Source organism: Sorex fumeus, unplaced genomic scaffold, assembly GCF_029834395.1.
Source record: "Sorex fumeus unplaced genomic scaffold, SorFum_2.1 ptg000131l, whole genome shotgun sequence".
In the NCBI taxonomy this organism is placed as follows: Eukaryota; Metazoa; Chordata; class Mammalia; order Eulipotyphla; family Soricidae; genus Sorex; species Sorex fumeus.
The window spans coordinates 40,145,399-40,215,113 of record NW_026606188.1 but is presented as its reverse complement, the minus strand read 5'-3'; the positions used below and the strand labels follow the sequence as shown (position 1 = coordinate 40,215,113).

At 54.4% G+C, this 69,715-nt stretch overlaps 2 protein-coding genes across 2 annotated transcripts; both read left to right on the top strand.

The window, feature by feature from the left end:
- Nucleotides 1-47,815: 47,815 nt before the first annotated feature.
- EPS8L3 (EPS8 like 3) lies at nucleotides 47,816-59,427 on the top strand. Its single transcript, XM_056139013.1, has 19 exons — nucleotides 47,816-47,846; nucleotides 47,946-48,010; nucleotides 49,063-49,221; nucleotides 49,451-49,600; nucleotides 50,300-50,355; nucleotides 50,667-50,806; nucleotides 50,888-50,997; nucleotides 51,134-51,248; nucleotides 51,688-51,749; nucleotides 52,315-52,389; nucleotides 52,709-52,857; nucleotides 56,067-56,148; nucleotides 56,822-56,926; nucleotides 57,039-57,155; nucleotides 57,387-57,460; nucleotides 57,887-58,019; nucleotides 58,223-58,225; nucleotides 58,333-58,419; nucleotides 59,311-59,427. Exons 1-19 carry the CDS (start codon nucleotides 47,816-47,818, stop codon nucleotides 59,425-59,427), a joined length of 1,830 nt encoding a protein of 609 aa, XP_055994988.1.
- A 3,129-nt stretch (nucleotides 59,428-62,556) lies between these two features.
- LOC130046162 (glutathione S-transferase Mu 5) lies at nucleotides 62,557-65,802 on the top strand. The gene is made up of 8 exons (XM_056139075.1): nucleotides 62,557-62,646; nucleotides 62,943-63,018; nucleotides 63,300-63,364; nucleotides 64,468-64,549; nucleotides 64,634-64,734; nucleotides 65,021-65,116; nucleotides 65,200-65,310; nucleotides 65,613-65,802. The coding sequence occupies exons 1-8, from the start codon at nucleotides 62,599-62,601 to the stop codon at nucleotides 65,709-65,711; spliced, it is 678 nt and encodes a 225-aa protein (XP_055995050.1). The 5' UTR covers nucleotides 62,557-62,598; the 3' UTR covers nucleotides 65,712-65,802.
- Nucleotides 65,803-69,715: the final 3,913 nt, after the last annotated feature.

Here is a 69,715-nt window from a genome sequence, read left to right as displayed (position 1 = left end):
AACATTTAGATTCGGCCTTCTGGAACTGTGAGTTGCTATGGATGGTCTTGGTTGACATGATAAACTCAGACAGTCTCTCACCCTATTCGTTCCATTCTAGGCCATGGGATGGGTCCCAATGTGGAGTTTTTCCGGTGACCTTCTCGGTCCTATCTTGGCATTAAAATCACCGACAATGACCTTGTAGAAGGTGTGGTCTTCTTTATAGAACTTCTCCAGCTCCATGTAGAACTTATCAATTTCTTCTTCATTGTAGTGGATGTTGGTCCGTAGACAACGAAGATAGAAACTGCTGGCAATAAACCACATCTATTCAAGCGTAATTGTCCAATTCAGGATGTTAGGCATTTGAATGAATCAATGCTCATGGCCAAATTTCTGTTGATAAGGACACTGACACCACTGATGCCTCTTTTGTCGCATATTGAGGAACAGTTCTTCTCCAGTGTCAAAAGTGGCGTGATGTGGTTGATGCCTTCTCATCTCGGTCAGACCAATGATGCGGTACGTGATCTGCTGTGCTTGCAACATCAGGTCCTCAATGGATATTTCCGATGCCAGTGTACATGTGTTGAAAGTACAGACAGTCATTTTAATTTTTTTTGGTTTTGGCAGCCTCATTAAGCCCTGAGATTTTATCAGCCTCTCCTTGCTCATCCTTCTTAACGCTGTTAAGGATATTGGGGGCTCTTTCAGGGTCAGGGGAATGAGGCCCATTGTTTTTACTGTTTTTGGCATATTGAATACACCATGGGTAGCTTTCTAGGCTCTGCCATGCACGCAGGATATTCTTGGTAGCTTGCTGGGCTCTCTGAGAGGGATGGCGGTCTCTAATCGCCCTTGTAGGTATTCCCATGGTTCACACCATATTTGAACTCCATCAAATATAGTGTGGTAATCTTGGAAGATGGGTATTAAGTGTCTTATGATGTGTCATATGGCCACTTTGCCGCCTCACGGTCCAGAAAGTGGCCTGGAGCGTGGCGGCGGCTGGGTAGTGGAGGTAGTTGAGGTAGTGGAGGTCATTCGATGAGGTATTTATCTGGCACTGGCAGGGTGAGGCTGCTGGGTGTGATCCCTGGGCTGCCTGAGATTGGTGGAAGCAGGCAGAGGATCTCTGTTTCCGGGTCCCATTTAGCCTGGAGTCCAAGGTCACAAAGTTCTGCTTACTGGTTCTGTGGGGCTTCTCTCATGTATGAGGCTCAGCCTGAGGGTCCAGAAAGCAGCCTGGAGCATGGTGGCAGCTGGGTAGTGGAGGTAGTGGAGGAAAAAAAGCCACTTCCGGAAGGCCCAAGACCTTCTGATCAAGGTCCAGCCCATGGACGCTGTGAGGCCAGTAGTGGTCCCCGGCACCAGACCAAGGTCTTCCCAGAGTCAGGTTGCTTGGGAATGCAGCCCAAAGCAGGTGGTAAACTCCATCTAAGGCTAAAAATAGAATTAAATTTAAAAAATTTTAAAAAAGAGATCATGTTCCTCCTTAGAGTTAAAAAAAAAAGGAGTTTAGTGCAGTTAGAGTAGTAGATAGTTGCATCTACAGCATTGTATAAGGGGGGTGAGGGAGGGAAGGGGAGTTCTGTTTGTAGAACTTTTAGCAAAATTCCTAAAACTTGCCTTGATAATGTGCCTTAGATCACCTTTAAACCATTCACAGTGCTGGGGAGTTGGATTTGTCTGTTACATGCTCCTTCCCTTCTCTGGGATTAGAGGTGCCAATGACTTTGCCAAAAATTAGGACTTTCCAAGAAATAGTGGAACGTGAAGGAAAGGGAAAGGGAAAGGGAAAGGGAAAGGGAAAGGGAGTCGTCAACTAGCCAGGAACTATAAAACCTTTGAGAGTGGAGGGTTAGGAGTGGCTTAGCCTAAAGAAAAAGAGTGGATTTTCTAAACTGTGTGATCCAATGCCCTGAAGCCTGTGAAATCCACAAACAACCCAGGTTGAGTCTGCGCTTTTTAAAGGATAAACATGGAACTGCCGGGTAAAAGGGGTGAAGGACTCCAGCTTTCATGGAAATTGCTTAGTGCTCTCCTGGAAGAGCTGACCAGTTTCTCCTTCCAACAGTCTGTGGAAATGTGGATGGAGTGATCCTGAGTAGCTGGGCCCCTGTCTGCCACCTCACCATGGACAGTCACACCATGTCAGCACTAAAGATCGCCCTGCTTTTTTGATGTTTGCCATCCTGATATATTTTATTTGATGCTTTTCAAAGCGTAAAGGTAAGTCTCTCCACGTCTCATAATACTTATCAGCGCTTGATAACTGATCTGTGGATTACCTGCTGGTGGCCTTTGTTTGCTTTCTCACTGGATGTTGAACTGATTCTGACTTCTGAAGGCCATTGTCAGAGGGATACAAACCCTTTGTTCTATTTATTTCAAGTATGTTGTTTTCCAGCGTGTCTTTGTGTTTGGAACGTCTGTATAGAGCTTTTGTCCAGAACTTGACAATTTGTGTGTCATTCAATGTATCGGGCTTTGAAATTTTTCTGTCTACCCACTCTGGCCACACGTGTTGTTTTCTTTCCTGATTTCTGTGGGGTCTTTCTTTCTAATTTGAATACTTTATCTGGGATCCATTGCATTGTATAAAGTGCAGGGAGCTGGGGTGAGTTTTCTGGGTTTTCAAATGAGAGTTGGTTAGGCTGTAAGAGTACTGTCGCTTCCGTGCTCGGTGGCTTTCCTGCACTGCTGAGTTTTGTTCACATTTTGTTTCTGTGGAGCGATGGGAGGGATTAGCAGGAGCTTGGTGATGCTTGTCCTTGAGTTAGGGGAGGGGGGCAGGGGGAGGGCGGGGATCCTGCAGTTCCTGGGGGCTATGGCTGGGCTCTGCAGCTGGTAAGGCAGAAGGCAGTTCAGGGGCCAAGAGAAACTCTGGGTCAGCACCCCAGCCCCAGACCAGAGAATTTGATTGCATCTTACTACCTGCTTTCCCATATTTTAGCCCCAAAATCTCCCCACAAGAATTCATTAGGCTGGAGAGACGGTACAGGGGTTAAGGTAGGTGCTTTCTTGCAACACACCCCAGTTTGACCCCCAGCACTGCAAAGGGTCTCCTGAGCCTCTTCAGGAGTGATTCCTGAGCAAAGAACCAAGAGTGAACCCTTGGCACTGCTAGGTGTGTCCCCGGAGCCAAAATAAACGAATAAGCAAATAAGGAATTTATTGAGTATCTATTCTGAGCCCCAGGAAGAATGCTGTATCTGGTTTGGACACTGGAAGTTTGTAGAAAATCCCAGACAGGAAGTATGTTTGTGCGGAATCGGCTAGGCTACGGAGGACAGGAAATCATTTTAGAAAGATTTCAGACGAGGTGTTTAAAATTCTGTTCTTTGGATCTGAGAAAGGATTTCTCAGACTTTCGGGAAAATAAAAATGGCTCTCTTCTTAGGAAAAAAAAAAGTTCTCCTGGGGCTGGAGAGACAGCAGATAGGGTGCTCGCCTTGCATATGGCTGACTCAGGTTCGACCTCTAACACCCCAGATGGTTCCCTGAACCCCACCAGGAGTGATCCCTGAGGACAGAGTCAGGATTAATCCCTGATCACAGCTTGGGGTGGTCACCAGACCAAAACAGAAAAAAATATTTAAAAGTAGATTAAAATGTACTTTTCTCCCCCCCCCCGCCCCGCCCCCTCCATCACCATGGCAATGAGCATGATGGATGTGAAGGGTGCTGTGCTCATGCTCCTTCCCGGCTCAAGCACTTGGTGGCATGGAGCTCGCCCACAGTGCTGTGGCTCAGTGAGGGGTTTGCAGAGAGGCTATCTCGGCCTCACCAACTAAGCTCTCCCCGGGTCTCCAAACAGAGTCTGGTTGGTGGGGAGGCAGGGGACTGGGAAGCCAGGAGCACCCACCTCACCCACCATCAGGACCCCAGAGCAGGGGTTTGGGGTTGAAAAGCAGCCAGCCCCAACAGCTGACACTACAGCACGTCCCCGAGATCCATGCTGCACTGGGATCCTCTTTACGATGACCTGCCCCATTGGAGGACCTCAATGGCACATCTTGGTATAGTGGGTGCCCCATGAGAGGTTGAATGAATGAACAAATGAGCTCATGGGGGCTGCAGGGTGGCCTGTAGGCCCAGCCCCAGAGGAGGAGCGTGTGGACACAGGTCAGGAGGGTATTGCACCTGGTGTCTGCTTCCTTGCACACAGGGTAAGCTGGGCTGGCCAATCCCACCCAGTGCTGCAGCTGATGGACTCTGCCGAATGTCCGCCATGTCAGCCCCGTTCAGAGAACAGCAGCTGCAACCCCACTGGTGTTCCCTGGCGTTCCCGGAACCCTTTCCTGCTGAATCAACTTTTAGTCTCTGTCTGGCCCTGCTGCTGTCCCAGCTTCCTGCCCAGTGGAGACCAGAGGGAGGTAGGGAGTCTGGAGGCTGCACCAGGGTCTACTCAGGATCCAGGAATGTGACCAGTGTTGGTGGGGGGGGGGGGGGGGGGGAGGCGCAGTGGGGCAGCTTCCCAGTTTTTGCTGCTCCTCAGACAGAGGAATGTCTGTGGGGGTGGGGGACCCAGATGGCCCTGTTCCTCACTGTGGTGTCCAGGTTCTCCCATCCCCTCACTGCACAAAGCAAGCCCCCCTCCCTGTGCCATGTCCAAGTTTCCTGGTGGAGATGTCCCCAGGCCTGCAGAGACAGCGTGCTCATGTGCCTGCCATGGCCTACAGCCGAGTGTGATCCGGGCTGGAACAGGAGCCTGGGCGGGGGACAGCGGGAGATGAAGGGCTGAGCAAGTGTCTGTGGTGGGGCCCGCGGGGAGAGTGAGTGTGATGTGTGATCCTGTGTGTGTGTGTGAGAGAGAGAGAGAGAGAGAGAGAGAGAGACAGAGACAGAGAGAGAGAGACAGAGAGAGGGGTGGGGGAACGGTGGGTATGAACCATGGGCCTGTGTGTATGTGTGTGTGTGTGTTGAGAAAGAGAGAGACAGAGAGACAGAGAGACAGAGAGACAGAGAGAGACAGAGAGAGAGAGAGACAGAGAGAGGGGTGGGGGAACGGTGGGTATGAACCATGGGCCTGTGTGTATGTGTGTGTGTGTGTGAGAAAGAGAGAGACAGAGAGACAGAGAGACAGAGAGAGACAGAGAGAGAGAGACAGAGAGAGGGGTGGGGGAACGGTGGGTATGAACCATGGGCCTGTGTGTATGTGTGTGTGTGTGTGAGAAAGAGACAGAGAGACAGAGAGAGACAAAGAGACAGAGAGAGAAAGAGAGAGAGAGAGACAGAGAGAGGGGTGGGGGAACGGTGGGTATGAACCATGGGCCTGTGTGTATGTGTGTGTGTGTGTTGAGAAAGAGAGAGACAGAGAGACAGAGAGACAGAGAGAGACAAAGAGACAGAGAGAGACAGAGAGAGAGAGACAGAGAGAGGGGTGGGGGAACGGTGGGTGTGAACCATGGGCCTGTGTGTATGTGTGTCTGTGTGTGGGTAAGAGACAGAGATAGAGACAGAGACAGGGAGCAGTGGGTATGAGCCTGTGTGTGTGTGTGTGTGTGTGTGTGTGTGTGTGTGTGTGTGTGTTATGTGTGTGATGAGGAGCAGCAGGAGCTTTTCTGTGTGTGTGAGACGGTAGCAGCTGGTGTGATCCTGTGTGTATGTGTGAGGGTGTGTGACAGGGGCAGAAGATATGATCCCGTGTGTATGTGTGAGTGTGCATGACAGGGAGCAGCAGGTGTGATCATATGTGTGATAGTGTTGGGCCAGCAGTGGGTGTGATTGTGTGTGCGATGGTGTTGGGCCAGCAGCAGTGGCCGCTTGCTGTAGCTCGAGGACTCCATGTGGCCACGAGCCGCTGACAGTCCATATGGGTCATGGGGTGTGACATCAGGAGGGCGTGTTGGGGAGAGTTGTGTGGGGTGAGGGTGGGGGGCTGCAGGATTCCTCAGGACCCTGTGCTGTTCCAGAGCTCAGGTCCCACGTTTCAGAGGGTGGGACCGGGTACCTCGCTTCTAGATTCTCCTCTAATGGGGGTGGTGGGACAAGCTGGCCTGGGGTCACCAGCCTATTCGTTGGGGCCCGGCTGCATGGGTGAGGCCAGCCCTTGGGAGCACTGGCTCAGGCCTCCCGTGTCTCAGCCCCTGGCTCAGGCCCAGCCCTGCGGGGACACCAACAGCTTCTCCCACTGCCCAGGAACTCAAGTCAGTAGGAAAGAAACCTGGAGTTCCCAACCCCTTCTTTTCCTACCTGGATGACAAGGACAGGCCTTTAGCGGGCTGACCGCTAACCCCTCAGGGAAAGCCAACAGTGGAACCAAAACATCCCCCACCAACAATTTCCAAAGGTCCCCGATCTTTGCAAGCTCTGGCGGGCTCTCCGGGGGCTCCTGCGCCACCCTGGCCCGTGCCCTCCCTCCACACCCACAGGGTGCTTCCTTCTGCCTCTCAGAAACTCATTTCTCAGGGCTATGCCCTGGCCTCTGACACTCAGAGGGGCAACGCCTTGAACTGCCTCTGGCCCCGCTGGGAAAGGGGTCCTCTGCGCGGAGTCCTCTGTGCGGGGGCCTCTGCAAGGGGCCAGCTGTGAGAGCGGGGGGGGGGGGGGGCGGCTCAGAGTCTGCCAGAGGCTGGAGTCACCGAGGGGAGAAAATGGGACGCTGGGGCTAGAGGAAGAAGATTCAGGGTGGGGAGTCAGAGCACTGGGCCAGGACAAGGGGCCCGTCCAGCCCTAGGTGGGAGCATCATAGGGAGAACATGCAGGGCTTGCCCTGCCTCTGCCCCTGACTGCTCTGTGACCCCAGAAAGATACTCTCTACTCCAGGCTCTTGTGAGTCCCCTTGAAGGCTGAGCAATGGGGAAAATGAAATAGGTCCGGGGGGGCTCACAGACAAGAGTCAGAAACAGCCCCCCCCCTTCCAGGCTCTCTGACCCAGTCCTGCCCAGGAATCATCTGCTTCCTAAAAGAAACTGTCTTTGGTTCCCCGCTAATAACCAGCAGGGCTCCCCATACCCTTACCGTGTGCACCCTCTTCTGGGATGGGGGTGGAGGGAGGTGGGGCAATAAGAAAGGGAGAAAGCAGGACAGAGGTGGGCACACTTGGTAGCATGAGCTGTCACAGGGTAGCTGGCCCAGACACGGTCCCTGCCATCCAGCGTGAGCCTGCTCCTCCCCACCCCTCTGACCTCCATGAGTCCCCTTGGGGCTCCAGAGCTGAACCCAGGTAATTCTGTGGTGCAATAAGCTAAAGTCAATGTCCTCAGCCGCTTTTCTAGTCAGTGAGACCCAGCCCTTCCCGTAGGATGTGTCAGAAGCACACTCAGGGGTCATGCTCGTTAACATCACCCTGAAAATTCTACTGCCTTCAACACCCAGACCGCTGACCCGGCAGAGATGGCTCAGGCCACTTGCTAAAGTGAACTGGGACCAACTGTGGCCCAACACTTTCCCCAAGGGACTAAATAACGAATAACGGTTTCCAGTCACTTATTTGGACATTATCTGATTTCTCACTTGGCTCCCACTCACGGAGTTCCCAAGCATTGGGGTGTGTGTGTGTGTGTGTGTGTGTGTATGTGTGTGTCTGTTTGTGTGTTCGTGACAGGGTTTCACACCTACAAAGTTCCACCACACCCTCCCCTGAGTGCCCACTGCCCTCAACTGTTTGTTGTCTCGTCTCGGGGAGAAGCTCTCTCATGTTCTCTGCTTACCTCTCCAGAATTTTGTGAGACTTGCATTGTAAAAGATGGGCTCTGAGGTGACTTGCTGGCTCCTTGGCCTCCTCATGCCTTTCTGCTACCCCTTGCCTCTGACTGTGGGCAAGAGATGGCACTTGTTTGCTGCCAGTGGAATAACAGGCGTTCCTCTCTCCAGCCATGTCTGATGAGGCAGGCAGGGTGGCATAATGGTTGTGCTACGTCGCAAGGGACCCGATGTTGCTGGGAACAGAGACTTAGGCTCCTGCTGATATGTTCAAGAAGCTCTCGAGGGAGCCTGGGCTTTCATCTGAGAAGCCCGTCTTCAACCAGCAACATGATTTCAGTGCTAGAGCACAAAGACACCTGGGAGAGCCTGGAGCTGGGGGTACCACAAATGGAGCCCCCAGAGAGCCGGGCCCGGCCCCAGTGCACCCCCAACTACAGCTGCAGTGGGACTGAGCTCAGCTGGGTCCCTGCCCCCGGACGCTGCCTGACAGGCACGGGTGTTCTCTTGGAAGTGTTGGAGCAGATACTATGGACAGGCCGCCGGAAACCCCCCACTGTACAGATGAATGACCTCAAGTTCAGAGACCCACCAATGTGGTGGGCTTTAGACATGGCACACAGCGACCTCAGATGTTCCCGCTCAGGTTGGATCTCCAGAAAGAGAAGAAGTCCCGTTGGTGTTGACAACGTGCCCCCGTCTTAATTCAAAATGATGCCACCTGGCCTGGGCCAGTGCTGGGGGTCCAGATGAGGAGCAGACACAGTCTGTGGCGCTGGAGACCCAGGGAGGAGTGCCAGGAGCACTGTGACATGTGGCGGGGCAACCAGCCCAGGCCAGAGGCCAGGGACAGTCTCCTGGAGGAAGTGACACAAACGTCCCTGGGACTGGGCCTGGTGGGGAGGGATTGCGAGCTGATGAGTGAGGGGTGAGTGGAGGAGCTTTACTGACCAAGGGTCCCCAGGGAAGAAGACTCCCAACAATGTGAAATCATGTGGTTTCTCTGCACTCGCTTCCAGGTTCCTGGTCCCGCTGACGCAGGGTCTCCTGACAGGTCAACAGCACGGTCTCGGGAGATCCTTTCCTGACATGGCATGGAGTGCTTCTTTCCAGGGGCAGCTCATTCAGACATACACAGACAGCTGGCCAGGAAGGCTCAGAGGGCAGGTGAGGGGCAAAGCAGCAGATGGTGTGTGCATGTGAGTATGTATGAGTACATGTGTGAGTGTGTGAGCATTTGTGTGAGTGTATGAGTGCATGTGTGTGTTTGTGAATGTGTATGTGGGGTATATGTGAGTGTATGTATGCAATTGTGTAAAAACATGCATATGAGTGTATGAGAACATGTGTGTAAGTTTGGGAGGGTGTATGAGTGTGTGTATGAGTGTATGTGAGCGTGTATGTTTGTATGTGTGAAAGTGTGAGGGTGTGTGTGTGTGTGTGTGTGTGTGTGTGTGTGTGTGTAGAGCTTAGGTAAGTGGAGGAATTGGAGAGGGGTTCCCTTGTGGGCCCTGCCGCAAGCTGAGATGACTCCACAGACCCGCACCTGAGTGGAGGGCTGGGATCAGACCAGGGCCCGGCACTCAGAGAACACGTACGGAGACAGCCTCTACCCAAGGGCAGGGCAGGGCCGGGAAAAGACTCAAAACCCAGGTCAATGGTTGCAGGTGGGCAGGGGCCAAAATGTGATCGACCTGTCTGACGCGGGGCGGGGCGGGGGGGAGCGCCTGACAGGAGAAGCACAGGTGACCGGTGTGGGCTCACCCCGCCACCCCACAAGAGGGGGAGAGCGAACACTAAGCCTCCTCCTTTCTCTGCCTCTCAGAGACTGCAGGTGCTCCCCACTAAAAGGCAGACTCAGAGTACTATTCCCCCCAGCAGACCTCCCAGAATACTGTCCTCCCAGCAGGCCCCCAGAGTACTGTCCCCTCAGCGGGCCCCAGGGGCAGAGCAAGGCAGAGAAGCGGAGAGACAGAGGAGAGACCCATTCCCATTCACCGCGGCTCTGGACAGGGCCCTAATTCTGCCTGCGCCTCAGTTTCCCTCTTTCTAAGAGAAGGAGGGCAGGAATGCCTAGTTCACATGTTCAGCTGAGTTGTCCCCAACTTGAAATGTAACAATTGGGTCGAAGGTCTCTATGTGGAGCCAATGGGCTCTGTTGGCTGCCAGCCCGGCTTTTTAGCCGGCAACAGAACAAAACCAGGGCCACTGAGGCGCCAGCAAGCCGAGGGAGGCTGCTTCCCAGACCAGGAAGTCCCTGCCGGGCCAGGAACTCAGAAGCCCCCCTCTCTGCAGAGGCCTGAGGGGCACACACACACACACACATGCACAGTCATACAACACATGTTCACACTCACACACACATGCACAGTCGCATCTCATACCTATACATTAACACACTCACACACATTCATCCACAGGGACACACACGTCTCTCTCTCACACACACAAACACACTGACACACACAGCCTGCTGTGGCCCTGAGAGGCCCCCTGAGCCTGGCCTGGCTCTCGGGGGAGAATGGGGCTGGGTGGGGGAGGGGAGCCTGCCAAGACCTCCACTCTCCTCTCACTGAAAACCCTCCAGCACTCTAGACACTGGCTGTTGGGGAGGCCCCGAGGCAGCTGCACCCAGAGCAGTGCCAATACCAGACCTCTGGGCCTGGAGGGAGGCCCAGAGCTGGACCCACCAGCCCCACCACCTCTGCAGCCAATGGGGCCCGCCCGGGACAAAGGCCTCTGTCCTTGTCTTTCCTCTCCACCCAGCCTCCCAGGAAGAGGGTTTGAGGCCCTGAGGAGCCTGGGCTGTGGGCAGCTTCTCAGAGGACAGGAAGTCTAAACAGACCAAAGACCTGCAGGGGCCTTGGGGGAAGGCCATGTGTGCGGAGGGCCCTGGAGGGTGTGAGTGCAGTGGGGGACCCTGCTTCCAGGCTGGAGGGAGCTGCTTCTCCCTCACAAATGACTGGAAAGAAGGGGTGCAAAACTGTGCCTCGAAAAGCCCAGAGCCCGAGTGGCAGGGGTGCCTGGGAGGGGTGCAGCCCCACCTGACCCACCTTGTCCTCCCCTCACCTCCTCCAGAGGTCATTGGCTCCCTCATCTTTCTGCATGGCCCCGCATGCCTCCCTCAGCTGGGCTCCCCACCTCCCCGGAACACTCAGGCTGCACCCCTGCCTCCCCTCCTGCTGTGACTTCTGTGCACCCTCCAGCTACAAGTGGGGCTCCTGGTCTCCCGCCCCTGAGCGCAAGTCACTCACAGCCGGGGGTCACTCATGTGTATCGGCTCCTGGGACACGCGGAAGAGCTGCCACCCTGCCCTGCTTTCTTTGGCTTCGTTTGCCTGGCTTCTGGTTTTCATTTATTTTATCTTTTTGTGGTGAATTTTTTTCCTTTGGAAGTTGGGAAACACTTCAAATATTTGAAACATACAGGGAATCACCTCATGAGCACCCTGCTACCCACCACCCAGCTTCATCGACCTGGAGCATTTGGCAACGGTGGCTTTTCTTTTCCTTTTGGTTGTGGCAAAGTAGACTCAGGTCACATGTCTTGTTTTAACCATTTCAAGTTCTTTTATTTATTTTGGTTTGGTTTGGTTTCTCTTTTGTTTACTTTGTTTTTTGTTTGGGGGCTACACTCCGCGATGTTCAGGGGTTACTCCTGGCTCTGCACTCAGGAATCACTCTTGGCAGTGCTTGCGGGGAATAACATGGGATGCCTCGGATCAAACCGGAGTCTGCAGCATGTAAGGCAAGCACCCTCCCTGCTACACTATTTCTCCAGCTCCCTGGTCTTTATTCATATTGTGAGAGCTGCCTGTCCTTGCCCTGGATCCTTAATACTTGATGGGCTTTTTTTTTTCACATTTGAATTTTGGATCCATTTGGGGTTAATCTTAGGTGCAGAATGAGCTAGAAACTGTCTTTCATTAACATGCATCAATGTGTCTCCTCAGTAGGAGAGTGGAATTCAGTAACCGAGTCAGAAAACCTTCCTCCTTGCTCCTCATGGGCCATTGCAACCTAACTGAGCTCTGAGTGAAGAAATAGAACATCAGGGCTGGAGCCATAATACAGGAACCAGGGCACTTTACTTGCACAGGGCCAGAGGAGTTCAATCCCTGGCACCACACGTAGTTCCCTAAATAGCACCAGAAGTGGTCCCTGAGCATCTGATGTGCCCACCATCCCCACCTCCAACCCCAAATCATTTTAACAAAGTCGATGCCATTTGGACACTTTCCCAACTGTGTCTTCAGACTGGAGCCCACGGCTGCTTTGGACACAGCCGCATGTGTTGTTACCTTCTTCACATCCATGGTGGGAGCTTAGGACCCTTCCCCCGAACCTGGGACTCTTTCATCCAAGAGGCCAGTGGGAAGTTACATGACTCGGGAGGCTCTACTGAGAACTGAGTGGTCTTAAAGGAGCCAGCTCCCCAGTGGCTGTCCCCTGCATATGGTTGTGGCTGGGCTGAGCTTCCTTCCACCCTGCACCCAGCTGAGTCTGCCTAGAGGAGGCCCCAGACACTGCAGAGAAGAGGGACAAGCTGTGCTCCCAACATCCTACCGGAAATGCCCCAGCCTTCTTGACAGACCCCTCCCACACCCGCCCCAGCATCTGCAGAGACACTGGAAGTCCATGGTCACAGTGCAGAATGTAGGGATTGTTCGGGATTGCATAATAGATATCTGGAACCTGGCCAAGACCTAGACAACGCTTTCCTCTTCTGCTGGCTCCAATCCAGACGGCCCCGGGCCAGCCTCCACTGTGCATGGTGACAACCAGCCCCTGGGAGGCAGAACCACCACATGGCAGGAACCTGGGCCCCTCGGGGGTCATGTGCAGAACTGTAGTCTGCTGACGGGCGACACTGCTGTGGTCCCATGGGAGAAGAATCTCTGTATTTCTAAGACAAACAAACAAAACCAAGAGATGTCAGTGAGCAAAGCAGGCATGCCCTCTGCCCTTGGGATTGTACAGCTTTGTCTGGCATGAGTGAGCCAGAGGGCTCACAAAAACAGATAAAATCCCCTCATATGGGATGGGGCCAAATGATAGCATAGCGATAGAGCACTTGCCTTACACACAGATATCTGGTTTCAATCCCCATCACCTCAGATGGTGTCCCGAGTACTGCCAGGAGTGATTCTTGAAGGCAGTAAGTAAGTAAGTAAGGCCCTCCTGTTGATCATCGACTTGCTCGAGCGGGCCCAGTAACGTCTCCATTGGAGACTTTGTTGTTACTGTGTCTGGCATATCCAATACTCTCGGTAGCTTGCCGGGCTCTCCGAGAGGGGCGGAGGAATCGAACTCGGGTCGGCCATGTTGGCTGCGTGCAAGGCAAATGCCCTACCCGCTGTGCTATCGTTCCAGCCCAGAGCCAGGACCAATACATGCTGAGCATCACCAGTGTGACCCCAAAACAAAAACATGGATTCTCCTCAATGGGCAGGAGAATAGGGCAAGAGTTAAGGCATTTGGACTGCATGCAGCCAGCCTAAGTTCATTCCTGGCTCCATATGCTTCCCTGAGCCCAACCAAGAGTAACTCCCCCTAAGCAATGCTGGATGTGTCCCCCTAAAAACAAAACCTCAAATTAGAGAATTAGAGGGATGGAGAGGAAGTAAAGCAAGCTGGGTGGTTTCCTTGCACATGCGACTGGGGTTCTACCCCCCAGCACCCTATGTGGTCCACAGACCCCCTCCAGGAATAAGCCCTAATCACAGACCAGGAGTAAGCCCTGAGCACTGCCAGATACAAAGAAAGATACATTTAGTGTTTTTTTTTTTTAAATAGTGGCTGGGGGGATGCTCAGGTTCACACTGGAATGGGAACCACCAGTGCCACACACACCTGGCGATGCTAAGTAAGGGCATGGGTATAGGGAGAGGGGTTACGGGAATAGAAGCTCATGCAGTGTGAGGGATGGAACTCAGGGCATCCCTCTGCTTACCTGAGCCTTCTCCCCAACTGACAACCTGCCAGTGAATGCCAGCGGTGGTTGGATTTAAACAGGGATGTGCACAGAACTGTCAAGGCAACTCTCCAGGGCTCTGTCCAGTCCCAGATGGACATGGAAGGTAGTCGTGAGGGACTGAGGCTCTGAGGCTAGAGGGTGAGTGTCAATTAAGATCAGGTGATGGGGGTGGGAAAAGAAGAAGAAGAGGAGGAAGAATGTTCTGGCACAGGAGGAAGGTAGTGCGTATGCAGAGGCTCTAAGTCAGCCAGGAGATGGGGAGTTGAAGAAACAGAAAGGGAAACAGTAGAAAGACCCTGTAGCCCTGCGGGTTGAGCTGGGGCTTTCAAACTCTAAGAAGGCGAAGGGGTGGGGGCACTTCCAGGAAAGTGAGTGACTAGTCAGCTCAACCTTGGAAGGCCAAGCGCAGGTCAAGAGACGGTGGGGGAGTACCGTGAAGGCCCAAGAGACTCTTGCAAGCTGATAGAAACCTTGTGGTGGTGGGGGGGAGGGGTGTGAAGACAGAAGCGGTGGCATTTGAGAGCCCTTCAGGAGGTGCTCAAGAGGATTTAGAGAGACGAGGAGCTGGGAAACATGGGCTAAGGATGAACCCCCACCCCATTCATGGCTCTGGCAGGGCCATGCTCCTTGCTCAGACGTCCCAGCAGCCATCGGCTCTGAGAGGGAGACGCCGCTCCTGACCTGGAGCTGTTTCTGGTGGTGCAGGAAGTTCCAGGTCAGTGCACACAGATGCTGAGAAGGCCCCTCATGACCAGGCAGCCTGGATTTCAGAAGCTCGGGCACTAACTAAAATGGTGGCTGTGGATGAAACTGGTAGATCAGAAAGGAATTGCAGAAGGGGACTGCAAAAAAAGCACCTTCCGAAGGGCTCTCAAAAGCTGGATGGAAATGCTATTATTCAAGTGCCACATCCTGGAACCAACCTGAAACTCCCTGGTACTACTCCTTGGTACTAGTATGGTTGTCTGGCCAGTCACTTAAGCTGGAAGGTCTGTTTCAGGTTTCCTTGCATCAGTATGCAGAGTAGAAGGTCAGGAGCTGTGGAACTGACCGTAAGAACATTCAGAACCACCTGCAAACTTGCCTTTTGGGGAGCTCATCAAGAAGATTTGCCAGACTGGGCTGGATTCCATGCTTACAAGTGCTGACTGCCCTATTATAAATTTATCTAGGTTGAATTTAACAAAATATGCCAAGAAACCTATCTTAGCAAAGGCCTTGTTTGGATATATTTCATCACGAAAATGACATTAAATTTGCATTGCAGACCACAACAGCCTAAAGGAGAGAGAGAGAGAGAGTAAAAGGGAATGTGCCTGCCACAGAGGCGGTGGGGAGCAGGGGGAAGGGGAGGAATGGGAGGGATACTGGGAACATCGGTGGTGGAGAACGGGTACTGGTGGAGGGATGGGTACTTGATCATTGTATGACTGAATCATAAATACGAAAATTTGTAAGTCTATACCTCACGGTGTACCTCACGGTGATTCATTAAAAAATATCACTGTAGCACTGTCCTCCTGTTGTTTATCAATTTGATTTGCTCAAGTGGGCCCAGTAACGTCTCCATTGTGAGACTTGTTACTGTGTTTGGCATATCGAATACGTCACAGGTAGCTTGCCAGGCTTTGCCGTGTGGACAAGATACTCTCAGTAGCTTGCTGGGCTCTCTGAGAGAGGCGGAGGAATGGAAACTGGGCCGCCCAGGTCAGCTGCGTGCAAGACAAATGCCTACCCGCTGTGCTATCGCAAATCCAGGAAAAAAAATTTTTAAAAATTTTTTAAAAAAGAAAGTGACACTAAGACATCGCTGTCATGCTGACTTGCCCACTGGCCCTGCTTTTCTGAGTCATGAATAAATCTCTGAAAGCAGCAAGCCAAGAAGCTACAATTCATGGACACACAGGTCCTCTCCCCAGCTGAAAACTCTGGGACACCTTGGCTTTGCCCTGCCAAAGCCCTGGTGGCAGCACCACACCCCCCACTGCAGCCACCCCACCACATCACAAATACTCTCTGCAGAGATACCAAACTATGAAAAATTTCTGGTGCCCAGGCTGAGAACTCTGGGGTCTTCTTGGAATTGGGACAGGCAGCCTCCCATCATCCCCACTGTACTTCTAGAAGACCCAGCAACCACACCCAGCTCCCATAGCTGCCACCACATCAACTCATTGGCCCCGATCATAGATCCTGAAGTCTCTGGACTGGGCAGCCTCCTATGCAGCTGGCAACACCTTCTAATCCCTCGATACTGACATCCCATATGGAAGCTCACCAAATTAGATGGGAAAGCAACATAGATGTCAGCTAAACCAACCGATAAAAACAGTAAGGCTTAACTAGCAACAAGCAGCGTAGTAAATCCTTAGACAAGAACCTAACAAACCCATGATGAGTTATAACAACTTTCACATAAGAGAACTGATCTCTAGGCATTTGATTTTAGTATTGGAGCTTGATGATCTAATGAATTTCAACTCTAGAGTTGTATCAACAATTGTGGCTTTGGTCTACATTAAAATTAATTAATTTAAAAATCTCATATAAGAAAAGAAAAAAAATGAATGAATGTCCAGTGAGCTGCTGGGTGGACAGTGGAGTCACAGCCAGGGCAGGCCCAGATGCAGCCGAGTTGCAAAGGCAGCTCAAAGTCATGTGTGTGCTTGTTAGTGGTGCCTTTGAACAAGTTGCCGCAGACACAGTGACTTCTGTGTCTACAGTACAGGGTCACGGTCAACATGAGGACAGTGGCTGCGTTCATGCCCCTAAAACACCCAGTGGGCCATGCCTACAGTGTTATGAAGAACAAGCACGTGGTATGTCAGCCCAAGTGCTGAGGAAAATGAAGCAGGGATAGGGCAGGAAGGGAGGGTCAGTGTTTATATGGGAGAGTGTGGGCGAAGCGGGCCCAGGTTCTGTGGAACCTAAGGGGATTTCCTTGAGGAAAATATCGTCTTGCTCTGCACATTTCTTGAACATGAGTGGTCATGTGAATGCAGCTCTAGGGGGCCGCTTCAGGGTTCCCAGTAAACTCACCGCCCCTGCCTGCAAGCGAGAGGGCTGAGGGAGAGGCGTTGGCCGGGGTGTCACAGAGAAACTATTTTTATTTATTGGTACTCTGACACAGAAAACAGTCAGTTGATTAACCCAACTCGATTTCCTGTGCTGAAAAAAAAAAAAAAAGCCCTGGGTCTGAAGCAATAGCACAGCGGGTAGGGTGTTTGCCTTGCAAGTGGCCAACACGGGTTTGATTCCCAGCTTCCCATATGGTCCCCTGAGCACTGCCAGGAGTAATTCCTGAGTTCAGAGCCAGGAGTAACCCCTGTGCATTGCCAGGTGTGACCCAAAAAGAAAAAAAAAAGCCCTAATATTCCACCTTCTGTAGTTTGAAAGAATAAACAAGAGAACAAGAGAGTATAAGTATGGTTCCCATCTCCAGTACTGAAGGATAGCATTGAATTTTTGTTTATTCATTGCTCTTTGGTTCTCTGTTATGTGTTTGTTTGGCTATGCTCAGCAATGCTTGGAGGCTATTCCCATCTCTGTGTGCAGAGATCCCTTCTAGCGGCCCTTGGGGAATCATGTGCTAAGAGGGGTAATAAAATCAACTGAAGTGATAGAACAGTGGCTTAAGGCACTTACACTGCACACAGTCTACCCTGATTTAATCCTTGGCACCCCATTTGCTACCCTGAGACAAGAGTGAATGATCCCTGAACACAGGGCTAGGAGTAAGCTCTGAGCACTGCCACGTGTAGCCCCCAAACCAAAAGGAGCAAACAACAAAGCAAAACATGCCCTCCAACTCCCTTGTCTATACCTCCTGCCCAAAATAATTTGGGGGTATCAGACCACAGCTACGCGCTAAGGGGCTGCAGAGCACCTGCAAAGTAGGGAATCAAACCAAGGTCAGCTGCATTCCAGAGAAGCACCTTAACCCCTGACCTCTCTCTCTGGCCTACCACATTGCTTTTTATTCCTACCCACATAGGTGGAGCTTCAGGTCTTCAGCATCAGGTCCTCAGACTTGGGGAGGGACCAGGAGGCACCAGAACACATAGGGAGGCTCTAAGCCCTTGTGGCAGGCAGGGTCCGTGTTCCCTGTGAGCACTGAGGTTTGGTGGTTTTGCCAAGATGCACCCACTATGGGTGGCCCCTCACTTGGGGAACCAGTCTGCGGTACAGCCCACACATGGGCTAAGAGCACAACCCACAGAGCTCTCGCATGCAGGAGAGACCCCCCCCCCACCATCCCTCCTGCTGTGGATGTGTGGATGGGGGTGCAGAAGGAGCAGGGCCTGGGCTGACATAGCTGACAGTCTTCTCGGTCTGCTCTCACAGATGTCCCCAGGGCCTTCTCAATTCCCCACACAATGGCCACCCTGCAGGAGAGACTGATTGTGTCTGTAGCCGATGAGCAATGGTCCCGCACAGTCATGTCACTACAGTGGGATCGGGCACGTTGTTAGTGTGTGGACCATCAGCATTCAGGCCCAAGAATGTGGCCTTGAAGATGTTTCGGGAGATCAGCTCCACAAAGAAATGATGGTTGTCTGCAACATTTCTTATTTCTTTAGATACCTAAATTTTAGCTGATAACACTAAGAGCATGTTTGTGGGTTCCTGTGTCCTCCAGAAGACTGTGACCAGTGTTGTCCCCCCTGAACTGTCAGGCTCAGTCTTAATAGCACCATAATTGTGGTTTCCAACCCTGCTGAGCAAGCTAAGTGGGTGATGGGAAGTAGGCGTCTGCTCCACTTTGCTACCTTATGACTGAGAATTTGGCATTTGTCCCTGCAGTCACCGTGGAACAGATCTGGGGAAGACATGACAACTCAAAGGGCTTTGTGTGGACTGAATTTCCTGGGACAGGCCCCGGGTGAAGGAGTGAATGGGTCTGAAATAGGGGCACAGAGAGAATTAAGAAAACGGAGACACACAAAAGAATCTCAGAACCAAGCGGCTCACTGCAGAGATGCCTCTGGACTTTAATCACTTAATCACTTAACTTCCCGTTAGTCGTCGATTTGCTCGAGCGGGCGCCAGTAACGTCTCCATTTGTCCCTGTCGCGTGCTAGTGTAGCCCAATGGCATCTCTTCGCTCTGGGAACATGGAGGGCCTCAAACCGATCGTTCATGATCTTGACAAAGAAGTCTGACCATCTGGTAGGTGGGCGGCCACGCGGTCTCTTGACATCCCGTGGAATCCAATCAGTAACAGCTCTAGTCCAACGGTCGTCTTTAAATCTCATTACGTGACCAGCCCATCTGATTTTCGACACCTTGGCAAATGAGACAGCGTCCCTGATCCTTGATCGTCGACGGATGTCAGAACTCCGGATTCGTTCTCTCATTTGAGTGAAACGTGATATTCCAAGCATAGCTCTTTCTATTCTTCTTTGGGAGACCTGAATGGCGTTCTCATCTTGTTTGCGTAGGGCCCAGGTCTCTGAGGCATATGTTAATGCAGGAAGAACAGTGGAATCAAAGAGATGTGCCCGGAGCCGGAGGTTCTTCGTCCTCTTAGCTATTTCTTCGACGTTCTTGAAGGCGTTCCAAGCCGCTCTCTTCCTCCTGCGCAGCTCGGGTGCCAGGTCATTTCTCATGTTGACCTCTCGACCTAGGTACACATAGCTGTTGCATTCGGAGATGGTCGTTCCATTGAGAGCGAATGGGGCGTCAGGAACAAGGCTGTTTCTCATAAACATTGTCTTCGTAAGATTCAGCTGTAGTCCTACCTTTCCACACTCACGGTCAAAGTCGGCCAGCATTTGTGCCGCTTGGCTGATGTTTGGTGTTATTAAAACAATGTCATCAGCAAAGCGGAGGTGGTGTAGTTGCCGACCATCTATCTTCACTCCCATTCCTTCCCATTCCAGTCGTCGCATGATGTTCTCGAGGGTGGCACTGAAGAGTTTTGGTGAAATGGTATCACCCTGCCGCACCCCTCTCTTGACATCAACGATCACTTCTTTGTAGAATGGTGAGATCCTGGTAGTGAATCTGCAATACAGCTCACGGAGGATCCTGATGTATTGGGCTTGAATGCCCTGATTGGCTAGGGCTTCAATGACCGCTTCCGTCTCAACAGAATCAAAGGCCTTCTTTAAATCAATGAACGTTAAGCAGAGCGGCATCTTGAACTCCCGAGAAACCTCAATGAGCTTGGTTATCGTGTGGATATGGTCGATGGTGCTGAATCCTTTGCGGAACCCTGCTTGCTCACATGATTGTCCTTCATCTAGTGTTCTGCCAATCCTATTCAGGATGACTCGAGTGAACAACTTGTAGATGACAGACAATAGGCAGATCGGGCGATAGTTGCCAATGTCATGGATGTCTCCCTTCTTGAACAGTAGTACGGTCCTGCTGGTTTTCCATTGAGATGGAACCTTGCATTCAGACAGGTAGCGAGTGAAGAGCCGAGCCAGTGTATTGATGAGTACTGACGGCAGGTTCTTCAGGTGTTCAGGTCTGACCTTGTCTGGGCCGGGTGCTGTTTGCTTCTTTACTGACGAAATGGCGTGTCGGATTTCGGAAGGGAGAACGTTGGGAACGACATACCCATCCTGTGGAATTTGGTATGTCGGCAAGTGGACATGGCTATCGAAGAGATTTGAGTAGAAGTCATGGATAATCTTCTCCATTGCCGTTCTGGAGGATGTAATGGATCCATCAGGACGTCGGAGGGCAGTCATCTTGGTCTTATAGTTGGCGAAGGACAGGCGGGCGTTACGAATACTTTTCCCGGCTTCTGCCGCATCTACCAGTACTTCTGCTCTTCTCTCTTTGAGGTCTTCCTTGATCGCATCTCTGCACTGCTTTGCGAGCTCGGACGTTAGCTTGCGGTTGCCTGAGGCATGCGCCAAACCACGCTGGCGAATTAGCTCAAGAGTTTTCGAAGATAGGCGACTTTTTGTGGCTATCTCTCTCTTGGCGTTCCTCGCACATTCATGGAGGTGCTGAACCAGTCGATCGTATTCCTCGTCAATGTTGTCAACAATGGCATCTTCCCATGTTGCCGCAATAGTACCAAAGAGTTCCCAGTTGGTGGTCGTTCTGGGAGTTCTCTTTTTGAACTTTGCAGCCCTTTCTCCCCGCTCTGTGAAGTAGAATTTTGCACGAAGGAGACGGTGGTCCGATCCCGTTCGAAATTTTGGGACAACAGCGACATCAGTCAGGCAAAACCGTCGATTGAATATGATGTGGTCTATTTCGTTGTGGAATCGTCCACCGGGAGACTCCCATGTCCATCGTTTAGATTCTGCCTTCTGGAACTGTGAGTTACTGGCAGACTTCCACTCTCGACACTACTTCCACTACCCAGCCGTCGCCACACTCCAGGACGCTTTCCGGACCCGCGCGGCCGCTTGACACATCATAAGACACTAAATACCTGTCTTCTGGAATTGTCGTACCATATTTGATAGGGTTCAAATATGGTAACACCTACAAGGGGGATTAGAGGTCACCCTAAAAGCCTCTATACCTCTCGGAAAGACTGGCAAGCTACCGAGAGTATTCCGCCCGCACGGAAGAGCCTGGCAAGCTATCCGCTGTGTATTCGATATGCCAAAACCAGTAACTACAACTGGTCTCATTCACCTGACCCTGAAGGCTTCACCGACATGGCAGCACTGAGAAGGATGAGAAAGGAGAGGCCGACAAAATCTCAAGGCCGACCTAGGCTGCCACAACGAAGGAAGACAAAAATGATCGTCTGTACTTTCAATGCACGTACGCTAGCATCAGATGCATCCATCGAGGACCTGATGGTACAAGCGCGAATGATCAAGTACGACATCATTGGTCTGACCGAGACAAGAAGGCACGAATCTCACCATGCCGTTTTCGACACTGGAGAAGAATTGTTCCTCGGAACATGCGATAAAAGAGGTGTTGGAGGCGTTGGTGTCCTTGTCAACACAAACTTGGCCAAGAGCATTGATTCATTCGAATGCCTAACAACCCGAATCGGACGTTTACATTTGAATAGATGTGGCTCACTGCCTGCAGTTTCTATCTTCGTTGTCTACGCACCAACATCTCATTATGATGAAAGAGAAATCGAGAAGTTCTACATGGAGCTAGAGAAGTTCTATAAAGAAGACCACACCTTCTACAAGATCATTGTGGGTGATTTTAATGCCAAGATAGGACCGAGAAGATCAGCTGAAGAACTTCACATCGGAACCCATGGCCTAGAATGGAACGAACAGGGTGAGAGACTGTCTGAGTTCATCATGTCGACCTCTGGACTTTAAGCCAGGTCAATTTCGCTAGGGTGACTCAGATGGGAGTAGGTGTCATCCCTCCACCTGCCCCCTAAGAATCCTGGTGGCCGCCAACTTTCAGAACCCAATGAGAAGTGCAGGTATGCGGGGTTTGGTAACAGCAAACTCCAGGCCTCAAGGGTAAGGAATGAGCCGGTCCTTCTCTTGTTCTCATCCCTATGCGACCTTGGAGGTCACACCCACAAACTGCCTCTGGCTACTAATTAAGTTCCTTAATGACCATGATCCAGACGCACAGAGAAGAATCTCAGAACAGGGCAGCTTGCTGCAGAGATTTCTCCAGATCCTAATTATCTAAAATTTTAGAATTCCAGGAGCACACAGCTCTTCTCGAAGCCACACAACACCTTATGCTATTCATAAGCAATACAAAAGGGAGTATGGAGGATATTGTGTGCCATAGAGGCAGGCAGAGGGGTGGGATGGGGGGATATTGGGGACATTGGTGGTGGAAGATGTGCACTGGTGGAGGGATGGGTATTCGATCATTGTATGACTGAAATTCAAACATGAAAGCTTTGTAACTATATCTTATGGTGATTTAATATATAATAAAAAAATTTAACACAGAGGGGAAAAAGAAAGAAAATAAGAAAGACATAACTGAGAAAAGCTTGGGGTCGGGAGTCTCAGCCTCAGGGACTAAGAGCCCTGATTCTCCATTACATATTTATTTTTCATCTTTATTGTCTTATACCAACAATCACTGGAGAAGCAAAGGCAATCATTTATAGACTTTCGCCTACCTATGCTAATCTAACCAGAACAGACTTTTACATACCAAAGGAAACTACTCTGCCCTATATCTTTTTTTTTTTTTTGCTTTTTTTGGAGGGGTCACACCCGGCAATGCACAGGGGTTACTCCTGGCTCTGCACTCAGGAATTTCTCCTGGCAGTGCTCAGGGGACCATATGGGATACTGGGAATCAAACTCTGGTCGGTCACATGCAAGGAAAATGTCCTACCTGCTGTGCTATTGCTCCAACCCCTCTGCCCTATATCTTAAAGACCCCAAACAGTCTTATTCTATACTTAGCTGGCCGCATCTTTGCAGCCAGCAGATATTTGTTATCTATTCTATTCTTTCCTGCTATATTATTTTTTCCTAGATTAATTTTTGCTAACTCTTTGTATTCTGATACCTAATCTATATTATTGAGGGGCCTCACCCATAGTTGGCGTTTTTGGTTAGAAGGAAAATTTTCTGTGTTAGAGGGAAAATTTTTTGGTTAGAGGGAAAATGACTGTATCTGGACCTTTCTCCTAGGAAATGAATCCAGAAAAGGAAGAGGACATTGAGAGTGGACACTGGAAGTCAGGGACTCACATGATGGTAGAGAGTACCTAGGGTATACTGAGGCTACAAGGAAATTCAAACTGAGATGCACATAAAGTACCCCCAAGCCTGCAAGGTTCTGCCTTGCTCAGAAATTCACAGGAGTTAGCAAGCACAAGCTAAAGATTGAGGATGTTTCTCAAGCCAAGATAATACAGGCACCCTAAAAAGTTCTGTGGCTTCTGGGCCCAAGGTGTGAAACCACCTTGTTCACCAGGTGCCTGGATCCCACTTGGCTTTCATCTTGGATTTGGGAACCCATAGACTCAGAGCTAGGATTTGATGTTTGCACTCTGCACTCTGGAACAAATGAATGGCAAAGAGTGGAAGCTGGAAGTTGGGGTATGCCCGGGTTCTAGTCCTCCTGCTTTGGATCCTGGAACCACCATTTTCTCCATTGAGCATGTAACAAGATGGTGCCCACACGGCTGCCCAGGAGGAAAATGGGGATGGAGGTGACATTCAGGACCACAGAGTGGAAGGTGCCGCCATTCAGGCCTTGCTCCTCTGCACAACTGGGGCTCCTGAGAAGGAGATGGACCAGGAACGGCCTTGGGAGGTAGCCAGTGAAGTTCCTCCAGGCCCCTTGTGCGGCCGCCACAGTCAACGCACTCAGGCATAAAACCCAGCAAGCTCGGCCTAACGTGGTTGCTGGTGACGTCCGTGCCCTAAAATAATGAAACCCATAATCACAGGGATGCTGTGGGTTTGTTTGTCCCAGTCCTCTGGCTGGGATTGTACATTGGCCGTTAGCCCTCAAACATCTGTTGCTAAGAGATTGTGAACCCAATGAGGTGTCCAAAAGTAACCACGACAGGATGTTCCAGGATAGGGCCACAATAACTGCCCCAACAGAACGGATATGCTGTTAGTGATAAATCCTGACACAGAGATGAGGAACGGGGCGGTGGGGCCCTACACCTCTTAGGATGTCAAGGTCCGGTTTGCCCAGTTTTTAGATAGAACAAAACAGACTTGAGGGCAAGACTGGAAGGGACCAAAGACAATGTCTTTGTGATTCCCAAAGTTCTTCCATCAAACAGGAAGGGGGCGTTTGCAAGGGGGGCCTGTTTGCCTGCTTTGTCCGTGTTAAATGATCATCTCAGCCTCGTTCAGCTGCCGACCGTGACTAAGTTGAACCTAGCCATACCCACCCCTGTTTGGCATGGTGCCTGCACACAGACACTTGATTAAATAATTTAGCATCATGCTGTCACCTCCACTAGTTGCTCTGTTGCCAGGGCAACAGGAGCCAAGCAAGCTAGCCGGAAGCCCAGGAGTAAGGACAGAGGTTCCCTTACAGGAAACCAGCCCCTGACGGGGCCCTTGCAAGAACCGGGCAGCTTCTGTCTGTGGCATTATCCTGGGAGCTGTAGCTATGGGCTCTTACTCCCTGGCAGAGGGGGTTGAGATAGTGATCTCTATCACCAGGCAGCTGGATCCAAGCAAAGCGGCCGCCAGCAATTGGGAAAGGAAATTCCGTTATCTCTGACCCCTCTCCCGCTCTGGGACCAGTGGCATCATTTCAACTCCCACACTCCTGAGGCCGGAACCATTGGACAGCAGGGAGGGCACTTGTCTTACACGCAGCCAATCTGGGTTTGGCTGCTGTCCCCTGAGCCTTACCAGGAGTGATCCCTGAGCACAGAGCCAAGATAAGCCCTGAGCACTGCTGGGTATAGCCCCCCAAAAAAGAAAGAGAAAAATCAACCCCCATGCCCCTGGTTTTCCCCCACTCCCACCCCAGCCTTCAGCTTTCTCCCTGGCCACACTGGCTGACGGGACACATTCCCTGTCACCAGGCAGGAAGTGGGCTCCTCTCTGCACTCTTCTCTCTCATCTTACACAGGAGGGGTAATTCTTTCCTGCTATTTTATTTTTTTCCTAGATACATTTTTGCAAACCCTTTGTATTCTGATACCTAATCTATATTACCTAGGGACCTCTCCCATAGTTGGGGTTTTTGGTTCGGAGAAAACCACGTGAAGGGTCACCACGCAGTCAGGAGGCAGACATGTGCCCGCCAAGCCCCAGTCTCAGGACATGTCACACAGGAAGCCGTGGGCAATTGCAGCCACTACCGGAAAGGGGCCAGTGTGACCATGAGCTGAGCCTGTGACCCTGTTCACTGTGGGGCGCCCAGGGGAGCAGGGCCCGCTGCCCACGCTCTGTCCCCCCCTCCCAAGGGCAGAAGAAGAAGAAGGGGGTCACGAATCAGCACACCGCGAAGATCCTAAACTTGGAATATTCGGCCACCTACTACCAAAGCGGCCTCGGCCTGATTCATCTTTGGCGACACTGGTTTCCGTCTCTGAAAACCGGAAGGGGACCATCACTGCAGCTATGAGAGGGTGGGCATCAGACTCCCGTGAGGACAGACGAGGCCTCGTGAGGAGGGCCCCAGGCAGCTCAGTGGCGGAGCACCCGCTGGCACCGCCCCGCCAAGCTTGTCCCTGGTAAGCACAGCACGGTTCTTGTGGACCCCCATCCACAGCTAAAAAGCTGGACCCCCAGAAAACACATGTGTGTGCCCCACAGCCAAAGGAGTACGCGTTCCAGTCCGCGTGGCAGCAAGCACAGGAGGGGAGGGCAACTACGTGGAACATGAGGAGGTCAAGAGGCAGGTAAAGGGGTGGCAGGTACGCGGGCGACACTCCAGAATGCTCAGGGCCACGCAGCTGTAACTGTGTCATTTCCCCACCGCCAACACCCTCACTTCTACTCAGCCATGAGGGGCAAGGAGCCGGTGCTCACTGGGGTGCCACTGTGGTCCCCTGCAGTGATGTGCCATGAGGGCCCTGGAAACAAAGGGACACCGTCCCCAGGGTTCCGGCGACAGATCGTTAATATCCCAGAGCTGAGTCCCAAGAACGGAGGAGCAACTTGTGGATCTCTGATCTAAACATATGCTGTCCACACTGGAATTCCCCAGTGCTCCGGCCAGGCCACTCCCCCACTGTCCAGTGCTGCCCATGCAGAATCACGCAGGCACCCTTGGCCAGACCAGGGGGCTCCGCCGCTGACTGCCCCCGACTCCCCCATCCATTTATAAGATGCACCCCTCAGAGCAACGGTCCCTGAAAGGCCAGGTAGAGTGGCAGTGTGGGGGTGGTGGCGGTGGGGATGTCCCAGGGGAGGACAGGGTGGCCGGCTCAGGACTCCGTCCCCGTCCCAGTGCAGCAGCTCCTGCTCCATTCTGGGGAGTCCTCCCCGCACCCGCCCTGCACGCCAGTTTCTGCCAAGTCATCCTTTCTTACCCAGAGGGATCCTGGCTCCCCGCCACATTCCGAGTGGGGTCTGAGGACCGCAGAGTATGGAAATTTCCTTTCTCCCAGTGCCCAGCCCCCGCACTGCCTGTGCCTGCAGCAGGCGCTCTGCCTCCCCGGCTTGGGACCCCCCCTGCAGACCCTCACCCCGGGTCCTGAGCTCCCAGAGAACTAAAAGCAGGGGACAAGGAGGCAGCGAGCACATGCCAGGGCCAAGGGGAGGGAGAGAGCCAGGAGAGCAGGATACAAGGGTGAGGAGATAGCTAACGTTCCCCTCATTGTCCTGTCTGGCGGTGTCCTGTTAGCAGGGGTGGTGCAGCCCCGGTACAAGCCACAGGAAAAGCAGGGCCTCAGCTTGGACCCCCTCCTGTCCCCCAACCCCACCCAGGAGCTCCGGCACCCCCTTAATGCACTAAGCCTCCATGCCCTCGACTAGCAGACCTTGGGTTTCAGAAATGTGTTTTGAGCAACTGCTGTATACCAAGCACAGTAGGGGCACTGGGCTGCCTTTGTGGGCTGGGCAGAAGTGGCTCAGCCCTGAGCCACCCTGCCCAGGGCCACTGCCACATGCGTTTGGGATGTTCAGGTTTAATTCTTGACTTTTCTCTTCTATGTGTGCCCTTGACTGCTTGTGGTCTCTACTATCTCATCTGTAAAATGGGGGCAAGCTCCTACAGACTGAATAGGGCCCATGAAAGAGGAAATGCATTCATCGATATGCAATGCTTGCAAGTGCTCCTGTAAGTACAGAGCATGTGTGTGTGTGTGTGTATGTGTGTGTGTGTGTGTGTGTGTGTGTGTGTTCATGGCTGCCTGTGCCCAAGCTGTCCTCTCCCTGGAATGCTTTTCCCCTTCCTTAGGGATCTGTATGTCCAGCCCCAACAGAACCCAGAGGGAACAGGCATTCTTAAGGCTCGTTCTCCTGGCAGTGCTGGTCCCCAGGGGCTGTGGTCCCCCCAAGGTCATGGCTAAAGTCTCGACACCCGCCCAAGAGCACCCAGGGGACGAAGCCTCCTGACCTTCCAGAAGCCCCGAATCAGCAGGGCTGGACTGAGCCTGATGGGCTGAGGCTGACCTCAACCGGGGGGGCAGCAGCCTCGGGACGGAGATGCCTGGCAGAGCTCCGCTGGGCCCCGCAGGAAGAACTCAGCCCAGGAAACAGTGAGCAACGCGGGGCTGCCACACAGCCCCGGCTTCCTGCGCAGGCTGCCCGCAGCGCGTCAGCGGGTCTTGTGGAGCCCTGCGGGGGGGCAGCAGGAACCCAGGGCCCTGGCTCGTGGGCTGTGGTCACCCCACTTCTTTGCAGCCTAACAGGCAGCTATCCAGAGCTCTGCAGGCTCCAACAGGCTCCGGCTGCTGCAGGATACAGAGCTCAAGGGGAACCCCAACATCTTAGACCTCCAGACTCCTCCCTGCAGACCCCAATCTCTGGGGACCCCCACCCCAGATGCAGGGAGTGCCAGGGAGAGGCGTGGGGCTGACTTGTAAGACAGAGAGACACATGCTCGAAGCCCATACTAGCTTTGCCGGCTGTGTGGCCGCGGTCAGCCGGGAATGTCTTTGTGTCTCAGTTTCCTCCTGTGGACAAGACAAAAGTAATGGTTAAGCATTAATGAACACAGAACACAGGGCACATGGAACGTCCCGGCATGCCGAGCTCTTAGGAATGGGTGTCATTTTAGTGAAGAGCAATCCCAAATCGAGGTGCAAACACCACTGGAGTTTAGCTTTGCTATCTGAATGGAAGCGTCCAGAGCCTCCTACTGGGAAGTGGGCCACCCTTCCTCTGAAAGCATCCTGTGCCTCAGAGTGACCTCAGAGCCCTGAGACTTGGGGGTGGGGGGTGGAGGGACCCCCGCGCACCCCAGGGCCATGAGAACTAGAGCCCTCACCAGCCCTGCTGCAGGGGTTCCCTCTGACCTGTTCCATGTGGCAGGAGGAGGAGCTGATGCCACACCCCCCGGCACCCCTCACTTCGCATCCTCCTCCCCTCAAAGTCCCGAGGATCTTCCCACGGGGCCATGCTCAGGGTTACCCCCACGCTCACTCAAAATGTTCTCATGCCCATACATGGCCATTCCCAGGACTGGTCTGGGGTGCTCCTGACCGCCCACCCCCACAACACACACCCCCACAGACACACACACTTCCTGTAACAACATTGAATCCCCAAGATCCAAGCTGAGACTGGGCCACTTCTCCTTTCCAGACCCCTTCACCCTAAGCAGTGTCACTGTCTGAGAATCCCTAGAAAGCGACACACATGGGCTCCACCCACCTCCACAGTGACCAGCGTCAGAGCTGAGCCACAGTCCCCAGAAGCCGCAGGGTCACCTCCCTTGAAGCAAGAAAAGGCTCTGTCCAGTGGGGAGTGTCCTTATCGACTCTGTTCCAGCCATGGACAGCAGGAAGAAGGTCGAGTCCAGGCTAGGGACATGGGCTTCAGGAAACAGGCCAAGAAAGGACATCCAGGAAACCTGAGCCCACACTATGCTGGCCCTATGGATACTTGCTGAGTGATCGGCCAGACGAGAACTGAAAGACCTCTGAGGCCCTATAGATGGTGCCAGGGTTAAGGCACTTGCCATGCAAATGGCCAATTCGTGTTCAAGCCCCAGCACCGCTGAGCTCACAGCCAGGGATCAGCTTCTTGGTTGGGTGGCCGCATATGGGTGCAGAGGCCAGAGAGTGCGTCCCCACAGCCTCAGCAGGATGGAAGATGGCTGCAGAGTCCCAGAGAAGAACCTGGGAGAACCCTGGAGGTTACAGGGCTCCTTTTGGTGCGAGTGAGGGTGGGAGAGTGCTTGGGGTTCCCCATGAAGTCACTGGCTCCAGAAGGGGCTTTGGGGGGGAAATGGACTTTGGGGATCCATCCATCCGACAGGAAACTCCCCTCTGCCCCAAGAGATCCCTGTCTGTGCCCAAACACGGGGCTAACGGCTGCCCCGACCCCCTGGGCCTGTCTCGGGCACCTGTGCACAGATGCATGAGCAGAAACATGGCATGGGAGTCTTTGTGGGGTCACCCCCAGGGCCAGGAGAGAGAGTTCCAGCTCTGCCACCTGCCGGCTGCAGGCAGTGTGCCCCCTGGGAGCCTGGGCGCTGAGCGTCCAGCGGGGAGCCGTGGGGACCCTGGGCTTGCACAGACACAGGTGAGCTGAGTCACTCTGAGGCCAGAGTGACGGAGGGGGACCGGCCTCTGGCCCTCCCAACGGCCCATTTGGCATCCTCTCCAGCCCCCAGTCGGGCTCCTGGCCCAAGCGGGGGAGGCTGTGCCTTGGCCCAGGAGCACGGAGGCTTCTCATCGTGGCAGGGAAATTGCTGGGTTGGGGGTGCGGGCAGCCACAGTGACCATCGCTCTGCAGGACGGATGCGGCTTTGCTGACAGAGAGTCTGCGGGCTGGACATGCAGGTCTGAGGTCAGCAGTGGGGAGCCAGGCCCGACCCAGCAGGGGCATCTGCTTCCAATCAGCTGCCCCTCGGCCCCAGCCCACGGAGTCCCACCATGCAGAAAGGACACCACGGGCAAAGACGGCGGGCGGGCTGCAGGACGTGGGTCAAAGAGGAAAGGGCGGGAAATAGAGACCCTGGGTCCCTGCAGAGCGACGCTTCTTCCTGCTCCCTGGGCAGGGCTCTGTAGTCCAGCTCGCACCTCTCTGGCCCAGTCTGGGCCTGGCCCCATGCTCCAGGCCCTGGGGTCCTTGTCCTGGTCATGCTCACCCCTCATTCTTCAGCTCAGATCCCAAACCGCCCAACTCCGAATCTGGTCTGGTCCCATCACATAACCTTGCAGCGGATGCAGCCCCCTCGGTCCCGACACGCATCTGTGTGGCAGCTCTGCGGGGTTCACCCCCACCACCTCCCTTCCTGGGGGTGATGGGCCCTGAGGAAGTGTTTCTGACTTCCTGGAACCCAGCTCAGCACCCTGCACAGACAACCAGTTCAAGCAGTCCTTGTTGAATGAATGAATGGCTGAATGGTGCCTCCTAATCTTTATCCCAATTTCCTTCTAGAATCTTCCATGTTTTTATCCTCCACTCCATCTTTGCAAGGTAGTCTGTGTCCCCTCTGGTTCCCCCAAACAATGACAGCCCCCAGCAGAACCTGCCTTTTGTTAACGGGTGTGCGTTGGACGGCGGGGAGGGGGTTGTCCCCACATCCGGCCGTACTCAGGGCTTACTCCTAGCTCTGCGCTCAGGAATTACTCCTAGCGGTGCTCCGAAGACCTATAGGATGCCAGGGATTGAACCTGGGTCTGCCGTATGCAAGTGCCCTGCCTGCTGCACTACAGCCCCATCCCTGAGAGCAGAGCTTGGAAGCAAGCCCGTGACCAGCCAACAGCTGAACAAGGGGATGAAAAAAGATTCCTGGGGGCTGCGGGGACCGAGGGTCAGGCACTGAGCTAGCACGCAGCTGACTCTTGTTCAATCCCCAGTCCCACGTGGCCCCCTGAGCACAGCCTGGGGTTGACCTGGGAGTAACCAGCACCGAGCAGCCAAATGGCCCCGCCTGGCAGTGTGGTGAACCCAGGGGGCCCCCTAGAACTCTGCTGGCGGGGGGGGGGGGTTCTGCACCCACAGAAAGATTCATCATCTCCTCTGTCCAGAGAGACACAGATGCGGGGCCACAGCTGGTAGGTCTCAGGGCCCAGGACACTCAGACACAGGCCTGGGGTGTTTGGGGACCCCAGGGCCCACACACTGTGTTGCTAGGGGGATGGGGGAATGCGGGGCTGGGGTGGAACTTGGGGTCCTGCACGTGCTCAGCTTATGTCCCACCTTATGCTCCCCCCCCCCCACAGCCCTTTGGCCTTCTTTGCAGTCTCTGCGCTCACATGGGCATTTCCAAGCATCCCTGCAGCTCAGCCTCTGGCGCCCCCTGTCCCTCCAGGACCCTGCGGGTGCTCCCAGCACTCTCCTCCCCCCCTGCGCCAGGACCCTGGCCAGTTGGACCAGGGCAGTGCCTGTTTGCCCTGCGAGCTTGTTTTTGTTTGCTGAGGTGTTGAATTAGAATGTGTGGCTGGCACCTAAAAATAAAAACGCCCACCTGTGACCCCGGTCTCCAGCATGTCTGAGGAGTGTGTGTACCCACGGGCTGCCTGCCCACCGGGCCCAGCACTGGCCCTGTCTGGCCCCTCTCCTGCCTGAAGTGTCTCTCCCTCCCTTCCCGCCTGGCCCCAGGGGCTGAGTGAGCCCTCCCTGAGAGGGGACCGCAGCCCCTAGGCCACACACCCCCTCCCCAGCTTCAGTGATGTGATTACCCCTGTGTACTGACCACGGCCCACAGTGGAAGCCCACCCATGCCCTCTGTGTAGGCTCAAAGCCACTTAGGTCCAGTACCCAGTGTCCAGTGTCCCCCCCCCGCCCCCCCCCCCCCCACATACAACAAACCATACATCCTCCTGGTTCTCTGCTCTCACTCCAGACATGGATTTGCCAGGGCCCTATGAGAGCTGTCCGGGGCCTCTGACTGCCTTGGGGCCTGCAGGAGAGCAGCTGGCGGGTCCCCTGCTAAACCCAGCGCCCTGTGCCAAGCTGTGCCTGGGGCGGCCAGTGTGAGTGGCCCTGACTCTGACTTCTATGCTGCATCACCAGGTCCCAGGACCATCCTGGCACTGTGGGGACCTGGGGGATGTGGGGCAGACCCCTTGAGGGGAGGAGAGGGGGAAGGGACGGGGAGGGAAGGGGAGGGGAAGGGGCCCACAGGAACATTCCCGGGCGGGTGCTGCATCCAGGGGCCTCTCAGGCCCACACCAGACTCAAACCTTTCCAAGAATCGGGACGTGGGGGGACTTCACAGTGCAGAGGCTGGGTGAATGCCCGGAGTGAGCCTCCACCCTCTCCAAGCTGTTTCTGCTTCTATTTTCTTTGATTCTATTGTACCGTGTTCATCTGTGGTTTGGGGACCACATCGGCAGGAACGCAGAGCAACTCCTGACCCAGGGCTTGGGATACCATGAGGTAACAGGAAGAAGCCCCGGCCTCCTGCTGTACAACGCGTGCGGTGCGCCATGCTCAGCCCGTGAGCTTTCTCCCCAACCCCCTGAAGTGCACCTCCTTTGAAAGGCGCCCAGAGTCCCTGGGGTGAGCCCCAGCTCAGGGGCCCTTCCCCAGCCTGCTGCACCCACACCCTTGCCAGGGGCCACTCCCCGGAGCAGCGAACCGGACCAAGCTCCAGTGCCCCCGCTCCAGTGCCCCCCGGGTCAGCCCTGGGAGGCTGGGGGTGCCCGTGGGAAGGGCAGGGGAGCCCGTGCCCAGCTCACAGGACATGGAGTTCAGCACAAGAACTGGCCCCCCAACCCGGCGCCACCACAGCTGAGGTCAAGCTCCCAGGGACCTTATCCGGGCTTCCCCCCCCCACACACACACACTCTACCTCCTGCCGCGTTGTGCTGCCATAACCACCCCCATTAATCACCTCCCCTCACGGATCTCCCAGGAATGTGCGGTCTCATAAAAGCCAGCCCCGGGTTAAACAAATAAACGACCTGGAGACTCGACAGCCACAGCTCAGAGCCAGGATTCTGGCCCCACCCCCTGCACCCCACCCTAAGACTTCCCTCCCCCCAGACTGGAGGCAGCTGTGTCCTGAGGGGGACCCATTTGGATATAGGGGTGGGCCCCAGGAGCCTGAAGACCACTCCCCCCCCCCCGCCCCGCCCGGTGCCCATAGCATCCTGCATTCTGCGGCTCACCCCCTATCTGGGGCTCTACCTCTCAGCCTGAAAGGAACAAGACGTGCCCCTAGGGACAAGGAATGGGAGAGCAGAGTCCTTGAGGCTTCCCAGTCCTATCCTGTGCCCTCACTCTGCCTCAGTTTCCAATACGCAGAACCCCAGGATGTGTCCTGGGCCCAGCCAGGAGGAGCTTCTTCAGAGGGAAGCCCCGCCCCCCAGCTCCAAGCGCCTCCAAGGAGCAGGGGAGACATGGCCCCAGACCCCTCACCAGAACAGGGGAGCCCACAGGACTCTCCACACTGTGCTCCACCAGCTAGGCTCCGGGGGCCGGACCCAGGCTCTTACGCCCTCTCCAGGACCCCAGACCTTGATGGCAGCTCTGCCACTTGCAATATTGTGGAAAGCGACAGATGCCTACATTTGACCAAATGAGGAGACTCTCCAGCTCAGCGGGCAGAGGGTGGCTCTGTGTGTGGGCAGCCCAGGTTCACTGCCCAGCACTACCAGGAGTGACCTCCAAATGCAGAGGCCTGGAATAGGCCCCCAGCACTACCAATGTGTGCCCCCAAAAGAAGGAAGGAAGGAAGGAAGGAAGGAAGAAAGGAAGGAAGGAAGGAAGGAAGGAAGGAAGGAAGGAAGGAGGAGGGAGGGAAGGGAGGGAAGGAGGGAGGGAGGGAGGGAGGAAGGAAGGAAGGAGGGAAGGAAGGAAGGAAGGAAGAAGGAGGGAGGGAAGGGAAGGAGGGAGGGAGGGAGGGAGGGAGGGAGGGAGGGAAGGGGAGGGAAGGAGGGAGGGAGGAAAGGAAGGAAGGAAGGAAGGAAGGAAGGAAGGAAGGAGGGAGGGAAGGGAGGGAGGGAAGGAGGGAGGAAAATAAGAAAGGAAGGAAGGGAGGGAGAGAGGGAGGGAGGGAAGGCAGGAAGGAAGGGAGGGAGGGAGGGAGGGGAGGGAGGGAGGGAAGGAAGGAAGGAAGGAAGGAAGGAAGGAGGAGGGAGGGAAAGGAGGGAAGGGAGGGAGGGAGGGAAGGAAGGAAGGAAGAGAGAGGGGGAGAGAGGGAGGGAGAGAGAGGGAGAAAGGAGGGAGAGAGGGAGTGGGGGGGAGAGAGAGGGAGAGAGGGAGACAGAGGGAGAGAGAGAGGAAGAAGAGGGAGGGAGAGAGGGAGAGGGAGAGGGAGAGAGAGAGAGAGAGAGAGAGAGAGAGAGAGAGAGAGAGACCAAGGTTCTGCTTTCGACTTGCTTTCACCGACTCAGTGCAGAATCAGGGCATCTGCTGACAAACATTCCAAAGGGCTTTGGGTGAGTGCAAGGATGAGAAACGGGAGAGAGGAGTGTTGCCTTCCTAGCTGGGGGAGCACACTTGCACGCAGGCCCAGAACCAAAGGTAAACAGATGAATACGTGGGATAACAAATTGCTTAGCTTGGCTGCTATATTTAACAAACTCTTTCCAAACGTGGAGCTTGTGGTGGAGGAAATAAGAAAACAGATCTTAAATGCTATTTCCTTAATATACAAAGAACTCCTACAAATCAAGAAGTAAACGAAAATGGCCAAAGGCCAATAACAGGGAATAAAATAGGAAAGAAGGAACATAAAGGAACTCAAATAGCAAAGAGAAAAAAAAAATAGGCACAGACAACTCACTTTTGGAAAAAAAAAAAAATTAAGATCATTTTCACTATCAAAGCCCTCCCCAACCCCATGGGGGGAAGAGAAAAAACAAAAATAAACAACTAACTTCCACTCCTCCCTCCACAGAGAATCGGAAAAGTGGGAGGTTGGCAGCAGTGCAGGGGTGAGGACACTGTGTGTGTGTGGGGGGGGGGGGGGGCGCGTTGCAGAGGAAACAGCCCTGTGGTTGCCCCTCCAGCTCAGCCTGCCCAAGGCCGCTGCCTGCATTCGCCGTTTCTGCAGCCAACAAAGCCCACCGTGCTCCCAGTCAGAGCCAGAGCATCAGAGACCCAGCGCCAGATCACTCCAGAGGCTTGTCCTGGGATGCACCAGCATGTGGCCCAGAGATAAGGGGCTTGGGAGCTGGAGTGTGCCTGGGGACCACCGACATCCCAATACCAGGAGCTCCCGATTCTGATCAAACAGCTTCTCTGACTGTGCGACAGGATGGTTGGGGGGCACACAGCCTGCTGCTGGCTGCTGAATTCACCTGTTTCTCCCAGTGCCTTTCAACCACTCGGCCCTGGGCCTTCACGCCTTGGTGGGAATTGGGGGTAGGTGGCAATTTAATTTGAGGGGGTGTTTTCAATCCCCTGGTCCCCCACCCGACTCCCCCCCCCCACACACACTTTGTTCACTGGCTTCCAGCTCTTACCTGGGGGACCCCAAGGGCCAGGTTACCCCCCCAACACACACACACACACACACACACACACACACACACACACACACACACACACCCCTTACAGGCAGCCCTCATGTCCATGCATGCCCTGTCCCAAGCACATGGCCATGGCCACTGTCCATAGGTATTCTCCATAAGCCCGCGGGAAAGGCTCCCTCACCCCCGCCCACCCACCCCAGCTCCCCCCCGACCCCCTTTCCCTGGTCCAACCCTCCCAGGGCCCGGCCACCAGGGCCTGGGGCGCCCCCCAGTGGCGGCATGGTGGAAGGGCCGCCGTCCGGTTGACGCCCAGGATCCGGCTGCCCTCCAGCTCGCTTTCACGGGTTGGCGGCACGGGGCAGGAGGCAGCCCGGCTCTGCGCCGCCGCCCGAAGCCTCGCCCCTTCTGTGCCGGCCCGCACAGCCCAAAGGGCCACCCCACCCAAGACCTGCGCGGCGGCGCCTGCCTGGGCCCGTCCTGCCCCCCTGCCGGCCGCCGTACGAATAGCGCCTCAACAGCCCAGTTGGACTGCCCCGGATTGTTCCAGAAGACAAAGCCCGCCCCTGCCTTAGGTCCGTGGCGTGGCCCTCTGGGCCATTCGACGCTATTGGCTCAAATCCAAACTGCTGGCCTGGCAGAGTCCTCCTGGCACAGGTGTGTGGAGCTCAGCAGGTGCCAGGGCCCGAGGCAGGCGCTCAGATTGGGGAGAAATGTGTTTAAGGGGTACCAGCCCCCCTGGGGAGGTCTCTGCTCTTTCCTCCCCCTCCACGTTCCCCCCTAAGCTCTGGGTCCTTTCCTCCTGGATTCAGGAGAAAGGAAAGAGGGAGGGAGGGAAGGAGAGAGGGAGGGAAGAAGGAAGGAAGGAAAGAAGGAAGGAAGGAAGGAAGGGAGGGAGGGAGGGAGGGAGGGAGGGAGGGAGGGAGGGAAGAAGGAAGGAAGGAAGGAAGGAAGGGAGGAAGGAAGGGAGGGAGGGAGGGAATGAGAGGGAGAGAGAGAGGAGAGGAGTTCCCTCTCTCCTTGCGGAACACTCTGGCCCCCTCAAAGCCCTGTCCTCAGGGGTCTCATCCTCAACGAATGAGCCACGAACATCCTGCTTGCCGCTCCCACTCAGGTCCCACTGCAGGGCCTCCAGGAGCCACCTGGGGGCCCCATAGGAGCCCATCTGAGGTGTTCTGGAAGGACAGAGAGGTGTAACCCAGAAGTGAGAGACTGTGGCAGGCAGAAGGTGTGGTGGGTGGGGGTCTGAAAATGGAGGCATCATGCCTCTGAGCTGGGCTCGGCCGGGGGTGGGGGGGGCGGGCGCCCTCCCAGGCCAGCCGGAGAGGAGGCGTTGCTGAGAGCCCTATTCATCTGGTGTCTGTTTCCTGAGTCACATGCAGCAGTACTCAGGGGCTCCTCCCGGCCTCGTGTGTGGATGATGCAGGGCACTGCTTGGGGGACCCCAGGCCTCCTGCATGCAAAGCCTGAGCCAAAGCAGCTTAGTCCCTTTCTGCTGTCAGTGCTGTGAGGGTGGGGTTCTCACACGCAGGAGACTCGTGAACTCACACGTTGCTTTGTAGGAACTGGATCTGGTCTGGGATCCCCGCCCCCCCCCCCCCCCAGCAAAGCAGCCCCCTAGATCTGCCTTTTCTGAGCGTCTTTCATCCCCTTCTCCTTTTTACTGTTTTTGGGTTTGGGACATACCCGATGATGCTCAGGGACTTCTCCGGGCTCTGCGCTCGGGAATCACTCCTAGTGCTGCTGAGGATTGAGCCTGGGTTGGCCATATGGAAGACAAGCGCTCTGAGTACCCATTGCACTATCTCTGCAGCCCCCCTTCTGGGGAATTTAGAGGAGAAGTGAGCACAGAACAGAGGGGGGACAGTAGGGCCAGCCGGCAGCAGGGAGGGCAGCAGTGGGCACTGTGGTCGTGCAGGCTCTGCTAGGAACATGGTGAACTTGAAACACGTGTGGGGCATTGCTAAAGGGGCCCAAGACAGGCCTGTAGAACTTTACCTGTGGGGGGCTGCAGCCCCCTGCCCCAAGGCCGATGGTGCCGAGAGGGGAGTAGAGGCAGGAGTGCGGCTTTCACTGGCAGCCCGCCAGCAAAGCCTCACCCAGGACTCGGGGAAGGAGGAAAAAGCCGGAAGGTCTGAGCAGTTTAGGGTCCCCCACGGTGAGTCACCGAGGGCACAGGAGACAGCAACAGACCATGGAGAGACGGGAAGGCGTCCACAGCTGGCCACACTCACGAGGTGACGCGAATCACCCTTCTTTCGCAGTATCATTCCGAGGGAAAAAAGAACCAGCCCCCCGGAGGGATGTCACAGAGCTCCTGATCAAGAACCACACGAGGAACAGGAGCCATGGCCCTGACAGGGAACTCAGAAACCACAAAACCTCCATGCACGTCACTGCAAGGCCCTCCAGGTCGGTAGGGGCAGGGACCCCTCTTTCCACTCACGCCTCTGCCCTGAGAGCGCGGTGGCCTCCTGCCTCCTACCCGACCCTGAGGGGCCTCCCTGAAGGTGCAGCTGTTGGGGAGGGGGAGGTCTCTGGCCCATCCCGTGCCCGATGTGCCCTCCCATGCCGCCAGTCCACTGGGAAGGAAGACTAAGTAGGACACTGTGAAAAGCTGCTTTGAGGGCCCATTCGGACTTCTGGTTTCTCCCTGTGTAGAAAGCTGACAATCTGGGGTCCTTGCAGACAAACTTTCATCCAGTAAGAAGACTGTCCCTTGCCTCAGTTTCCTCATGCTTAAATGCAACTTGGGACGCTATTCCAGCCGCTCCCCTGTGATTCTCCTGCTGTCCAGCAGAGGGAGCCCGCATCTCTTCCCAGGCAGCCCACGGTCCGGCCCAGGCAGGCACCACTGGGGGAAGCTTCTGACCAGCCCAGTGGCCTGGCAGAGAGCACCGTGAGGTGGGGACGTGGGATGCAGCACGTGCTTTGCATATGGTAGACCTGGGCTGAGTTTGGGCACCTTGCGGTCCCCTGAGCACCAAGTCCCTTGCCGTGGGGAGAGTAGGCGGTGGACACCAGTAGACAGAGAGGCGCTGGAACCTTGTTTGCATGAAACCCTGTCGTGAACAATGTTGTAAGTCATGGTGCCAGTAAATAAATAAAACTACCCAGTCCCACCCTGCCATAATAAAATCACTCATATGCATATTGACTGCTTGGTTGGAGCCTTCAGACGCAGAGAGTTGAGCGGGCAATGGTGAGCAGTCTGGGCTGGGGCGCCTCGTCTCTGGTGGGGAAACCGAGGCTCATTTGAAACCCAGGGGCCGTGACACCAATGCTGCTCCAGGAAATTCCAGAAGGGCAGGGTAGGAGCCCCACACAGGCCTGGAAAGAGACCCACACTGGCCTAGCGCTGGCCTAAGGGAGAGCTGGGCCGGCCACAGCTGACTGGGCGTAGAGCCACTTTGGGTCAGAGAAGCAGGAGCGAAAGCCAGAGCAGGTTCTCAGCCCACTGCAGCCCCCTGGCCTTGTCACGGCATAAGTCACCACGGCCCTGGGCTCTGGGTCTGGGCCCTGTTTGCCAGCCGGACTCTTTCTGGGGAGCACAGAAGGTATGTGCAGTGGGCAGAGTGGGTGAGGGTAGGGAGGGACTCCTGGCCCAGGTGGAGCCCCATTTCTGAGCAGAGCTCAGCAGGACAGGCTCCTCTGAAGTGGTGGGGGGTGGGACAATGAGGGGACTTTGCGGGGAGGACAAGAGCCCAGAAGGACTGTCTGGCTTCAGCAGCCTGATCGTGGCCACTCCCCCTGGATGACAATGGAACCCCAACCAGTCTCGGAGCTGTCGGAGATGGTGAGCAGTCTGGGCTCTGGGCCCCACGTCCGGCCCTAACAGGCAAAGTCTGGGGCTTGTGAGACCAGTGTTTGAGGAAACTCCAGAGAAATGGCTCCCTTGACCACCCCTCCCCACCCTACCGCCACCCTGGGAACAGATGCCTCCAAGACCCGGGGTGGGACAGTGGGAGGGACTCGAAGGGAAACAGTGTCTGGGGAGCAGAGTTAGGAGGCGGGTCCCCACTGCTGTGGTCCTCAACAGGCCCCTGAGATGCAGAGAACTGGACTCCTGAGAGGCAGTGTCGGGTTCGAGTTTCTACAGAGCCTGCACCCCTTCGTTGCTGATGAGCTGGGGAGGATGTGGTCCGCGAGAGGGTCTCGGCAGTAGCTGCGTGCTTCAGGGGGAGCCCAGCTTTCAGGGGAAGGCAGAACAACATGGAGTGGTAGTAGGGGGTACCAAGAAAGCAAGGAGAGGCGAGTGGGGGGACCACCACTAGCACACAGAAACACACATATACATCCACATAGATGCATGCACATGCATGCGCGCGCGCACACACACACACACACACACACACACACACACACATACACACACACCATCCCAAGGCCCAGTGAAGCCAGCGGGCCATGCCCAGCTCCTCTCCAGGCAAGCCAGAGCAAGGCTGACTTGGACGTCCTCGGTTCTTGCCTGAGATTCCAGGCCTCAGCCCAGGACCTCCGGCCCTCCACCCCTCCCCCCACCCACACACCCTGTCCCCGGGGCCAGCAGCCACGTGGCACTCCGGGAAGGTCTGGCCCCTCCATCTGTCTTCACATCCCGGGGCTGTGGACTCCAACGCTTACACCCTCCCCGGCCCCGTGCAGGGCTGCTGCAAATTGCCCGGGACACTGTGTCTTATTTTGTTGCTTAGAAAATTCCCATCCATCATGTTGGGTGGAGTCGGACGGGACACATCGTTGCTAAAGGAACATGCTCTTCTGGGGAAAAGTTGGGAAATAAAAGCACAGAGACAGGGAAACACACCCTCAGAGATAACTGGTCTGGCTCCTCTGCCGTGTTTAAAGGGCCTGGCGTGTGACCCCGTGAAACTGCTGAAGCCCTCTGCCTCCTGGCCCTGTTTTTACCCCATGTTAGTTAGAAGTAAACCAAGTTGTGCAGGGCTGTGGTGAGCCTTGGCGCAGGCCTGCCCAGGGTCAGTCTGTTAAGGTTCGCGGGTGCATATGTTTCCCTGCGCATGCTCCTGCGGAAAGTTCTGTTTTATTATGAAACGAAGTCTTGGCATTTTGTCACAGGCTTTTATGGTGGTTGGAGGAGTCTCAGGTGTCCCACTGGGTAATTCTTGGCCAACCAGTGGCGGTTCAGTGGGAAGCTGCCAGGACCCTGCAGTGCTGGGGGCGGGGTAGTGTCACCAATGAACCCAGGCTGCACCTGGCAATGTTGGGGGCCTCCTAGAGCCACACTAGGTGATACTCAGGGTTCTGGAGGTGGGGTTGGATCAGCCACAGTGCAAGGCCCGCTCCTTAATTCTTTGGTGCCAGCATAAGCTTCTGTCTACCATCGTAATCTGCCTTTTCTGCTCATGGCATCAGAAACTTGCCTGTCCCCGGCTGCCACCCCCAGCCACGACTCAGGGGCTTTTGCCATGGGTACGGAGGGGTCCTTTCTGTGTTGCTTTGTGGCTGGGACTGCGCACATGCTCAGGCAGGTGCTAGGCCTGGCAGCTCAGTCCTCAGGTGGGGCCTGTGCTCCCCCACACTGACTACCCCCACCCCAGTCCCAAGGCTGTAGGTCAGGTCGCACAGGTCCTCGGGGGAGTTGAGACAGAGGTAGCAGTAGCGAAGCCCCTCCCTGCGTGACCACAGAGGGCAGCCTGGCCTGGCTGGACCAGAGACACATGGCTGGGGGCAATCTCTGCTCACCAGCTCCCAGGAGCAAGGCCCACTGCACTGGTGAAGAGCTGAGCCAGGCCTTGCCCTGAGCTCGAGGAGGTGGTTCCCAGAATGACTCCATCCTCCAGCCCCACCCAGCCCACTGCAACTCCTGTCCCAGGAAGCCCCTGACTCACCAGATACCTGGGTGCAGGGGAAGGACCTTTCCTCCACAGCCATGGGGTCCAGGCACACGGCATTAGAGGGGCACCGGCATTCCCACCCAGGGGGCCGCTGGCTTCCCTGGCAGCGGGTGAGGGGCAGAGAGGAGGCAGGATGTGGAGTACGTGTCACCCAGGAAACCCCAAAGCTGGAGAGATCTGGGCCTAGGTGTGGAAATGGGTTCTAGAATCATCTAGAATGGCAGATATCCTACTGTCAGAGAGTGGAAGGACAAAAAAAAAGGCCCTGAGCACTGATTTGGGGTTTAGGAGGCTGAGGGAGATGGGAAAATGAGAGTGGTCTGAGTGGTCACCCCATCTCCCAGCCCCTGGACAGGCCAGTTACCATCTGCCCTCTAAGCAGCCCCCGGTCTTGGGGCCCATCAGAGCGGGGACAGTCCTCACCCCATCCCCATCTCTGTGCACTAGACCCCCCCACACTCATTCCACTCATTCCACACACACCATGGATTCCTCCCTAGCTGCAGGCTCAGGTCCCCTCCCCAGAGAGGTGTCCACCTAGCACCCCCACGCCCCACGCCCCGGGCTGGGCCATGTTTCCCACCTGTCCCCTTCTGGGAGGGGCACCGAACTGTCTCTTCTCCTCTTCTCCCTCTGGAACCAGCATCCCAGTGGGCAGAAATCATGCACTCCCTTGGCTGCAACGCTAGCTGAGCCCCCTCCCTTCGTGGGAGGGGAATGTGGGGTGGGTTCCCAGACCGCAGAGGCAGCTGCACTATGAGAGATGGGGAAGGACATAGCTGAGGTAGCAGTTTACTGAGTGGCTGGGGAAACAGTGAAGTGACCGGTGGGGGTGGCAGGATATAACTCTGGTGGAGGGAGCAAGGTGTTGGCAGATGACCAGAAATGGGTCATCATCTCTTTTTCATCATATGGTTTCACAAAACGGTGACAAGAATCTTGTTGGGGCCCTGAACAGACAGTGCAGTGGGCCGAGCCAGTTACAGCCCGTGTATGGGCCCCTGAACCCTGCCAGGAGTGACCCCTGAGCACAGAGCCAGGAGGAAGCCCTGAGCACCACTGGGCGTGGCCCCCTAAACCCAAAATAAATCAGTCAATACATCAGTCAGTAAATCAGCCAATACCAAGCCCGGCACGGAACCAAGACCAAGGAGTCTGGGCCTCTCAGCAGGTCCTGTCCTTGAGATCAGCCACAGCAGGTCTGTAAGTGAAGGGACTTCAAGCTCGGGTTCCACCCTGGGAGCTCTTGGCCTGTGCCAGGCCCCCCGCCCAGCGCCAGAGCCCCCCGACAGCAGAGGTCTCTGCCCAGAGCCTGGCTGCACACGCGTTCGGCCTCCTCTGAATCCCACACCACTGCTTCTGGCCTTGCTCCTTCACCAGCTCTGCACCTGGGCCCACCCTTCCACCCAATGCCAGCAGCCAGCTAGCAGGTGGCACAGCCTCCCCGAGAGAGCACAGCCAGCAACACCGGGACCCGGGGCTCACTCCTAACTGCGCCACCCACCAAGGGACACTTGTACAGAGCTCTTAACATCACGCTCCTAGTCAGACAGGAACAGGGCCACCATGGAGCACAGTGGGAATCTGCATCCTTGTCTGGACGATTAGTCAATTAGTCGTGGTTGGAACAGCGGCTTGCACTCATTCGCGCTGGTCCCAGAGGGGCACCTACGCATGGCACCCCTTCTTCAGTGGATCGCGCCTTGTGGGCCTCAGGCTGCGACTGAACCCGCCCGAATGGCCCCGCCAACCCTGTGCACTTTGTCCTTATTACAGAGGATGACTGAATCCTGGATGCGTCAGGTCCTGGCGCAAACACTTCTACCATCTCTCCGCTTCGTCAGCCAGGCCCTTCCTATGCCAGGAATCGTCTCACATATCTGTGAGTCTCCATGCCTGCTTTCTCTCTGCCCAGGCCGGCCGCTGGGCTCCATCCTTTGCTTCCCACTAGTCTCCCTGCACTGACCCCTGAGGCCTCAGTCTTTGGGCCATAATGGAGAAGAGAGAATCCACCAACAAATGCAGGCTTGGTGGCATCCCGGAACAAGGACATCCTCAGGGAAATTGGGAGGGCATCCCAGCACAGGGAACGTGGGGTGGGCCCCCAGACCGCAGAGGCAGCTGCCCTATGAGAGATGAGGTGGGACATGGCCGAGGTAGCAGTTTACTGAATGAATAGCTGGGGAAACCATGTAGTGACAAGTGGGGGTGGCAGGGAATAGCTCTGGGTGGGGGGAGCGGGGTGTTGGCAGATGACCAGAAATGGGTCTTCATCTCTTGTTCATTAAGTGGTATCGCAAATCAGCCAATAACATGTTGAGAAAGAAAGCAAGAAAGAAAGCAAGAAAGCAAGCAAGAAAGAAAGAAAGAAAGAAAGAAAGAAAGAAAGAAAGAAAGAAAGAAAAAGAAAGAAACCTGAAAGTCCTTTGGAACCGACTTCTGGTCTCCGAGTTCCCAGGGACCCTTCTCCTTCTCTTACTTCAATCATTCAATAAATAGTCTGAGGCCCGCACATGCTTCTCTGTAAGCATCTTTTTTTTCTTTCCTTTTTGGGTCACACCCAGCGATGCTCAGGGGTTCCTCCCGGCTCTGCACTCGGGAATTACTCCTGGCAGTGCTCGGGGGACCATATGGGATGCTGGGAACCGAACCCGGGTTGGCCGCGTGCAAGGCAAACTCCCAGCCGGCTGTGCTATCGCTCCAGCCCCCCTGTAAGCATCTTGAGAAGTTTGGGTTTTCTCCCTAGAGCAGCAGGGTGCGAGACGAGTCCTAGAGGAAAGAATTGCCCCCCTCCCCCATTTCCCACTAGGGAAGGTCCCTGTGAGAGGGGCTGGGGCAGAGACCCATGGGGGGGACAGTGGACACTCCTTCCCAGGGAGGCGGTTGGATGAGGGCAGGGAATTGGGGGAGGGCGTCTGGGGAGACAGGACACCAGGAAGCGAGGACAGGGCGTGGGATGAGGGGGGACCTGGGGGTGCTTCCAGCCTCCCTCCTGTTTCCTTACCAGGTGCTGTGTCACCACAATAGGCCTGTGGGAGGGGACAGTGCATTCTTGGACTTCATCTGTTTGTTTGTTTGGGGCTACACCTGGCAGCGGTCAGTGGCTCCTCCCGGCCCGCTCAGAGGTCACTCCCAGCAGGGCCCAGGGGACCATGCAGCCCTGGGGGTCCCATCGAGGTGCCAGCATACAAAGTAGGGGCTCATCCCGGTGTATGGGCCACGCAGAGAGCACTGCTCTCTCCTTCCTCAGGGCCTAAAGCAGACTGGACCCCCAGGACAGAGACCCCAAAGGCAGGGACACAAGGGGGCACCAGCTCAGACTGGGATGGTTAGGCAGGAAGCTGGAGTGGAGGCTAAGCGTGGGACTCCAGCCACAAGGCCCAGCTTGGGGTTGGGCCGGGATGTGGCTGGGGATGCCACTCCCCCTCAGGGTCCAAAGAGCACAGGTGTGGCTGCCTCCCAGGTCCCCCCAGCATAAGGCCTGTGTTGCCGGCCAGCTGCTCACTCACAGCGGCCCTGGGCAGAGCTGCAGCACCGGGCACCAGCTTCAGCCAACTGGCCTCTCGGGGGCCCAGCCCCAGGTAAGACGCCTCCAGGAACATGGGTCCCTGTCCACTGAGGGCAACCTGGGCATGACAGCAAGGGGCAGCTTTCCCAGGGTGCAGCCTGGTTATCCCCAGGGGGCCCGGACAGGAGGGGGGTGCTCTGAGGCTGAGTGGGGGTGGGGGCCTCAGGGAGATCTTGCTGCTTCTCAGGGTCCATGACATACACCGGCAGCCCCAGGGGAACTGGAAATCGCCATGGGACAAGACAGAGCAGAGCGCCCTTCCCACTCCTGTGGTGAGGGTCTCAGGCACCCCAGTTTCCCTACCTGTGTACCCTCCAGGGGCACACAGCAACCGTCCTGGCAGTGGGCAGTGGGGGCAGGGCTGGGGAGTTGCCGAGCAGGGGTGAAGCTGGCAGAGTTTGATTCTTTCCAGGGATGAGGAAGAAGTGGGGGCCTGGGGAGGGAGTGGGCTGGGGGCAGGGGACAGGTCTCCAGAGAACCGAAGGAAGAAAGAAGCTCCCAACAGGGCCTCCCCGCCATCTCTCTGTTTATGAGTGGTTGTTTCACACTGAGTCATCTTATCAGCTGTGGCTATTTTTCGAACAGTCCCATAAACGGGTGGTGCTCCTGATGATACTGTTCACGAGCTCCAGGGCTCCTGCTTGAGTCAGGGGTGCCACTCGGGCCGGAGGCAACCCACTGACGCATCTCTCGGCAGAGAACTCACTCCGTTAGTCACATCATTCTCTGACAGCTTCCCCAGCCTGCCTCTACCAGGGGGGACTGGGGGGGGCACACCCCCGCTCCCAACACCCCTAACCGCTGTCCTTGCAGGGGACACAGCAGATGACAAGTGTGTGTCTGGGATCTGGGCCACCCAGAAACAGATAAACACACACACACACACACACACACACACACACACAGAGTTTTATGCATACATGAGTATGACCACAGGCACACAAACATACATATATACACAAACATATATATATATATATATAGAGAGAGAGAGAGAGAGAGAGAGATGCATACACATCCACAGTTATACATACTATCCATACTACACAGGCATACACACATGTATATAGGTCCATACACACATGCGCACACACACACACACACACACACACACAACAAGCAAAGAATGTGAAGCAAATAGCATTATCCTCTGGGAAATGCTCATTGTGATCTCAAGCCTGATACCCTCTGGGTGTCTCAGTGGTCTCACCCAACAAATGGGCCCTCACAGCCCCGCTGGGAAGATCACTCTAGGAGCGGCAGCCAAGGTTGTGGGACTGCTCAGTTTACGGCCCCGAGGACGCTGTGGGTGGGAGTGAAAAGCCAACGGCAGGGTGTTTGCACCAAGCTCTTGTCAGAGAGGCATGTGCCCTGCTCACGGCCATGTTCCAAGGGTTCCTCAGCAAGTGGAGTGGAGGGGGGTAGTCAGGAAGGGCTTCCCAAAGGAGATGCCCCTTGTGCTGGTATTCCTTCCTTCCCTCCCTCCTTCTTCTCTCTCTCTCTCCCTTTCCCCCTTCCTTCCCTTCCTCTCGCCCACCCTTTTTTCCTTCCTCCCTCCTTTCCTTCCCTTCTTTCTCCCTCCTTCCCTCCCTCCCTCCCTCCCTCCCTCCCTTTCTTCCTTCCTCCCTCCCTTTCTTCCTTCCTCCCTCCCTTTCTTCCTTCTTCCCTCCCTTCCTCCCTCCCTTCCTTCCTTCCTTCCTTCCTTCCTTCCTTCCTTCCTTCCCCTTCCTTCTTTCCTTCTTTCCCCCTCCCTCCCTCCCTCCTTCCCTTCCTTCCTTCCTCCCTCCCTTTCTTCCTTCTTCCCTCCCTCCCTCCCTCCCTCCCTCCCTCCCTCCCTCCCTTCCTTCCTTCCCCTTCCTTCTTTCCTTCCTTCCCTCCCTCCCTCCCTCCCTCCCTCCCTCCCTCCCTTCCTTCCTTCTTTCCTTCCTTCTCCCTCTCTCCCTACTTCCTTTCTTTCTTCCTTCTTCATCCTTCCTTCTTTCTCCTTCCTTCCTCCTTCCCTTCCTTCCCCTTCCTTCTTTTCTTCCTTCCTTCCCTCCCTCCCTCCCTCCTCCCACCCTCCCTCCCTCCCTCCCTTCCTTCCTCCCTTCCTTTTTTCTCCTTCCTTTTTTTCTTCCTTCCTTCCTTCCTTCCGTCCTTCCTTCCTTCCTTCCTTCCTTCCTTCCTTGTTTTTGGGCCACACCCCACGATGCTCAAGGCTACTCCTGGCTCTGCTCAGGGTCACTCCTGGTGGGCTCGGGAGACTCCATGAGGTGCTGGGGATCGAACTCGGTCTGGGTGCTCAGGAGCCTGACGCACTTCACCATGGCTCCAGCCCTGTGCTGGAATGTAAAGGCTGAGTGGGGAGGGCGTCTGAGCAGAGGAATTAGACTGGAAAAGCAGTGGGAGCAAATACGGTGAGACCTTCAGGGAAAGTAGCTCCCTGACCAATCAACAGGCGCACCAGGTCGGCACACACACACCCTCACGTGTGCATACCCCCAGCAGACCCTGGGTTCAGAGCCGTCAGCCGCCCTCTATTTGCATGGGGAAGGGCCTGCTTGGATAGGGAACCTGCTCACCTACCCCTCCACTGCGCACCAGGCTCCAGCACCTTCCTCTCAGGGCTCCCCACCAGCCTGTGGGCCGGGGGCCTGTCCACACCATTTCCGGAGCCGTGGGACGGAGGCTTCCTGACCAACCAGTGCAAGGCCTGGAGTCTCCCTTACAACAACTCAGAGCCTAGAAGGGGGAAGCTGGAGAGCTCTGGGGAAAGGCCAGGGGTCAGGGCTCTGGGCGTGTGCCCACCTGGACGTCAGGCTGCTCAGCCCTCTGGCCTTCCTCCCGGACCTGAGTCTCTTTCTGGTCCAGTTCAGGTTCTCGCGGCGGCATCTTCAGCGGGTCAACATGTCTCGGCCCAGCAGCAGAGCCATTTACCGTAAGCCCCCCGCCTCACCCTGTCTGACCCCCATGCCCTCAGGTCTCCCGCTGCCCCCCACCTCCTTCAGCCCCCCCCATGCCCTCACTCTGCTCACAGACAACCGGATGGAGTATACCCAGAGCCTCGTCATGGAGCCCGGCCAGATGCAGCACCGTGTGGAGGTGAGGATGCCCAGGGCCTCCCGGCACCCCCTGCCACACTGCCCTGCCCGAGCCCTGCCCACCAGGCACTGAGGCCCGGCCGGAGCAGAGGGTGGGGTCCACAGGTGCTGCCTCCCTCACTGAGCCGCTGCTCTTTGGCCAGGCCCTATCTCCGGGGCAGGAATGTGTGAACTCAGCAGAGAGCTGCTCTGGGCAGGAGCTGGGGACTGGAAGTGGGGAGCCAGGAGAGCGTGGTCCTGCCCGGAGGACGGGTTCGGGGTTGGGGGGGAGGGTGGGAACTGCAGGCTAGGGTGCCTGGGGAAGGAGGTGTGGAAGGGTGTGGTTGGGCCCAGGGCTCCGCAGGCTTCCGGAGAAGCAGGGTGTCTACAAGGCTCCCCAGGGCTGCATGAGTGAGCCCCCAATCAGCAAGGCCCGGGGGGAGGGAGGCCAGAGGTCAGCACCGCGGTGGGGGTGGAGACTGGCAGCCCCCAAACCCCGCAGAAAAGAACTGGCCCAACCACAGAGGGAAGGGAGAGGGGGTCCCTGAACATACCAGCCACGTAAACATCCAGAGAGGAACTAGGAATGAGGCATCAGCAGGCAGGAGGCAGCCCCAGACAGGCCCCAGACAGGCCTGGACTTGTCGGGGAGTTGCTGGCTGGAAAAAGGAGGGGTTTCCAGGGGAGGGGTCCCAGGGAGACCCCGCAGAGGGGGAAGAGCCTCACCATGAGCCTGGGGGCAAGCAGCTCCGAACTTAGGAGTGCAGAGGCCCTGCATGGCAGAAGCGGGGCATGAAGGGGGATGTGAGCGCAGGGGCCGCGGGCAGGGGCACGCAGGGCTGTGAGCAGAAAGACCTGGCGCCAGGAAGGGTTCCCACCCAGGGTGCAGATTCACTGGGAGCAGGCTGGAGCCTCATGGCTGGCCTGGACTGTGGGAGCCCCACGGAGGCCTTCCTCCAGGTCTCCCCACCCTCCCCTCTGAGCCGCCAGTATGCAGCTCCCAGTCCCTGGCAGCCCTGGCAGGACCGCAGAGACCCCCACCTCCCCGGCCCCTCTCCCACCTGCCCCCTGCAGCACCTGATGACGTGTAAGCTGGGGACGCGGCAAATCCAGGAGCCCAAGGACGTGCTGCAGCGGCTGCAGGACATGGAAGCACGAGGCCAAGTGTGGAGCCAGGACCTGCTCCTCCAGGTCAGGGATGGCTGGATGCAGCTGCTGGACATCGAGACCAAGGTGAGCCACCAGACGCCGGCTCCCAAACGCTGCCCCTCCATGGCCCAAACACAACCCCTGCCCCCCCAAGCCCAGTGTGCCACACCCCTGGCCCGTGAGGCCACAGAGCGGAGCACAGGAGCTGGGGGGGGGGGGGGGGGGCGGGGGATGGCGCCACCCAGAGCCACTGCCAAAGCTGGACCCACTCAGACCAGGGACAGAAGCCTCATGGCCCCCTGTCCTGACCCAGGAGGAACTGGACTCCTACCGCCTGGACGGCATCCAGGCCATGGATGTGGCGCTCAACATCTGCTCCTACAACTCCATCCTGTCCATCACCGCACGGAAGTCAGGTTCCACGGGCACCAACACTCTGCTCTTCCAGTGCCAAGAAGTGGGGGTGAGGGGGCAGGAGGGCGGGGGGGGGCGCGCAGGGTCACATCTATCTCATGCACACACACATACACACTCACACTCGCTCACACACACACACACACAAATGCACTCACACAAACATACACACTCTCAGTCACACACATACACAAGCACTCACACACACTCGCAATCACTCTCAGACTTGCTCACACACCTCTCACATGTCACTCACACACAAATGCACTCACACTCACAAATACACATTCACACTCTCACATACACACAAGGCACTAAACACACAGACAGCCTTACATATACTCAGTTACTCACACACACACACACTCTCAGTCTCACACACATTCACTCAGTCTCACACACTCACACACTCTCATTCATACTCTCAGTCTTACACAAACTCACACTCACTCTCATCCACACATTCATACACACTCACACACTCACACTCTCATAGTCACACACTCACACTCACACACTCACACTCTCACAGTCACACACACACTCACTCTCACACATTCTCTCTCACAATCTCACACACCACACTCAGTCACTCACACACTCTCACTCACACTCTCACACACAGTTACACACTCACACTCTCACAGTCACACACACACTCTCACAATTTCACACACTCACACTCTCACACTCTGACAGTCTCTCACACACCCACTCACACACGCACCCTGATTGCTGCCTCCTCCAGGCAGAGAAACTGAAGAGCAGCCTGCAGAAGGCGATGCAGGAGGAGCTGGAACAGAGGTAGGCACGGGGCTCACACCCTGCCCCCACCCCAGGGACCCGGGAACCTCCAGCACAACCCGCCTGGCCTGAGGCTGGGAGGACCAGGGAGGGGCCAGGGCACAGACGGGCTGGAGAAAGGGCTGGGAGTGCGGACAGCCACGCCTGGGGTGGACAAAGGCAAGAGAGCCCAGCGGGGTGGGCAAGGGCCCAGGAGACCCAGGAAAAGGTGGGGGTGCTAGGGAGGGGTGGGGCAGCCGGGGCCCCACCAGCAGGTAGAACCTCTGCCCTGAGAACCCCGTCAAAGGTATGACCCCATCGTGCGCCCCCAGGCCCCGCTTTGGAGGGCCTCGGCCAGGCCAGGACAGGTGGCAGGGGCCTCCCCCGGAAAGGCCTGTCCCCATGGAGCCGAGATTCCCGCAGGAAAGGGACTTCTCTGAAGAGCCGCCCTACAGGATGGCCCAGCAGGAGTGTGAGTTGGGTTCAGGCAAGGGGGGCAGAGGCGGCTTTGATCAGCCCGCCATGAGTCTGAGCTGTATTCTCTGCCATACAGACGCCCGGCTGCCCCCAAAGCCACTGTCACGCCAGTCCAGTGTTCTGGGGGAGCCCTACCCCGCCAGGCGGCCCCCCTCCCCTGAAGACCAGGACCTGTTGGGGGCTGAGGTAACTGGCCTGGCCCGGAGGTGGAGGGAGCCCAGGCTGAGATGAGCAGGGCACCCTGGGGACTGAGGGAGCAGGGAGGGGCCCCAGGGCTCCCACAGGGTCCTGCTCACTGGGGGCCATGGGTACTTTGGGGCAGATGGAGCTGAACCGCACCCTGCAGGAGATTGAAGCGTTTGTGAAAACAGTGGAGGCCCAGGGAAAGGCCAGCCACAAGAAGAAACTAAAGAAGAAAAAAGACAAGAATCAGGGCGGTGAGCACCAGGGCCCAGACAGGAATGCGTGTGTGCATGCATGCGTGTGAGCACGTGTATGCCACTGTGTGTGCACATGTGTACCTGTGTGAGGACTGTTTGACTGTGTATGAGTGCTCATGGAGTGTGCGTATGTGTGGGGATGAGCACATGTATGCGTGAGTGAGGAGTGTATGACTGTGGATGTGTGGATGTGGGTGAGCACATGTGTGCATGTATGAGGATTGTAGGACTGTGTATACGTGTGTGGGTGAGCACAGGTGTGAGGACTGTATGACTGTATGTGTGTGTGTTTATGCGTGTTGTGTGGGTGAGCACATGTGTGTTTGTGTGTCTGAGTGTGCATGTGGACACGAGTATTATGAATGTGGGTGAGATACAGTGGGGAGAGGGATTATTGGGGTGCTCTGTAACCCAGCGCCATCTCCCTTCCCCGTAGGTGTGACTCAGGCACAGTACACTGATTGCTTCCAGAAGATCAAGCACAGTCTCAATCTTCTGGTAGGGAAGTCACCCACAATGCCTCCTCTGGCTGTCTCCCTACTTCACCCTCCCCTGCCTCCGCCTGCAGCCCCCTCTGCTCTGGCCTCATAGGTACCGCAGATTCTCCCCAACACAGCCCCACATCCGGGGCCTTTGAGTGCCAGATTCTCAAAGGGTTGGAGGGCTAGAGAGAGCTCCACAAGCAGGGGTGCAGGCTATGCACGCAAAAGGCCCAGGTTTCACCCCAGCACCCCACGATCCCCCCCCCAAGAACTATCAGGAGTGGTCACCAAAAAATTAACACAAATGCCAGGGCTGGGAAACAGTGGGGCGGTGTGACCTCTGCCTGGCAGGCACCCAACCCGGGGAACCACCTGATGCCCTGAGCACTGCAGGGCAGCGCTGGAGACTGCCAGCAACCCTACCATAAGCCACTGAGCCCAGTTGGCTGAGAATTACTAGTGGGGCTCCCAGGCCTTCAGAGCATCACTTGAGAGGTCAAAACAAAGGACTCAAAAGGACTGTGGAGTCCCAAGTGCAAGAGGGGTTGACTCAAAGGTAATGAGCCGCCTTGTGTCCCCAGGGCATGCTAGGCCATTGCCTGCAGGAGCCAGGGGCTCCGGAGTTCGTGCACATCCTGTTCCAGACTCTGAGCCACGTGAGTTGGGGGAGGCCAGGGTGGGGAGTGGGACAGGCGGGGGCTAAGATGCAGAAGCTGAGGCAGAATGCAGGGGACAGTTGCGGGGTCTGCTCCTCGCTCACCCCAACACACCCTTCTCACTACCCCCAAGGGGCACAGCAGTAGATATGGGCCAGGGTTGAAGCCAAGGACATGGAGGCTCCAGGGGAGAGAGGACAGGGCAAAGGGACTGAGGGGACAGGGCACTGGCATCATGGCTCTGTGAAGGGGAAGCTCTAGGCCTGGACCACCTCTCTCTGCCTTGGGGGCAACTTTCTGACCCCTCCCTCCCCTCCAGTTGCTGGACTACTGCTCTGAGAAGACCCTGGCAGCCCAAGTGATCTCACCGCTCCTCACCCCCAGCGCTATCAACCTGCTCCAGTCCTGCCTCAGCCAGAAAGAGAGCACGTTCTGGAAGGGGCTGGGCATCGCCTGGACCACCAGCCAGTGAGTGGACAAGCCTGTGCTGAACCTCGGGCATGGGACTTCGGGTACAGGGCTGGGTCAGGGAGATGGGACTCAGGGCACAGGGCCGGGTCAGGGCGGTGGTCCAGTTCTATATTGTCCCAAGCCAGCGAGGGATGTGGCATGCAACTTCCTCAACTCTTTCTAAGATTTGAAGCAGGAGCACGGTGAGCTGGGCACAGACTTGGCACGTGGAGGCCCAGGTTTGATCCCCAGTACCACATGGTCTCCCCAAAAGTCTGTCCCCAACCAAAACCAAAAAACTAAGTACATTTCGGGGGAAATAGCCACCATTTACCATAGTCACCACCAAAGGAATCAAGAACAGTTCTTCCCAAGAGAAAAACTGGCTATGCTTTTCTGAAATACATTCTCATTTGTGTCAAGGACAAAGTGAAAACTTTGTCTCTGTCCAGGACAGAATTTAAGTTTTACTGGTGCGGGAGCTGCTACAAATGTAATTTCTGTAAGATTTGGCAGCCAGCTGGCAGAGGAATAGAGGGACATTTCCTTAGGTTGGAAGGGCTGGGCAGGGTCAAACTGATGAGAACCACGGGGAGCAGTGCTGAAACCAGCTTGGACGTACTGAGCTGTCAGCAAAACATTCCCCAGCACACAGTGACTGCCTTCAGGTTAGCAGGCCTATGGTGTGAGAGTCAGGGCCACTGGAGATCAGCACTCCAATGGGAATCTTCAGAACAACCTTGGGAAAATTCTAGAAACATGGCACCAGGGCAAAGGACTAGATCTGGGGAAAAAAGCTCAAAGAGCTAGAGCTTATGTCAGGCAGACACAGGCCCTGAGTTTGGACCCTAGACCCCAGCCAGTGGGCCTGAGCAGCACTGAATTAAACCATTTAGCCCTATTGGTCAATCACTGGGAGTGGTCTCTGGGCCCCCTGGCACTCCTTGGGAGAAGAGTGTCCCTAAAAAAATAAATAAATAAAATAAAGCTAAGGAGATTAGGAGAAGTTCCAGAGAGTTCAAAGGAAAAAGAAGAAAGCATAAAGCCAAGAGAAGCAAGAAACAAGGCAGTTGTTTGGGTGATTCTTCCCAATCAGCCCCCTGGAAAGATTTTTGGAGGGGGTCCAACTCACTTAAAATCATAAATAATAATTTGTTGCCATATATTTTGTTAGAGTAGGCTATCTATATTATCCCATATTGTCCATCACTAGAACTTTTTAAAGTGTCCAGTTCGGTGGCATTAATATTAAGTGTATTAAGCGTAGGAAAGATAGCACAGTGGGTAGGGTTGTGCACACATGGCCTTTGCCTGTACGCATATGGCCTAAGTTTGATCTCTGGCACCACATTATAGCCCCCCTGAGCACTGCCAGGAGTGATCCTTGAGCAAAGAGTTAGGAATGAGCCCTGAGCACTATTGGGTGTGGCCAAAATAAACCAAAATAAGTAATGTTGTGCAAACATCACCACTAACCATTTTCAGGACATCTTCACTATTCCAAACAGAAACTCTGTACCCGTTAAACAATGAAACTAAATAAAATGTGGGGCACATTCCTTCCCTGTCCCCGCCCCTCTGTTCTACTGCCTTCATTCTGCTTTCTGTCTCTGTATTGTTTCAAACACAGAGTTAATCAGATGTGCCCTAAGTTGTTTTTCTAATTTCTCAAAATACCATAAATGAATGAAATGAAAGACATACAGGACAAAGATTGAAAGGGATGTAAAAAACTCAAAAGAGTTGAGTTTCAAGCATTTTATAATCAAGTACATTGATTTTAAGCAACTCGTTCCAAATACCATATTTCACTGAATAACGAATGGTTGCAGATTTTGTGCCTTAATTTTAAATTTTTGTGCAAAAAAAAGTGTGTGTGACTATTATGTGAAGCTTTCTTAAAAAGCAGTTCTGGGGCTGGTGCAATAGCACAGCGGGTAGAGCGTTTGCCTTGCATGCAGCCGACCTAGGTTCGATTCCCAGCATCCCATATGGTCCCCCGAGCACCGCCAGGAGTAAATCCTGAGTGCATGAACCAGGAGTGAGTAACTCCTGTGCATCGCTGGGTGTGACCCAAAAAGAAAAAAAAAAGCAATTGTGCCCATATTACTTTAAAATGGGGTGCAACAACTACGTAATAGAAAACACGGTTTAGCTCTAAGAACTGAACTCATCCAGAATAGAGAAGCATTCCTCAGGTTGGGGGCCTACACTGTTCAACTCTAGGCCCCCGAGATATTCTAAGGGGCCACAGGAGGACCTCATGTAAAGAAGGGACCACAGCACCAAACTGGGGGACAACAGTAGGACAGGGACACCACAGGAAGAAAACAAGTTTGGAAGGGAGCACAGTGAGAGAAGCAGTAATACAAGCTCACAGGACTCGGCATAGGGAGACAATGGATCCTTTAGGTGAACTAGTGTCAGTGCCGTAAGGGCAGTGGTGGGAGTTTCGGTTGCTCGGAAGAGTGAAAGAACCATTGGTGAGGAATTGTAGGTAGAACACAGAGATGCATTCTTGAAAGATTACGGTATTGAAGAGGCGATGAGAACAGCAAACGGCCAAGGGACGACTTTGGTTTGGGGACGAAGAGAAACAACCAGGCAGATTTAGAGGGATCATTTATTTGCTCACTAATTCCCAAGATGGATAACTATTGATCTTGGGAATCCCTGGGACCTAGTCGCCACACGCCGTCCAACGTCCTCCAGGTAATGCACTCAAGTTCCACAAAGAAACATGGCCATGGGAACCCCGTGGGGTCTGGCATGAGGGAACGTAAAGATCAGGCTCACAGTTCAGGAGCAGTGGAGAAGAGGACACACCTGGCGCTGTCCGGCTGAGGGGCTGGGCACTGCCAGGTGGGAGCCTGAAGGGTCGCCCAGGAGCCCGCCTGAGTCTGTGGAGTGAGCCGAGGCAGACCGGCAGATTAGCATCCCGAAATGGGGTTTGGTAATCCTCGGTGACTCTGTCATTCTCACACGCCCGCTCTCCACTCAGCGGGCACTGTGCTGGGGGTGGGGTTCTGGATGACTGCACTGTGTGGGCAGAGGCTGTTGTGCCCGTCTTTGTGGCTGCACTGTTTGATCCTTTGTGGGTTCCCTGGAGCCTTCTGTCGATACACATAGACCCAGAGGGGAGGCCCGAGGCGAGTCTAGACACACTCTCTGTCCCCAATGCCCCTGCGGCTTGGCTCATGGTGGACCTCACTGTGTTCTCTCTTCAGGGACCATTGGAAAGGCAGCGAGCCCATCCCTTACCAGCCCACCTTCACCAGTGACTTGATGAGTCCAAAGCCCCTCAGCCAGGTAGGGGTGAAGGCTGAGCCTGGGCCGGGTCAATGCCCAGGTCTCTGCTAGTTTCTTCTCTCTCAGGCCCAGCCGGTGGTAGGTGGTTCCTCGCCCCGGCCCCCGCCCCCACCCTCACCCCACACACACACCTATACATCAGATGTGGTGGGACTCCAGCTCCATCTGGCTCTCTCCTGCTCTGTTCCCAGGAACAGGAACCCCCAGGAAACGAGAACCTGACTATCTCTAGGTAGGTTCTGGGTTGGGTCGGGACCGAGAGGACGGGCTGGGGAGAGGGCCATTATTTCCCCCTCCCAGAGGCCCCCCACCCCCAGGCTCTCTGGCAGCCTGACCCATGCACCAACACCTCTGCATGGAGTGAATTAGCAGTTTTCCCCCTGTCTGCTCCAGTCCCCTCCCCTCATGGGGGGTAAAGTACAGGGCAGAGCTCAGGACAGACCCTGGCTGTGTCACTGCCCACCTCTCCTGCCGGCAGAACAGGACACTGACCTGGAACTGTTCTCTACAGGTGTCCCAGAGACACTGCAGGCAGCAGGCACTAGTTAAATGGGAGCTGGGGGACAGAGTCAGGGGCCCCAGCTCAGAGGCCCCAGCTCCAGAGTCACCCTGATTCTGCCCTGGGCTGCGGGGAAGCTTTAGGTCAGCGAGCAGCTCCCGCCTTGACCAAGAGGAACCGTACGACAGTGGCCGGGCAGCTCATGGGATGCAGGCTATCTGTGAGTTCCAGGCCAGGAACCAGCAGGAGCTCACAGTGGCCCAAGGGGAGGTGCTGGAGGTGAGTGAGGCTGGGGAAGGAGGTGGGCTCTGGGGCGGGAGGAGGACTGATAAGGAGAGGCTGGGTGGCAAGGGAGGCTCCTGGCGGTGATGGAAGCGGGGCCTCTCCACAGGTTCTGGACCAAAGCAAGCGGTGGTGGCTGGTGAAGAACCAGAGGGGCTCGAGTGGCTACATCCCCAGCAACATCCTGGAGCCCCTGCAGCCGGACCAGGGCCAGTCTCCGCCTTGGGTATTTCCCGGGAGCCTGAGTGGGGGTTGCGCGTGAGGGTTCGTGGGTCACGGAGAGTCAGCTCTGGACTGGATGGGGGCGGAGGCAGAGCTCATGGTGGGGTGTCAGCAGAGAACCAGCCTCAAGGGCCCACGGGGCCCTGGGGAATCCAGGCAAAGAGCCTGGAGGAGGGGGACGGGTGGAGGGCGCTTGAGACAGTCAACCCCTCACCCCTTCTTCCCTCGATTCTAGACACCAACGCTGAGACTCAGCTCGAAGCCGGCAGAGGTCACAGCCTGGCTGCAGGCCGAGCACTTCTCCCCCGAGTGAGTGTCAGGGCCCAAGGGTGTGTCAGGAAATCTTTGCAAAGGCCCCGATAGTAACTTAGGACACCAGAACCCACAAGACGATGACAATGGTCCATGGGGCGCTGCCTTGAGAGGGCATGTCCCCCATCTGGCGTGGTCAGAGCCCTGAGCAGGGACCCCTTGCTGTGCAGGCAGCAGGCTCAGGGAACCTGGGAAGAAGCCCCCTACTCCAACCGTAACCCCAATAATGACTAGGCTGTCCCCTGGGGCCTGCTGTCTTTAAACCCATGGGTTCTGGAAAGGGTTCAAGTCCAAAGGTTACTGTTCCTGTCCACAGTCAGGTAGCCTGGCCCACCAGTAACCCCCTGCAACCCCAGACTCCAAGCCCGAAGGTTCAGGTGCAGGGCTCCGGGCCAGCCCTGACGCCCGCTGCCCTGTTCCCAGCACGGTGAAGACACTTGGGCACATGAACGGCCGCCAGCTGCTTCACCTGAGATCCGGGGAGCTACAGATGCTGTGCCCTCAGGAGGCCTCACGGATCCTGTCGCGGCTGGAAGGCATCAAACGGATGCTGGGGGTAAGGACTGGCGTGGGGGTGGGCGTCCACTGAGACGGCGGCTGTCTCCTGCAGGAGAGAGTTTGGGTGAAACTGAGGTACTGGGCACAAAGATTTCACCCACTGCTGCAGGTGGCCCACACCGAGACCACCTCTGGCTGGCCTGAGCTCGGGGGTTGGGGGGCGGCCTTCCCAGCCTCACCCAGATTCTCATCCTCCCTCAGAAGGTACGTTAGGCACAACCCAGACACCGTCAAGACCTTGACACAAGCAACTTCGACGCTCTCGAGCCCTTTGAGCCAGAAAACATCTCCTTCAAGGCCCCATTCTGCAGCTCACCCCACCCCCCAGCTCCCGAAGCCCTGAGGATGCGAAGTCCCCCAACGGAGACACGGTGTCACTTTATGCTGTAGTGAAAGCAGTGAGCTTTCTGTCCCCTCTATTTATTGTCACGCTTCCCTCCAGCCTTGATTTCTCAGGACTCTCCAGTCTGAGTGCTCCCAAATAAAGACCTGTTTAAGCTTGCAGTCCCGGTTGCTTGTTCTGTGCACGCTGGGAGCCAGAGGCAGGGAGGCAGGAGGCCGGGACACTGGGCACGAATGCCCAGAGCCCTCCGTGGTCAGACTAGAAACATGGGGCAGCTGGACGTGCAGCACTGCACGCTGCAGCTGGACGGAAACTTTGACCCTGGGCTCTGCTCCCCTGACTCTTTTTAAATCTAAGACTATGCTCCCGAGTTTAAGTCCGGAGGGGCACACCCAGTGGTGTTCAGGGCTTATTCCTGGTTCTGGACTCAGGGATCACTCCTAGAGAGATTAAAGGGACCCTATGTGGTGCTGGAAATCAAATCCTGGATAACCAAGTACAAGGCAAGTACCTTACCTATTACATTGTCTCTCAGACCCATATGCCTCCAGGCTTTATCCTTAGGGGCCCACTTGTCCCTGCTTATTCCTAGCACCTGGGGGCAGGTACACTTGGCAAAAACAAAGAGCACCAGGCTGGCAACAGTAGGCACTGCCCAGCTGTGCTAGCTGATAAGAAATTGTACCTGGATGCCAGGTGCTCCCCCATCTATATAACTTTCACATTTGACACAACTTCTGTCCCCTACTCTGGAGTGGGCCAAGCTCAGGCCACCGCCCCACCTCTCCTTCTTGGAACAAAAAGCACTGGAACGAAAGTTAAAAGTCCACAGTTGCCTATGTGGACTATGGCTCTGTTCTGTGGAAAGTTAAAGGAGGCTTTGCATTAATCTCGGGCTGCTGATATCACTTTCTGTGGGAGGCTCTTTGCCCTCCCATCCCCCCAGACTTCCACCCTATGCAACAGCTGTAGTTTCTCTGACTATAACCACAGAGAAGGCTTGCTGAAGACCGTCCCTTCTCTGCTGAATTTGCCCATAGCGCTAACAGTGTCCGGGATCTAGGTTACAGACTTCCTGTGTCATTTGCTCAAATTCCTTGCCTTAGGAAGGTCCCCCCAAGGCCGGCCAAGAGTGTTCCCTGAGCAGAGTCAGGAATAAGCGCCTACTCTCCATCCAAACAGAACAGACAAACAAAACCAAATTCCTAACTTCAGAAAGTTACACACAAAAGGCAAGTATAAAAGGTTCTCTCACCGGGCCAGAGAGATAGTATAGTGGGTAAGGCACTTGCCTTGCACACAGCCAACTCGATTCGATCTCCAGTATCCCCTACAAAGTACATTACCCCTGAGCCTTTCAGAAGTAATATCTGAGTGCAGAGCCAGGAGTAATCCCTGAGCACTGCTGGGTGTGGCCCCAAAACAAACAAACACAAAAGTTCTCTTGCAAAACAAACCCAAGTAAAAGGCAGGAAAGTGAGACCTTTAGGGTCTGTCAAAGGCAAAAGTTAACCAAAGAAGTTCATTTCTAGGGTGAATAAGGAGGAGGTAATATGAACCTATGTCCCCTCTGGGTCTTGGAGGAAGGTGAAATGGGACTAAAGGAGAGTTAGAAGTAAGAAACTCACCAGAATGAGAGAAACGGTTTTAGTCCAGAGTTTCCTGGGATCCCCAGCAGAGACTGAGAAATGGGGGTAACCTGAGGCTGGCACAAGAGTGGCCAACAGGCAGATCTCAGCCGGTGGGCAGCTTGAATTCGAATAAATGAGCTTATGTCTATGAGATCCCAAGGCCACTACTTGGCACGTCATTCGTGAGCCTATGTTAAGTGAAAGAGCACAGGGAGAAGAACAAATATCAGATGACCTCACTCACCTGTGGTATACAGTGAAGCAAAACAAGGAAATCCCTTGACCTTTGTTTACAAAACTGAGATCACCAAGCAGTGGAGTGAATGGGGAGAAAGAAGTGGGCTTAGGTGTGAGAGAAGAACAATGGTGGAGGGTGTTGGGCACCTTGGTGGTGGTGTAAGTACAGCAATTTGTACATCGAAACCATAAACAGGGGTGGGGGCAACAGTACAGCAGATATGCCCTTACCTTGCGCTCGGCCAACCAGGTTCAATCCCCAACACCTCAAATGGTTCCCTGAGTGCAGAGCCAGGAGTAAACCCTGAGCATGGCCAGGTGTGGCCAAAAAACATATAAATAAATAAACATACACATTAATACCATTTTATAACCATGTTACCTAGCCCACAATCAATAAAAAATAAATTTTTGATTACATTTAAAAGTCCACTCTACCAAAAGCAACATATAGATTAAATACAGTCCCAACACAAATTCTAATGATATTTTTAAAGGAACTAGAACAAATAAAAAATAAACCTTAGTGTTAAGGTTCATATGAAATCATAAAAGATGTCAAATCCTATGGCAATGTCAGAGAAGAAAATAAGTAGGTAGAAGCATTGTATTACCTGACTTCAGACTATACAACAAAAGAAACTGGAGCAATATCACAATGGGTAGGGTGTTTGCTTGGCATTGGCTGACCCGGGTTCTATCCAGCATCCCATATGGTCCCTTGAGCACCCCCAGAGAGCCAGGCGTAATCCCTGAGCATTGCAGGGTGTGCTCCAAAAATAAAACATTTAGAGGAGCATAAAAGTGTCTTGGAGAATAGCCAAGATCAGTACCAGGAGGATTACTCCATGGCTTAGAGGCCAGCGGGCATTCTAGGGGAAAGGGCAGCCCAGATAGAGAAGGGAGCACCAAATAAAGGGTGTTTGGAGGATCCTCCCAGGATGGGAGATGCATATTGAAAGCAGACTATGGACCAGACATGATTGCCACTCAATGCCTCTTTTGCAAACCACAACACCCAAAAGGAGAGAGAAAATAAAAGGGAATGCCCTGCCACAGAGGCAGGGTGGGATGTGGAGGATGGGGGGTGGGAGGGATACTGGGATACATGGTGGTGGAAAATGGGCACTGGTGGAGGGATGGGTATTTGATCATTGTATAATTGAAACCCAAGCACAAAAATTTGTAAGTCTACAATTGTACCTCATGGTGTTTCACTAATAAAAAATTTTTTTAAAAAAGTGTCTTGGAGGAGCAAAAGAAAAGGGAACTCTCCAGTGCTTGAAACGTACATCTTGCAACCATTCTGGAAAGTCCTACAGAACTTCCTCAAGAAGGTGAAGACAAGGACCAGAGAGAGCTCAAAGGGTTGGCGTGCATGGTTGGCCCAGGTTTGAGTCCCAGCACCATCAGAAAGAAGCCCTGGCACAGGCTCAGAGGAGCTCCTGAGCACAGCAGGGTGTGGCCCCCCAACAAAAATAAAAGAAATTAAAAATAAAACTACTATCTGATCCAGCAATTACACTTTTAGGTATCAAAAAAAAATAAAGTGCCCTTTATTAGATGACTTGGAAAATTGTGGTGCATTTATACAGTGGAATAATATTTGGCTATTAAAATAAGGAAAATTGTCATTTACAGCAAATTGGAAGGAATTGAAGAGGGAGCGATTATGGAAAACAAATCATAAAAGAAAAAAGACAGGTGGTGGATATGTGCAACATACTGATATGAAATCAACGAACGGACAAAATAGAATAGGACAAATCCGTGGACACTGACCGCAGAGCTAAGGACAGTTTTGGATAAGACAGTGAGGAAAGGGAGACAGCTGAGAAAGGAGGGGAATGGCCCAGCGCTTCCAGTGAACTCTTGGGGAAATGTGATTTCCACCGCAAATTCAGGAGCTCACTGTCCTAAGTGGACTTGCCATGGAGCACGCGGGCAAAACAGTTCAAAAGAATTCTGCACATGTGCCCAGCAGCCCTCATCGACGAAGACAGCAATGCCCAGGTAGCCCCGGCCAGCCTCTGGGGTCTTGGCCGCCTCCCACCCACCTCCCCAGAAAAGTGGGTCTGAAACGAAGCTGGTTCCGAGGGTCACCCGGACCGTCCCGGGCTGCGCTGCTGAAACTCTTCTGGCCTAACTGCTCCCATTTGCAGGGATGCGTGAGCCCAATGCAGGGGCCGCCGAGCTCCAAGCGCAGCTGCACCCGGGAAGCCCCCGGCCGCGCGGGGCGGGGCGGGGCGGAGGCGGGTAGGGGCGGAGCCAGGGCCGTTCGTTGGCCACGCCCCTCGCGTGCCTATAAAAGCTCCGGCCGCGCCCACTCTCAGGCCGGGTTGCAGCATCACTGGGGAGTCGGCACCATGTCGGACCAGTCCACTATGGTCCTGGGTTACTGGGATATTCGCGGGGTGAGTGCCAGCCCACCCGCCCGGAGCTGAGGTTCCGTGGGGCGCCCGAGCTCCCTTCCCCGAGCACAGCCAACCCCGCCGAGCCGCTGGAGGGCAGGGACCGGTGGACGCGGACCTAAGTGAGGGCAGCAAACGGCCGGGGCGGGTCTCGCGACCGCTTAACGTCCACCTCAGCGGCGGCGGGGTGCTGCTGGGCCGAGGCTGCCCCGGACCCGCCAGGCATGCCAGTCGGGGAGCGGGGCACGGGAGCGGAGCAGGGCTGAGCCCCCGCACTCACCCCAGCTGTCTGCCTGCAGCTGGCACAAGCCATCCGCCTGCTCCTGGAGTTCACGGGTACCTGCTATGAGGAGAAACAGTACACCTGCGGGGAAGGTAAAGCCGCCCTGGGCGCCCATGCACCCCCGCCCCAAACCGGCCCTCGCCGCCTCCCCGCTAGGAGCTCTGCTGTGTCCACTGAAGGCAAAGATGTGCCCCTCTCTAGAAGCCGGCATCCTGCCTCCAAGCGCCACGCATCGGACAGGCCCCAAGGGTTACAGGGACATGCTTTCAGGGCTCAGGAATGTAAGGGATTGGGATTGGATCGTTTCTTTAGCTCGTCTCTCTCTCCTAATCTGTTAAGAAAGCTGGGTCTCACTCCATTCTCTCTCTTACAGCTCCTGACTATGATAAAAGCCAGTGGCTGGACGTGAAATTCAAACTAAACCTGGACTTCCCTAACGTAGGTATCATTAAGGGAAGAAGGAGCAAGGGGAGACCCAAGACCACGAACTGCATTCTTCTTTCCTCCTCCTCCTAGAAGGAGCAAGAACAAGGGTGCTTAATCTGAATAGAGTAGATAGAAACCAGGAACTTGGAAAGGGGGAGGGGAATACATTGAGCCACTTCTCTGATTCATTTATTCACTGTAGCACTGTCCTCCCATTGCTCATCGATTTGCTCGAGTGGACCCAGTAATGTCTCCATCGTGAGACTTCTTGTTACTGTGTCTGGCATATCAAATGCGTAAAGGGGAGCTTGCCAGGCTCTGCCGTGCAGGCGAGATACTCTCAGTAGCTTGCCTGGCTCTATTTATTCTTATGTGTGATGCTGAAACTCAACCCAGGGCCTCACATGTGCAAGACAAGTGCTATACTCCTGACCACATCCCCATCCCCCAAAAAGAGAATATCTTAGAAAGAAAGAGAAAGAGAGAGAGAGAGAGAGAGAGAGAGAGAGAGAGGAAGGAAAGAAAGAAAGAAAGAAAGAAAGAAAGAAAGAAAGAAAGAAATGAACTCCAGGGGCTGGAGCAATAGCACAGTGGGTAGGGCATTTGCCTTGAATGTTGCCGACCCGGGTTTGATTCCCAGCATCCCATATGGTCTCCTGAGCACCACCAAGAGTAATTCCTTAGTACATGAGCCAGGAGTAACCCCTGTGTAATGCTGGGCGTGACCCAAAAAGAAAAAAAAGAAATGAACCCCAGTCCAAAATCCAATGGGATAAACCTTGGCTCATTTTTCCTTTCTTCTAAGATAGCATTTTATCTTGTACTATTGGCTTCCATCCAAATTCTCACCCTCCTTGGGAGAACTAGTGAAGCAGAAGATAGTTATCTTGGACCAAAAAAAAAAGATGAATGTGCACACCTTGCATGGGGCCAACCCCACTTCCATCCCTGTTGCCACAAAGTCCCCGAGCATCACAGGCTATAGCCCTGGAGGTCTCCAAGAACCACCAGGCAACAATAGGGCCTGAACAGTAAACTGCCAACCCAGGGCCTCCTGAGAAACCCCAGGAGAGCCCACCTTCCTCCCCTTCATTTCACCTCTTCTTTTCCTCCAGTTGCCCTATCTCATGGATGGGAACAACAAACTGACCCAGAGCAATGCCATCATGCGCTACATTGCTCGCAAAAATAACATGTGTGAGTGTGGGATGGGGCTGGCCAGGGAGGCCCTGAGTCTGTATCATACTATGGGTGATTTGTGGTCATTTGGCCCTGTTACAGGTGGTGACACAGAAGAACAAAGGATCCGAATAGACATCATAGAGAACCAAATAATGGATTTCCGCATGCAGCTCATAAAGCTCTGCTACAGCCCGGACCATGTAAGCTGCCTCAGCTAGCGCTAGGCACTCAGGAGTGGATGCAGCTACTTCCTGCAGGAACCGGAAATAGGACTGTCAGTTGGCAGGGTGGGGCAGGGGACCAGGGAGCATTGGGTTGACATGTAACTCAGGTGTTGGCCCCTCTTCTTTTCCAAGCCCCTCCTTTCCAGCCTGACACTTCTGTCTCACTCCTGCCACAGGAGTACCTGGACGTCCCCTCACAGGGCAGAGCTCGGGATGATGGTGAAGATAAGAATGCCGGTCTGATCTCTCCTCTCCTTCACAGGAAAAGCTGAAGCCTCAGTACTTGGAGCAGCTCCCTGGACAACTGAAGCTGTTCTCCTTGTTCCTGGGGAAGTTTTCATGGTTTGCTGGGGAAAAGGTAGGAGGAAGGGCAAGGGAACCAGGATCCCTTTCTGGCTTGGCAGTTGCTAATGCCCACACCCACCCCTGTCCTTCCTGCAGCTCACCTTTGTGGATTTTCTCACCTATGACGTCTTCGACCAGAACCGTGCCTTTGAGCCGAGGTGCCTGGATGAATTTCCAAATCTGAAGAATTTCATGTGCCGTTTTGAGGTGATGTCCTGGGCCTTTCTCTTAGAAACTGCAGATTCCCCTGGGTCTCAAAGGACCCCAATGAGACCAAGTCTTGCCCAATTCCAGCTTTTGCTTAAAGGGATCAAGGGCTGGGCATCTGGAAGTCTTTGTGTGTGGGTAGGCACCTGACTTTAGTATACTTTAGTAAAGTATACTAAAGATGCTGAGTACAAGAAAGGGAGCAGTCGAGGGCATAGGGAGAGGGTACAGGCGGCCTGTGAATTGTCACTGGTGGGGCAGTGGGGCAGGTCTTTTCAAAGGTCCAAATGCTTCCCTTCCAGGCCCTGGAGAAAATAGCAGAGTTCATGCAGTCCGACCGCTGTTGCAAGATGCCCATCAACAACAAGATGGCCCAGTGGGGCAACAAGAGTATCTGTTGAGCAGGAGCCTAGTAGGGCTTGATGCTCCATTCAGTCCCCACGGGGCTGGTACTCTTCTCTGCTCTCGTCAATAAATAGCACTTAGTCACAGTGTCTAGCTGCATATTTCTTGGGAGCAGAGGCTGCAGGAGAGGAAGGGTGGATGGAAAATTCTCAAGATGCAGATTCAGCCACATCCCCACCCCAGCCCCAAAGCTGTGGTCAAGGACTAGAAGTTTGTATCCAAGCCTTGAGAAGGATAACTAGACATAAAGGTGAAATGTCACTGTTGAAGAAAAAATAATGGGACAGTGCCAGGAAAAGGTGTGGGACTGTTAGCTTGAGAAAGAGCTTCTTAATGTATTGGGATATAGTGTGATAGACCATTCAAACTGGCAGGCCAGTCAAACACATAGGATTGAGACAATTAGGTGCCAATTTAAAACACTAGAATCTCACTTCATGCTATTTACTAAACTTAATTTATTTGGAATTTAAAGCTCAACAGAAACTTAAAAGCATATTGATGGCATATGTTTGAATGTAATCATAAAGTAGAAAATGTTCTAAAACACCCATGATCAGAATCGGAAGCTGAACAAGTACCAAGTTCTAGAATGTTTCTAAGAACAGCACAATAGGCTGGTGGGAATGCCGACTGGTCCAGTCTTTTTGGAAAACAATACGGGCATTCTTTAAAAAACTAGGAATTGAACTCCATATGACCCCACAATACCACTTCTTGGAATATATCCCGAGGGTGCAAAAAAGCACAGTAGAAATGACATCTACACCTGTATGTTCATTGCAGCACTGTTAACAATAGCCAGAATCTAAAAACAACCCGAGTGCCCGGGAACAGACGACTGGTTAAAGAAACTTTGGTACGTCTAAACAATGGAATACTATGCAGCTGTTCGGAAAGATGAAGTCATGAAATTTATAAGTGGATGGTCATGACACCCAAGAACAGTAGACACACGGGCCAGGAATATTGCTCTATAGTTGGAAGCCTCCTCTTGATCTGGGGGAGAAGGCAGCTGGAATAGAGATGGGATCACTAAGTCAATGATGGTTGGAGGGATTGGTCGGGATGGGAGATGTGTGCTGAAATTAGATAAAGGACCAAATATGATAGCCTCTCAGTATCTATATTGCAAACCATAATGCCCAAAAGTAGAGAGTGTATAGGGGAATTTGTTTGCCATAGAGGTAAGGGAAGGGCTGGGATGGGGAATGGTGTGGATATGGGGACATTGGTGGTGGAAAATGTGCACTGGTGGAGGGATGGGTGTTCGATCATTGTATTACTGAAACTCAAACATGAAAGCTTTGTAACTATCTCACAGTGATTCCGTTAAAAAAAAGCACAATGGGAAAAACTAAAAGTGAAATAAAAACAAAGGATCAGTATAAGGATCATTAAAACACTACAAGTTATTAAAGCAACTCAAGGTTTATTTTATTTTTTAAACTTTATTTTTTATTTTTGGATCACACCCGGTGATGCTCAGGAGTTATTCCTGGCTAGGCACTCAGGAATTATTCCTGGTGGCACTCAGGGGACCATATGGGATGCTGGGAATTGAACCTGGGTTGGCTGCAAGCAAGGCAAATATCCTACCCTCTATACTATTGCTCTGGCCCTCAAGGTTTTTTTTTTTTTTAAATGAACAAAAACTTACGGAGGGAGTGGAGAGATGGTACAGTAAGTACAACATGCATTACAGTTTAATGACTCAAGTTTGATCCCTGGCACCACGTATGATCCACAAGCTCCACTGGGACTGATCCTTGAGCACAGTACCAGGAGTAAACCCTGAGCACAGTCAGGTCTGGCCCTCAACCTCCCCAAATATGAACACACAACTCAGAAATATTTATGGCTATGTTTTTAAAGGTTTATAATAGAGTTAGCAAGATAGTACAGGGATTAAGGCACATGCAAGGCAAGCATGCAACCCTGATTTAACCCCTGACATCACATTATCTCCCAGATATGACCAGGTAGATCTCTGGGGCTCTCCAATAACCACCAGATCGTGGCTCTGGTGGGCTCTGATACTGCAGGGCCTGAGCATTCCTGCACCCTTGGCCTATCTATTTAACTGTCCAGGCCAGTGGCTCCGAATCACCAGGAGTGGCTCCAGGGACCCCTGAGTACCATTTGAAAGGCAAAATAAAATGTCCAAATTAAAGGAACTGAAAATCACACTGATCATATTTACATCTGTAGTTGAGCAAAAAATTAGGATTTTGTAACATGCTGCAAAGGTTGGAAAAGCACATACATACATTTCCTATTGGAAACTTAACATTGCAATAGCTACTGTGGGGTCAGTTAGAACCTTCTAAACTCCTACTCAGTCTCATGTGGCCCAACAATTTAATCAAATTAAGAACTCACCAGGGCCTGGAGAGAGAGCTCATCCTGTCAGAGCTCTTGTTTTGCAAGCAGGAGGCGCAAGTCTGCTCTAGGTCCCCTGAGAATCAACAGGAGTGACTCCTAAGCACAGAGCTGGTGTTCCTGTGGACAGGACCAGGTTCTATTTACCTCTCACTGGAGATGGAAAGGACACAAAGTAGCTGCCAACCTGAAAGTGTTTATTAGAGACAGAAAAAAGCAAGCAGGACTGTGGAAAGATTTCCAGTCATGGAGGCAGCTTCAGATGGAATTCAGGGAGGATGGCTGTTCTCCCTCTTTCATACTTTCCTTGTTTTGTTTGGGCGGGAGGGGGCACACCCAGTGATGCTCAGGGACCATTCCTGGCCCTGCACTCCTGGTGGGCTTGGAGCACCATATGAATTCCGGGAATCAAATTTGGATGGGGAGCATGCAAGGCAAATACCTGCAGGCAAAATAAAATGTCCAAATCAAAGGAACTGAAAATGACCACTGGTTATATTTCTGCCAACAGTTGAACAAAAATTTAGAATTTTGTAATGTGCTGCAAATGTTGGAAAAGCACATACCTCCAGTCCCAAGGCTTCCTTTTTGTTTATTTTATTTATTTTTTTTTTTTTGTATTTTGGATCACACCCAGTGGTGCTCAGGACTTACTCCTGGCTCTGAGTTCAGGGATCACCCCTGACAGATTCTGAGGCCCATATGGGATGTTAGAGATCGAATCCAGCTTGGCCATATATAAAGTAAGCCCCCTGCCCTCTGTACTATCGCTCTGGCCCAAGGCTACATCTTTTTCAATAGGGGCATTTATACATGCAAAAGCATTGAAAAATCAAAAGATCTGAAAGGACACCCCAGACTGATGCGAGCAGGAGAACAGCTCAGCCTTGAGGATGGATTGTTTGAGGGGACTCTGGAGATAGGCTGAGGATGTCCTTTCCCTTTTTAGCAGGGTGTCCTCATAGAATTCAGGTATTACTGTGCAATAGAAACTAGTTTAGGTTTGTTTATTTTTAGAGGAGGTCTTTCAAGCAGTGCTCAGGAACCCAGGCCTCCCAGCCCCAGCAATTCTCTACCAACTGGGTCAGGGGTTCCAGACATGGGCCTGAGGATGCTCTGTTGCTGGGGCCCTGCACACAGCATCTCTCAGGGTGCCTTGCACGTGGCCGACCTGAGCTTAATTCCCAGCATCCCATATGGTCCCCTGAGTACTGCCAGGGGTAATTCCTGAGTGCAGAGCCAGGAGTAACCCCTGTGCATGCTGGGTGTGACCCAAAAAAGAAAAAATAAGCACAAGGGACCTTCATTTGTATTAGTTGTTGAAATTAAGAAACTGGATTAGATCATTTTCAGTTCAAGCAGAAATAGCTTACGTAAGTAAAAAAAAAAGTGCTACATGGGGTCAGAGCAATAGTACAGCAGGTAGGGTGCCTGCTTTGCACCTGGCTGACCCAGGTTCAATCCCTGGCACCCCACATGGTTCCTTGAACACCACCAGGAGTGATCCCTAAGAAGAGAGCCAGGAGTAAACCCTGAGCACTGCTGAGTATAGCCCAAAGGAAAATTAATGTGTTTCAGAATTCTTTCACTGATAGAGTAGGTGGAGTGGGGGGTACAC

What these genes read in the sequence shown, in the direction of transcription:
- EPS8L3 (XM_056139013.1), top strand. Translation starts at nt 47,816, where the DNA reads ATGTCTCGGCCCAGCAGCAGAGCCATTTACC. An exon ending in AGATGCAGCACCGTGTGGAG is followed by an intron (nt 48,011 to 49,062) that starts GTGAGGATGCCC and finishes TGCCCCCTGCAG; the next exon opens with CACCTGATGACGTGTAAGCT. An exon ending in AGGGCCAGTCTCCGCCTTGG is followed by an intron (nt 57,156 to 57,386) that starts GTATTTCCCGGG and finishes CCTCGATTCTAG; the next exon opens with ACACCAACGCTGAGACTCAG.
- LOC130046162 (XM_056139075.1), top strand. Translation starts at nt 62,599, where the DNA reads ATGTCGGACCAGTCCACTATGGTCCTGGGTTACTGGGATATTCGCGGG. An exon ending in GTTACTGGGATATTCGCGGG is followed by an intron (nt 62,647 to 62,942) that starts GTGAGTGCCAGC and finishes GTCTGCCTGCAG; the next exon opens with CTGGCACAAGCCATCCGCCT. An exon ending in TCTGCTACAGCCCGGACCAT is followed by an intron (nt 64,735 to 65,020) that starts GTAAGCTGCCTC and finishes TCTCCTTCACAG; the next exon opens with GAAAAGCTGAAGCCTCAGTA.